This window comes from Diadema antillarum, unplaced genomic scaffold (genome assembly GCF_040938485.1).
Source record: "Diadema antillarum isolate AM-2024a unplaced genomic scaffold, OU_Dant_1.0 scf00000170, whole genome shotgun sequence".
NCBI lineage: Eukaryota > Metazoa > Echinodermata > Echinoidea > Diadematoida > Diadematidae > Diadema > Diadema antillarum.
In genome coordinates this window covers 877,152-949,240 of record NW_027271059.1, presented here as the reverse complement: position 1 = coordinate 949,240, position 72,089 = coordinate 877,152, and the positions used below count along the sequence as shown (strand labels likewise).

Genomic DNA, 72,089 nt, shown 5'->3' with positions numbered 1-72,089 from the left:
TTGCAGGGCCAGATAGTACCGGACTATCGGTGGGGCTAGCCCACTTTGGCAAAAACGAGTGTAAACAGAAAGTGGGCTAAGGATAGTCCCGTACCAACGGTGGGGCTAAGGCCCCCTTAGCCCCACCGTTGGTACGGAACTAAGCAAAAATTTACAAGTGTAAAAAGCCCTTTAGACCCCTTTTACAGTGCGAGGCCGCGAGCCGAGCCCGCCTTCATTTCGGCGTAAACGCGCAAAAGCCATTGCGGTCAAAATTGGCCGCGCATTTGGCCACGCTCTGGAGGTGGTCTCGGCCGCGGCCGAGCCGCGGCCGAGCCCGGCCTTTTCTCAGTGTAAACGCAAACTGGGCCAAATGCGCGGCCTATTTTAGTCTGGCTTCCAGACGCTCTGCCCGTACTATTTCGCTATTCAGGATATTAACCCCCCTCAACGTCGAAAACTAGTATAGTTTAAGGTGGTTTTGTCCTGCAAAGGATTTTTCCTTCGGCAAAGGCCTTTGCCCGAACGGCGACTTTGTTGCCACGGAGTCCAGCTGGCAAAGGGTCTGAAAACCAGACTATACCAAATTGTGTTTGTTTACAAGCAAAGCGCCACTTAAGACAGAATATTAAAAGGTTTGAATGAAAACCCCGGCCGAGCCCCGCACTGTAAACGGACAAAATTGCGGGGGCTCGGCCCCGCAATTGAGGCCGGGGCTGGGCCGAGCCGGGCCGAGCCGCGGTCGAGCCCCGCAATTTTGTCCGTTTACACTGCCGGGCTCGGCCGCGCGCTTTGAATTCAAACCTTTCAATGTTTTGTCGTAGTGGCGCTCTGCTTGTAAACAAACGCAATATGGTATAGTCTGGTTTTCAGAACCTTTGCTAACTGGATTCCGTGGCGACGAAGTCGCCATTCGGGCAAAGACGTTTTGCCGAAGGAAAAATCCTTTGCAGAACAAAAACCACCTTACACTATACTAGTTTTCGACGTTGAGGGGGTTAATATCCTGAATAACGAAATAGTACGAGCAGAGGGTTTGGAAGCCAGACTAAAAGTGGCCGCACATTTGACCCAGTTTGCGTTTACACTGAGAAAAGGCCGGGCTCGGCCGCGGCCGACGAGACCACCTCCAGAGCGTGGCCAAATGCGCGGCTCGGCCGAGCCTCAGACTGTAAACGGGGTCTTGGTGATGATATCCACGGGAAAGACCTTTGCATCAATGCTTCTTGTGGTTAAAGGTTCTGCTTACCTTTGGGAGCAGTGATTTTAAAAATGTTCAAACTATCACATTTAATGCATATGTGGAGGTCAGTTGTACCACAAAACATCCTATCATACAAAAATTTTGCAACGACTCATACAATATAAAGAGATATCACTGTTTTTCTCAATAAACCATAACTGTAGACGGTTTAGTCTGGAAGCATTTTTATTATAACTTTTGTTCACATTTTGCATATTTATCCATTACACTGATTCAAATTTTTACGTTGGTTGTTCCTATCCCTAACTCACATTTTAGAACTATTTTGAAGTGCAAATGCAGGGTTTTTGTTTCATCTGCAAATGGTAAATTATGCCTTTAATGCTTTTGACTCTCATATTATACTGCGTCTCTGCACACAAGCAAAAATGCTCGATTCGTTCGCTTGCTGGGGGTTTCTATGACCGACAAAGCTTGAAACAAAGCACATTCAAGTTGACAACAACTGATTCGTAAAACTGACAGAGCAACACCTGTCAGTTGTTTTTACATTATCAACTGAGAACATAGAGATGCTCAGTACTAAAGCTCGTGATTATACAGACAATATGCTGCATGAAGGAAGCCTCATAATTATTAATCTAACGATGACGCTGTTATAGGCTAAAACCTTCCAATATGAACGACGCGCCACAGATATCTTATTATTTATTACACGATAACTTTAAGTATGACATCAAGGAGGGGGCAAGAAAGAGGAAGAAAGGCAGGAAAATAACCTTCCTCCTCTGATGGTGATTTACGACAAACGTATGGACCAAGATGACAAAGAAGAATTTAAGTAGGCAGCGGTAATGATCGAACAGTACGGCTAGGGGCTCTTTGGGGGAAATGCTGTGCTCTATCAATATTTCCTACATACAGAAGGAAAGTCCATGTGACACAAGTCCATGTCGAGTAAGTGGATTAACCCGGTCTCGAAATATCAGAGGATATCACAACTAGAATTATCACTAAAGGTGATTAATACCCCAGTACCAGCAGCTCAGACTCCTGTGAAAAAGAAATGAACCAAGGTTTGTCGTGTACAAACATAAAGCGCATTTTGCCCATATACACATAATAAAACAGATTTTCATACACACCAAATGTGACCTCAATAGCTTAAATGCTTCAGTTTGATAAAAAAAGTGTGGTTACCATGGCAACGCTTTGTCCGACAAACACAAAAACTTGTCTTCCACATATGTACCTCAATGCTGTAATGTCCACCAAATTTGATTTCAATTCTTCAAAATTGTGGAAGTAATTCACTCCACAAGATTTTCAAGAAAATATGCAGTTACCATGGCAACGCCTTGTCGGGTTCAAACACAAAGAGTGTCTTGCAAAACTACTCCTTAGATCATTATACATACCTATTTTGAAATGAATTGCTTAAATACTGTCGATGTAGTTGGCGCCACAAGGGTTTGGAAAAAAAATTGTTGTTACCACGGCAACGCTTTCTCCGACAAACACACACACACGCACGCACAAAAAAAAAAAAAAAATGACCCGCACATCTACACGCCAATGACTTCAGGTACCCTATTAAAAGTTTCACCTAAATTGCTTTAAAACTGTAAAAGGACATCGCGACGCAAAATTTGCAACGGACCGCCCGACGCCCGACCGACCACACGCTGATTCCTATATACCCCCTTATACTCTTCAAGCGGTGGTATGAAAACTAGTCAGGCGTTCAGATGTGAGAAAGAGTAAAGATGAAAAGAGATGAACAAGTGATTGAAATATGAATTTAAAAAAAAGGTGAGAGGAAGAACGAATTTCCAGAAAATAAGACTTGACGGGCAATTATTTTGAGCATATTCTAGCAATTTGCTCCATGAAAATGTAAAGAATAAACTGATGAAATTGACTTTCTTGACACATCTCATTTTCCCGACTACGTATCTTCTTCGATGATGGAATATGACTCTATTATCCCTACATCCAAACATAAAGAGGAACAAAATGCAAACTGATGACGGAACTTATTTCCACACTCACACTTTCATGGTACAATGACGTGTTTGGCTGTAACATCGTACATATCTCACTTAATCCTATATTCTTTAACCGGGAGATTTTGTGACCATTCTGATGTCTGTCCAAAGTATTGCACATCATTATCTAAACAAGAGCCAAATGACATACAATATTTCTTGGCAATATCGTCCTACTATCATATATCTTGGTGCGTGTGCGTGTGTGTCTGTCTGTCTGTCTGCATGTGTCTGTGTGTGTTTGCATGTGCCCATTTTCTTGTCTGAATGAGTTATGATTTCTTGAAATAGGAAATTCAATATTCTTTTATTTACTTCAGATCGCAGTTCTGGCTGTTCCATTAATGAGAAAGCACAAGAGGTTCATGTGATTATATCATAATTATATTCATCATGAGTCATCTTAAAAATTATCTATCTTCCTTTCTGTTCTATCTCTATTTCTATACCACTTTTATTATCTTACCAATTGGCGTCATTAGATCGGAGAACACCCACTTTGATTCCAATAACGTCTCTATACTGTTTTACGCCTTCAAAGAATAGAGTAACACGATGCACAACTTGAACGTCTAATTCTGTTATGTATACATTCACATTGTAATTACACTCATAAAGGCTCGGTTGAATTCAACGCAGTATCTCACAAGAACTTGTTATTTCATTTTCCGATGTCGCATAAAATATATGCAGTAGAAGCAGTAAAATCTGGGATTTTATAAATAGGAGTAGCACAATGAAAACTCTTGTAGTAGTAGCGATAATCATATACAAGTACATGTTTATAACGAATAGTCTTGGTGGTAGGTCATCGTATTTTAAGATGCAATTAGTAAATGTTGAAAAGGTGATGATAATAATGCTCAGTAAATTCAAAATTATAGTAGTAACTATTCAGTTAAAATGGTTTTGTTGTAGAAATAGTGCAGCATAATGGTAGATGATATATTAATTGTGATAGCAGCAGCATTGGTCACTGAAACATATAGTGGTGGCATTTTCTCTCTGATTTCAACTACCAGTACACAAGTTTACCTCTTTCCTCTCCTTTCCCTGCTCCTCTGATAAGATCTTTCGATTGTTGCTGGGTTTTTTTACTCACTCTGGTGACGCCGATTATGAGTTTGCGAGAGCCCCAGATCACGTTTGTCTCATTTCATCAGTGGGGTGATCCATAATCTTCTCAGTCTGTGCACTTAGCTCGTATAAATGGCTCTTTAAATTCTTCCAAGAGTTTAGCACTTCTTCAAGGAACGATGAGACTGCTACAATGACCTTTCCTAGAACTTGTGGTTTGGCCAAAATCCTCTAATAATTCATATACATGTATGATTATTTTTTTAAATATTTTTGACAGAAATCCAACTCTAAAATCACCACTGTACGATAAACTCATGAACGGTCGATTTCTTTCATAAATACTGCCTTGTGTATATGATGTCGAATCTGATTTTGTAATACATTATCGTATTCTCATTTGTTGCTTGAGAAAATTCGTTTTGTGTTGGAATTTTATCACAATCTGTAGCATTCCATCCCCTACCAACAAATGTTCACTGCATAGGCTTGACCGTCGTAGAGTATAACCTTAGTGATGTCAAATGCAGGTATTTTACATAATTTAATTTAGTATAATTCCAGGGTAATTGTACAACATACGCAATGTCAAAGCAGCACATTGTCATACGACATCATCTTCTAAGATTCATGTCACACGACATCATTTCCTAATGTTCATATAAACTTTCTTAGATATTCAGTTGATAGATGTCGGATCTTTGTCATTTTTGCTCGTGAACTTTGCTCTCATATCATTTTGTGGCAAAGTGCAAAATTGAATTACAATGAAATCAGCTCAAATCAGCGGGAAGATATCAACCTCTCATCACTTCATCCCCAGCCTACTGTAGAGGCCCGAACCTTAGCACATTGTCCCATTTATAACCAAGGGGGCTTATTACAGACCCAGTCAGAATCATCCTCACCCCGTCCTCCTCAGCTCGAGAAAAGATTGCCCATCTTGCACTCTCTGGCGATTTCATTTCATGAGTGCAGTGGAGTGCAGTTCGAGAAGATAAATTCAATTCTCTTTTTGTTTGAGATTTTCGGGATTGAGAGAGACAGGCTTCAGTCTTATTGTATTGAACTCCCAGATTTCCTCTAAAGGCCGTAGAGAAAAGTGCTCAACGAGGTGATGATTGGAGTTTGGAGTCGTTGAAAAACATCATATCTACTCGGTTTGACGCGTGCCATGTTGTACAAAAGGACTGATCTTTGGACGCGTGCGTACGTCAAAGATAATGGAGTGCGCGCTGGAAGTGCGTTACCAATATTCTTTACAGCCATCGTTTATCTCCAGTTTGTTGGTGCGTGCAGGTCTCTCTACTGCGGCAGGAGAAGAATCCATTCGCTATGCCGCTGTGCTAGTAGACGGACGCCGTGACGTATTAACATTCTTTCTACTTGGAGCTCTCTCAAATCATCTTTGGCAAGCAAATATCTTACATCACAGTTTCAACACCTAGCATACAACACTAGTCCAATTGCGTTACTGTCCAGCACATTCTTCCGTTCCAGGTAAGAATCTCTCCCTCTCTCTCTCTTTCTCTCACTCTCTCATTCCTATTTTCTGCGTGAACCAATCTTCTCTGTCTTCTCTCTCCGAATGTTCCAATCTTAACTCTGGATGGATGTGATGTCATCATGAGGAAACTTTTGAGATGGTTTGATATAATCAAGACTACATAAAAAGAAAAGGAGGGAGGGGGTAGAGAACTCATTGTTTTACAGGAAACATATTATCTTGAACGCAATATTTATATACATTTTAGGGGGTACGAAAAACTTTTCGTGTCTCACTAGCTATTCTAGACATTAAAAAGCAACATTTACCCATTGATACCAATGTATAGTGGTAAGTTGACGTTTTTTCCATCACATTCACCCTAGCTAGAATTGTCCAAAGTTTTGATATTCCCCAAACCCCCAAATGGGGGAACGACTGATTATTATTATTATGGCCCTGCAGGTAACAGTGAACACGTCGTGTATTTTTCTTAAATGCACTGTTTTGTGTAATCTGAAGTCCTTGACGCCAACCTGGCTACTGTCGGCTGCACGATTAATTAGACATTATTGATGAGATGTTACTTTATACTACCGCCATAACCCAGAGTCCATGCATGGGTGTCACTTGGGTATGGTTGTGGTATGCTCAGTTTGAAACAATCGATTTATGTGCGTGAATTACCACGAAATGATTTCACAGTAAACAGATGCATTTCAAAAATATCAAAGGATCTCTCTAATTTCCGTTAGGTTGCCATTATTCTGTTGTTATTTAGACATACTGCACTTGTTACCCAAAACTTTACAGGTAGTCTATTTGTGACGCCATTTGTGTTTGTTTATTTGAAACTATCGCCGTTTTATCAGCGTGCTCATTAATTTTTGCCGTGATTCTCCTGGAAACAAAGTGTGTAGTAACAGACTGGCAGGGATGTTTCGTTCCTATCATTTCGCGTCGAATGTTAACGAAACGTGAAACATTAACTTTTACATGTCTGAAACTTGTTTGCGCATTCAACTTGAGTAACTTTCTGTTTGTAGATGTGTTCAAGCATGGTAGAAGTGTATCGCAAGTAGTGACAGACACTTCCTGAACATGTTTTCTATTTCTAGTCTTCACAGAATTTGATCCTTATTTCGAGAGTAATCGCGCACATCTTGGATTGTTAGTTTCACATTGAATGGGTATCCTCCCCAAATTTCTATACAAATATAAATAAATTTTAGGTTCTATGAATCTCTTTGTCTGATGTCGTATGACTGAATTATACGACGTTTTTACTGAAAACTCAGATATACCCATGACAATGTTTATACACATGTGTATACACACATGTATAATAAAAGAAATTAAGGAAAAACAGTAAACTTCCACGAATTAATCCTTAGCACGGTTTTTATTTAAAACATCAAATGCAAAACATAAAATTCCAGAAAACCTTAGTATTTGATTTATGTTTTTTTGTGGTATGCTATCTTTCTTTTTCTTGTCTGCCTCTGTGGTCCTATAATGTCTATCCTGTATGAAATGCTTTATATTCAACTTTTGTAATCAAGAAAGTCATTTTTTTGTTGTTGTTGCGTCGATTGCATGAGTTGTCAACAGTATACAAACACTGCTTTTTAGTGGAACCCCGATTATTTTCTAGGAGCATAGATAATGCCACAAGTTTGGTTTGAAATTATGTACACAATAAACATGCTTTCAATTCCTTGCTTATATTTAATTTTCACTTTGCACTACACCAGTGCGTACTTAATAATCATGTAGAATTCTCTTCTATCATGGTTTGTGGAAAAAAACTCAGAGAGTCTTGTCTCAAAATGCCGTAATAACCGTCTTAACGCATGTATAAAGCAAATCCCTTTGCTGTGTTAGTTAAAAGATATAGTAAATATTGAAAGATAATAATTCTCTATTCAACTAGGCCAACGCAGCTTCGCCTCGTTGAGCAAAGTGTCTCATCTTTCACCGAATGTGAAATCTTGTACCTTTGCACGAGTAAAAATCACACTCCATTGGTTTTACAAAACCTCAAAGATTTAGGTCCACGCCGATTCCTTAATATACATTTTTCTTTCATGAAAGGCGAATAGTTGTAAATTGTACTATGGTATACTATACCGATAGTAGTCTTATGAGAAAGCGATCGTTTAAAGGGGAAGGCTAGTAACTGATCAGTGGGAATCAGTGGAAATGCTGGGAGATGATTGTTCCAATCCTTATGGGATTCATTCAAGAGTACATTGTATATCTATTGTTGTGTGAAAATGATTTGCTTCAGAACGGTCTCATATTCAAGTAATGTGCAGATTAATGCTCCGTCACTGACCAGGGACGCTAACCTGGAAGCATTAAACTGCACATTACTTGAATATGAGACCATTCTGAAGCAAATCATTTTCACACAACAATAGATATACAATGAACTCTTGAATAAATCCCATAAGGATTGGAACAATCATCTCCCAGCATTTCCACTGATTCCCACTGATCAGTTACTAGCCTTCCCCTTTAAATTTGTTGACAGTAAATAAGCGATTGAGCCGCATTTGTAACTGATTGAGTGCCCCCGCTAGAAAAGTATGAGTATTATGACGTCAGAGGAGAGCACGATGGTGAAAACTACTAGTTGGTTTTAAAAAAATCAACTCATACCATGACAATAAACGTAAAGGGACGACGTTGGAGTGCAATATCCTAAACTACTCGACAAAAATTGCACTCTCGACATTTGTAGCGTGCAATGGTATTTCTTCTGCGAATGTCACGTGATGGAAAAATTATCACTAATCAGATGGCAAATAGCTTTGTAGGTGTTGTATAATATCTGCTATTCAGTAGGTCATCAGAAAAATCCTACGGTGGATTTTACAAATGTTATTTACAGACACAATAACTTTGGTGTCATATGTTTCCTGCTTCTACAGATCTCTTTCAGCAAACAGATATATTGATTTCACAATGACTAAATATAAAGTTTATTAATTGAATTTTAATGAATGTTCCGAATTTAACATTGAGATTTTGAGAGAAAGAAGAATCGAAGAAAATTCAAATATCCTAACAAATAAACAACGCATATAAGAATAAACGAGATGTTCATGTGTGTCCCATGCGGGGATACAGTTGCATGAATTGACGTGCATTGTTCCGTCTCTAGGACTTTATTCTGCGTTTACATTTCATTTTAGTGCTGCATGTGTCTGATATCTAAGAATCATCGCCACCAAAAGTTTAATAATTGATAGGAGTCGTGATGCGATCATCTGGATCAGCCACACGGTCTGTGTTATCAATCGCCCGGAGAATACGGGATGTGCAAGAAGAACAATCGACAAGCGAAATGGGAAATGATATTGGAAATTTAAGAGCGGCCAGCAGATGTCATTGTATAGGTCAGAAAAAAACAAACGTATGTAACAATCCTCGTTGGGAAAATGGCTTGATATTATTCTAGCACATAGAAATACCTTGAGCCAGCAATGCCCAGGAGGGGTGGGGGTATTCGTGTTCTATCGACTTTTCTCAAGAGGTTAAACTCTTAGAGACCTGTCAATCAAAATTGTCTGCAAGTATTTGGTTTCTACAATTGCTTCTTGGAATAAACCTACCACAGGTTTGAAAATTGTGAATGTATATAATACAAATACAATATTTATTTGTGTGTGTGTGTGTGTGTGTGTATGTGTGTGTGTTAGTGTTACATCGATTTTTTTTGTCTTCCTCTCTTTCTCTGTTAAAACGTTACGAGTACACATTTGTTTTTCTCTTTGTAATCATGATCAGACCATGTCATACCACAAATTGCTCACTTAGAGTGCTAATACATTTTTGACTGACATCACTAGAAAAGAAGTACATGGAGAAGGAATTTGCTTTTTCCCTTCATATTGCATAAACCAATTACAAGCATATTTTCATTGATGGATGAATAGTGCCATCATTGTTATTGGTAGACGTAATCGTTTTCACACGCAATGTCGACACTGCTATTTCCATCACTTCACGCCGAATAAAAAGCATCAGAAAGGGCGATGACAGACGTATCCTCGTTATTAATGATAAATAGACGTACATGAAAGTGAGCATGCCTTTTTTATCTCTATTTATTTTCCTCTTCTCTTAAGTCCTCCGAATCTCTTCCTTTCCCATCATCCACTTTTTCTTTCCATTTAATCTTAATATAATTTCTTGTTGATTTCGAATGACTTTCCTAGATGCGATGAAAGATCTATAGCGTGTATACATAGGCCTACTTGCGTCTTAGCAATGCACACTGTGTTTTGACTCTTCGGTAGTACTGTATAGCATTAGTTCTTATCGAATTGAAACAGCTTTCTCAACCAAGTGAATCCTATATGCGTTTGAATATTGACGAAGCGAAGCTGTAAAGAAGAGCTGGATTATTAACCGGTAAAATGAAAATATAGTCACATAGTTGTCGCTGTGATGCTACCTACATAGATATGGATTGACGTTACCGCAGGCACGGCAGGGGTCGTTGTATTTGGTTTGCCAAGAACATCATCAAGTGTCAGTGGCGTACCGTGGGTCAAGACATGGGGGGGGGGGGAGGGGCACCTCGTGGAAAAGTTATTTTGAGGGTGTGTATGCTTGTGCGTGCCTTATAAAAAAGATGCGTTATAAAAACATGATATGATTTGGAAAAAAAAACCCCTCAAATATAATGCACTGTATGCTTGAAAAATGATTCAGCAGCATAAGTTTTTGTTGTTGGTAATATTGATTTCATTGTTAATATGGATTTGATATTGAATGGAACTCAAATAAAGAATATTATAAAACAAAAAAGTGTATGTGTGTGTGCGCGTATGTGCGTGCACTGTCAGTCTGCAAACTTAATGGGGACTATTTACATAACGGAATGTGATACATTCCACAGCGCAATCACTGATCAACATTGTAAGTTTTCCTTACATGGATTATGCAATGACGATGTGAAACGACAAATTACTTGCAGCAACATCAAGAGAATTGCATAACAATTAAATGCGAGCGAGCGGAGCGAGCGAGCTTGAAAATTTTGAAATTTCACAGTCCATAAACTGCCGTTTACTGTTATATTCTTTTGCTTTGGAATTTAAGGGGGGCGCATCGGGCGCAACTGCTGGCAATTACCGGCTTGAAAATTTTGACATTTTACAGTCCAAACACTGCCGTTTGTAGCTATATTTTTATGGCTTTGGAAATTAAGGGGTGCAACGGGCGCAACTGCTGGCAATTACTGGCAGCAACATCAGGAGAATGGCATAACGATTAGATGCGAGCAAGCTTGAAAACGTTGACATTTTACAGCCCAAACACTGCCGTTTGTAGCAATATTTTTTAGCTTTGGAAATTAAGGGGGGGGGGGGGGCGCACCAGGTGCAGATGCTGGCAGTTACTGGCAGTAACATCAGGAGAATGGCATAACGATTAAATGCGAACGATCGGCGCGAGCGGGTTTAAAAATTTTGACATTTTACACTTACAGACCAAAAACTGCCGTTTCTATACTTTTTCGCTTTGGAAATTAAGGGGGGGGGGGGGCGCATCGGGCACAACTGCTGGCAACTACTGGCAGCAACATCAGGAGAATGGCATAACGATGAAATGCGAAGAGCGGAGCGAGCGAGCGAGTTTGAAAATTTTGACATTTTACAGTCAGTTTAGTCAGTCAGTGTCGGTTTATGTTCATAATTGGGGGAGGTATGACCAGCGAGGGGGCGTTGAAGTGACCAAGCGGGGGAAGGATGTCCAAAATCTGCACTTTAGAGCATCCCCTAATTGTTTGTGTTTGTGTGTGTGTGTGTGTGTGTGTGTTTTATATACATGGAAAAGTAAGGAAATAGCCCAGGTCAAGTCTTATTATTGGCAATGCAAGGTATTTTAATATAGACTAGTATGTAAAGTAACACTGCAAAATCAATCATCTAGCTTTGATATAACGAAGCGTAAGGTACAAAGGTGTACATTCTACGTCACATTGCGCAACATTGCAGCGACTCTTTTTGCCGTTCGGATGTTCTGAGTACACTGCGCACATCCTGCTTATATTCAGAATGCCAACTAGGAATCACGCTGAATCACAATATTTTGTCGGCTCCAGGCTTTTTGAACAATGTTTCACACTATATTATACCCCTTTTATTATGGTTAAAATAAATTTTAGAAAAAAATATCTGATTTCATGATCACCCTTTCATGTCGATTTCAAAAGCAATGTACTAACCTTTGAATTACCATTTTGGTAATTTTATTTTTTTATTTTTTTTAAATCTTTTTATTTCTTTTACCAGCGGGGATGGGGGGGGGGGGGGGGCACGTGCCCCCCATTGCCCCCCTCTTTCATGAAGTGCCCAGGGAATGTTTCATACAAAAGATGTAAAAAATTTTTTAAGCAACTGTGACATGGCTGTCTTTACATCATCCAAATAAAGAATACTCTTTGAATATTAAAAAAAAAAACACCTATGGATAAAAAAATACTGTCAAATTAGGCTTTCATTTTTTGTTTATTCTCTTTGTCTTTCTCTATTATGTATGCATATATATGTATATATATATATATATACATATATATATATATATATATATATAAAACAAAACTGGAACAAAGTTCATGCTGTATTGATCAACGGTTTATTTCTGCACACAAATTTTCGAGCGTCTCGCCGCCCTTGCTCAAGTGTTGATAGATTTTGTTGCTTATCTCTTTATCTTGCCAACACGTGGACAACCTAATATATATATATATATATATATATATATATATATATACAATGTATATACATATACATTTGGTGCCTGGTACGGAAAATAAATAGAACTTCATAAACAGAAAAAAAATGCACATCCGTCACTGTCTGTGTGCCATTAAAAGGTAAAAGAGGACAAAAACAATTTTGATCAAGCAATAAGTTAGAGCAGTATCTCAAACACGAAAAGATTAAAAAAAAATCACATTCAATGTATACACTTGCTTCATTTACAAAGATTCGCGACAGTATAGAACGTGCTGTAAGTCCTACATCGTGTGTGTTATTCTAACTCACAGCAATCCAATCGAAATTGCTGTGATTATATGCTCAGAGTTAGCATGGTTGAACGTCAAATTAATCAAGTCGAGACAAAACAAAACTACTCTTCGAATGAAAAACTTAAGTGATTTTCAATAAACAATGAAAGTTAAATTAAGCAACCGCAATTTTTGTTTGTTTGTTTGTTTGTTTATTTGTTTGTTTGTTGTTTTTTTTTTTGGGGGGGGGAATGATTTGGTGAACGAAGATAACTTATTATAAAATAGACCGGATCAAGGTTAATCTGGAGAACAGAAGAAGTGAAATTCATATCACAATAACTTTACACGTGAACTTGTCAGATTACATAAGATAAATTGTAGTGGCTCCGCTACCCCCCCCCCCTCTCTCTCTCTCTCTCTCTACCTTATCCTTTATTTATCTTTTCATTCTGGTATTCAAAGTACACTTATACAAAAACAAAATATCCTCCTACTTCCTTGATTCTGTTACAAAAGACATATGCCATTCTCCTCCTCCGTTCCTTCATTATTTCCATCTTTGTCTCTCCCACCTCTTTGTCCTCTTTTTCTACCTCGGTGTCTTCTTCCTCCTCTTCATCCATCGGCTGATTCTTCTTCTTCATCTTTTTGCCGTTATTCCCCGAGTCAATTTCTTTTTTCCCTTATATTGTGCTCGCCAGCCAGTCGTCTCCTCATATGATGACAAAGCCCAGAGCAACATTTACTCCGGTTATGTGGAAATCGCTTTACATTCTTCTGGGAATAGGGTGTTAGCAAAATGAACAAGGCACTAGCTATAACGGCGCCATGCGATGGGCCCACCCCAGTTTGCACACCGTGTTGCTTGTGTCCGCAGCACTCGTGTTTAATGCGCTTTGCGTTTTGGAATGAAAACATGTCGGTAAACATGGTAGGCGTAAACTGACACCACTACCACATCCCCCGTCCCCGCTTCCTTGGTCTGCGACGCGGGGCATGCTTGGTAAGTTAGGGTGCAAATTACGCGCACAATTTAAACTTTCGTTAAGAACATCTCGGAGGATGCGCTTCACTCAACCTTTTGTGTATGCTTGGGTGAGCGTGGGTGACCAGAAAATTCTGACTACATGGGTTTGATGTTTTTTTTCGGGGGGGGGGGGGGGGAGGGACATAAAATATCCCTCAATATTCATCAAACATGACCGCCAAGTGCGTTTGCCTAATTCGCAAGTCATCACAAGTATCAGTATCGGCGTAATGTAATTGTTGGCTGAGGAACGTGTTTCTCGATGGCTGCAACTGGTCCGGCATTTGTTAAACCCTTGGGGCCTGGGTAAGTCACAGGTGATAGTGCACTCTCGTTGAGAGAAAAATGGGGAGGCGGAAGGGGGGGGGGGGGGAAAGCGAACTCAACCCTCTACTGTATATTTCATTTTTTTTCTCTGTTCTTCTCTGTGTAAATCACGTTCTTTTCGAAATCAAATAAATTTTGTCAACGCGTGTTTCCCTTCAACATTTTTTGAATATTGCATCGTGTATAATCATCGCTTGTGATCACATAATGTTTCACTTCAATCCAGGAAAAAAAATTATATGCAGTGTGCCTGTTGCACTGAGCTTATTGGCAAATATATATAAGCATTAACTATCAGGCAATACAAAGAGATGTCCGGCCGCCACTTTCTCAGAAAAGATATGTTTTGAGTAGTGGCCCGATTGGGGCAACACAAATTTGTCAGGGTGTATACATTGCTTTTATTATTTTTTCTTCTCACCCAGAAAAGGGGAGAATAACTCGTGGATTGGTGCTTCATAACTGCAAGCATTTCAGCTGATGCAAGATTGCCAGATAGTCCGAACTATAGTGCGAACGGTCGAACTCATTCTATGTTACCGCCAATTCGTCTAAACTCTCATCTGAATCATATCTATCCAATGATAGAAGAAGGTATACACCTATATGTTGAATATGATAATCTTACGAGTATCTGGAGTCATGGAAATCCATGTTTATGATTCAGTCACGTATTAAATATGTAAGAGTTCTTGAACCCAAGTTTCAGTACGTTAGCATTTGAATCCCTTTACCATACCATATCACTTTTTACAAAATTATCGAGTCTTTTATCATTTTTCAAAGTGTTTCTTTCTTAGGTATTTTTCATTGACGTAGTAAACATGATACTGACGCACCTAGTCATCTATGCCGGTCAGTCTTAATACAATAGATACTATCCTACTTTATTTTGATATTTTGTTGTCTTATTGAAATATTTCTTTTTGTTTATTTTCTTTATTCTTTTTGGCCACAAAATTTAATCGTCGGACCAACAAAAATGTAATTTGATGAATTTGGTGACCCGACCCGGAGACCAAAGGGAAAGGCTACTGTCTTATCACATACAGGCCTACATATATATATATATATATATATATATATATATATATACATATATATATATATATACATGTAAATATAAATTGAGTAAGTAGTCGACGTGTTGGTGCAATAATATCAAAAATAGAATAGAATTCAAGCTTGTGCTGTCAATACCAACAGTTTATTTTGAAAAGAACACTTGATAAAAGGCGAGTCGCCCTAAAATTTGTGTGTGAAAATAAATTGTTGTTTATTTAATCGTCGGACCAACAAAAATGTAATTTGATGAATTTGTTGACCCGACCCGGAGACCAAAGGGAAAGGCTACTGTCTTATCACATACCGGCCTACATATATATATATATATATATACATGTAAATATAAATTGAGTAAGTAGTCGACGTGTTGGTGCAATAATATCAAAAATAGAATAGAATTCAAGCTTGTGCTGTCAATACCAACAGTTTTTTTTTGTAAAGAACACTTGATAAAAGGCGAGTCGCCCTAAAATTTGTGTGTGAAAATAACCTGTTGTATTGACAGCATGAGCTTGAGTTCTGTTCTATATCATTATATGTATGTATGTGTATATATATATATATATATATATACATACATACATAACGTGCTTAGTGCACAATGTAATTGTGTATGATAAATGTACAAATATGCATTGGTATGTTATGTCTGTATAGTATATTCATATATTCATAGCAATAATAATGTCATAATAGAGGAATGCATTAAATGCCAAATGCCTTGATTTCAATTCAAAATCTGAATTTTTTGGGGCCTCCCCCTTCGTCAGGGATGACAGTGCTAATCATATATTCATATAATCACAAAGGGCTAATCATATATTCATATATATGTTTGTATACAAATATTATGCATGCATGTACAAATACATGCGTACGTTTATACCTATTCATTCATTCATTCATTCATGTTTTTATTTTCATTTCCAATCAATATACATATAGGTAATACAAACGTCAGATGATAACATATCTTGTAACATATAATACATCTTGTTTCATAAAGGACTTGGTGGAAAATAAAAATTGAGGGGCTGCTAAAAAGCGAACTTGTATCTATGTTTGTATCTTTAATGTCAGCAATGTACGTTTCATAATTATAGTAACGTAACTACTCGATGTTGACCGGCACACTTACTAAATCTTTAATGCTTCTTCTTGTTGTCGATACTTTACATGTTTTTCGTTATTTGTAATAGAAACTTAGACCCCCCAAAAAAAAATCTAAACGGATTTTATTTTGCCTTGTTCTATTGCATTCCTAGTGTCTTCATCTCCTGAACGATGGTTGAATAAGGAAGTTAATTGCAAACTAATCATGTGTCATGTACACAGATATCCGTCTGCTAAACTGATAAATGTCTGTACACTTGAATCCCACCTCTCCTTCTGCATCTCACTGTGGACCTTGTAAGAAAACAGAAAACAAAAGGCTTGTGCCGAAAGGGTGGGTTGGGTGGTGGCGCGTCGCGTTAATGGGAACACCACCCTTCGTCCAAAGCCCCCCCCCCCCCCCCGGTTTTGCCGAAAGGGTGCGTTGGGAGCGTTGGATCGCGTCGCGTTGACTGGAACCCCACCCTTCGTCCAAAGCCCCCCCCCCCCCCCCCGGTTTTGCCGAAAGGGTGCGTTGGTACTTTTTCTCTTTTTCTCATGTAATCCTATAAAGCCCAAGCTATTTTGATGTTATTGTTTGATGTTTCATCGTCACATTTGGCACGTGGGTAGAGCAACTCATAGTCTACATGAGCGCATACTTGATTTTTTTCAAGGTGACACATAGATGGCGCTATTTACCAAAATATAAAGAAATACATAGGAAATATGCTAAAAACATGATTTTTCTGTATAATTTCTTTATCCCCAGTATGTCTTATCATAGACCAATATTTTTCATATTTGCCACAAATGATCTGCAAGTCAAAGCTCATTATTTTTTATGGTTGAAATTTCTCAAGATCACTACATGTGGGCGCTATTCATAACAAAATAAAGAAATACATTATGAGACCTGTGATGTATTTTTAGGGATAGGTACATGCATAGTTACCATATTTCATATTATAATAATATCGGAATTTTAAGTTTGCAGATTGATAATGTGATAAACAAATGATATTAGAGGTATAACTTGGGTGGAGGAATCAAAATGACACAAAATAGAATGGCAATCTTTGGAAAATACTGTTATTTTCGAGTATCTCTATTATATCTACTGTTTTATGGCATTGTCACAGAAAAACAGAGGAAATAATAGGAAAAACATTTCAGGGCCATAATTACTTCACATTTTGCTCCTCCAGCAAATTTCAGCCAAGAAACGCCCGTTTTATACATTATAATATGGTTAATTGGAATTGGAACAGAAAATATGCAAAATCAGACTGACATGGTTGTCGGTTTATTGTTGCCATGGCAACCAGCAATATCAAATATAGCTAAATTATATATCAAAATGTTCGGAATAAGATTTTTGGAAAAGTCACCAAATTTGGTTAAAACTGGATTAAGGGCGAAGGAGTGGCGAATGAAAATCTGGTATGGGGCACAATGTGCCCCCCCCCCCCCCTTGGGCTTTATAGGGTTAAAAGACGAGTTTTGAATTCATATCAAACCAACTGATATTAAACAACAAATAGCAACTAGACCAAACGGTAATTGGACGGAATGATGACTAGACCAACTGGTATATATTAGACCAACTGATATTAAACAGTCTGTTAGACCAACTGGCTGTAGACCAAGTTGTAATACAGTGTAAACCGATCCGGACGATAGCCTCTTTGAAATGGTTGTTTGAAGGTTAAATATAAATTCAAAACTCGTCTTTTAATATTACATGAGAAAAAGTACCAACGCACCCTTTCGGCAAAACCGGGGGGGGGGGGGGGGGGGCTTTGGACGAAGGGTGGGGTTCCAGTCAACGCGACGCGACCCAACGCTCCCAACGCACCCTTTCGGCAAAACCGGAGGGGGGGGGGGCTTTGGACGAAGGGTGGTGTTCCCATTAACGCGACGCGCCACCACCCAACCCACCCTTTCGGCACAAGCCAAAACAGAATACTGCAAGGGATGGTTTCCAGAAAATGTGCCACTGCAATCGATAGAAATAACAGTGGCGAGAAGCCTTGGATTCATCGAAACAGTGATTGACATGTGGGCCACGTTTCCGGCCGACATCTCTCCCTATGTTATGAGAAACTTTTTGCATGGGTTCTATGAGTGAATTGGGCTCTGCTTCGACATTATTTAAACCCATTATTCGCCGCAAGTGTCATGTGTTACTGTGCGCGCTTATAGTACTTACGCATGTGATAGCAATTTGGAAAATTACCACACATTGCGGCAAAATTAATCTAGTCTTTTGATACAGACTCAGGTGAATTTCCTTTTCATGCTCATAACGACTAAGTCGCCGAGTATTTAGCCAACTGGGTAAAAATCAAAAGCTTTCCTTTCAGGATATTCTTGTGGTCTCTTGAAGCTGTGTTTTCGTCTCGCAAAGTGAAGGCATGTTTGAAATGTTCATATTATATAGAAACTGGTGATGACAAACGTCGGTTATCATCACATCACAGCAAGTAAAGGCAGGTGTAAAGGGATCCACCTGCTGTCTCAATTTAATGTAAAATGTCAGATGATATGAATCTATGGACCAAAACCTCAAGTTGGAAAACATGCACTTGGAGTTGTTAAATCAGAGCATGCGCAGATAACCTGGATGATGTTCGTTATGCCGAAGGATCGTTATTCCAAAGCACACAGATTCCATGTAAATGTAGGTATTGTTTTAACCTAAAATGACAAAGCGCGCGTCATCCGACATTTGTGAGGTTATTCCGAGGGTTAGTTATTCCGAAAGTTCGTTAATCCGAAAAAAGAGGTTAGTTATTCCGAAGGTTCGTTCATCTGAAGAATGAAAAAAGGCTCGTTAATCCACAAATGAAAAGAAAGTAAGTACCAAAGAACTTTGGAAATGTGAACCTTAAATCAATTTCGGATTAGCCAACCCTTGGAATAACAAACTTTTTTTTTTTAATTTTCGGATTAACGAAGTTTTGGAATAACGAAACTTGTTTTATTTTCAGATTAACGAACCTTATGAACAGCGAACATTTGGAATAACGAACCATATGGATAACGAACTTTATTTTATTGTCTGATTAACGAACCTTTTTGAATGACAAAACCTTCTACAAAATAAACTGTAACCAATAACCTAATATCTAAATGAAATCACAAACAAGTGATGACTAACATTAACACTTATAACAAGGGATCTTCCCTGACAGTTAATGTGAACCTTGTTCAATAGGGAACTTACCATTTCGCACTTCACACTATTTTCAAGCGTGGTGATTTGCCTTCTATAGCACCATCTTTGTGGTAAACATGAAACTGATGTTGCAGTATGGCAACTTCTCCGAATCATTCGTTATTCTCGACTGTAATGAGGTACAGCAAATGTTGATGTAAAACAAGAGGGTAGTAGAGAAGAAAGAGAGAGTAAAGGGGCGAGCATCGGAGACCATTAATTAAAATGCACAAAAATGATTGACAACTGTCGATATCGGAGGTCAAATTGCTAGCGGGTATGAAGCGATTAGTATTTTCGATGCGATAAGAGTGAAAAGAAACAGAACACGCTCAATTAGAAATACAGCTACTGAATTTGCTTTGTCCAAACGCACATAGTCCAAATTACAAATTACTCATATTGTTCCATATCATACAATGGGATTGTTAAGCAAACTAATTCTCATGAATACGCTTTCTCTTCTAGTTTCACGTTAACGTTTTATTTCCTGTGTATATTCTAGATTTTATCGTCATGAAGCAGTGTTAGGTGTAACTCTCGAATATTTACCTTCCTCTTTTCCTTCAAAATTTACTCATCTTTTTATCTGTATATTATCAGCATTGATTAGAGATGACTATACGATATGGGTAATAAAATAAATGGGGAAGGGGAGGGGGTTGGAGGGGATTTTGACATAACGATTAGATGAACGGTACATGAGCCGGTGTATGAGTAACAGTATGTAATTATATCTCCAGATAATGTTTGAAAATGAATGTTAAAGAATATTTGTGTATCATATTGTGGTATTTGACTATCAGTATATATATATACATCCAAAGAAAACGTAATAATAATAATAAGAATAAGAATGGTATAATGATTATATGTAAATAAGGAATTGTATATTAATGAACATAAATACGAGTATATCCTATTCCATCTCCATTTGGCACTGTTTGGTTAATCCTTATCATTCAGAAGATTAGTGAAAGAGGAACTGTGGATGGGATGAATGTAAATAAGCAGAATAGAAAAAAAAACCACCGCGGCATCAGTGAAAATTATCTGAAATGCACTTTTCTTTTCATTTAGGTTTAGAGCATGCATGACAGCAAAATGACTAAACAAACCGATGCTCTGACATAACTCTACTTCATTGACTGCTGTTCACCAATTTAGTGTATCACAAATAGAGACGAATTATAATTGTTAAATACTTTGCTATTTTGCAAAAACCTGGAGAAGTGATAGCATTCCCAGAACGCATGATTTCAAGGACGCGCAGTCCTTTTCACTATAGATATGCAAGACTAAAGATAAAAAACTGGCGGAGATGGCTTTCCAGGGATTTACAGCTCGAGATGTCGTCGGCCGAAGTAAGAGAAGCTGAGGTGCAAGGAAGTCTTGAGAAAACCGCAGTGTGGTCTAGCGGGAGATGACACGAATCCGACTTAACGTGATGTATTCACCAGCGCAAAGGCGTTCAGGAGGGTAAGTCGCGAGAAATTCGAGATGGCACGACATGATCTTCGAAAATCCTAATGTTTCTTTCTCTTCCCAAACGGACTAACATGGATTCTGATTGAAATGTCTCCTGAAATCCATGACACAATTCTGATACGGTGGATATCCTGTCTCGGAGAGAAACAAGACTCTCTTCTTTCTCCGTCCTACAAAGAATGACAGGCAAGTCCTTTTCAGATTTCCTGGATAGTCCGCTAGTTACATGTCATTTGGATTTGACATTACTGGTAGAACTGCAGATAGGTCCGTGAAAATCCTGATCATTGATAGCAAAGTTTTACAAGCCAACAAAGAGCAAATATCTCTCACTTCTAGCATCATTAGGGTGATACATTCCAATAATTTCTATCTAGTCGGTAGTTTCACCATCAAAACTATTACGTATATTGGATTTAAATTTCACATGACGCCTTGTACTATCCGTACAATGTGTAAGTATGCTTGCTGGGAATTGCAATACATGCAACAAAACTTAATCGCCCTACAAATTATTTCGATGCTTTTCCTTCTCCATTTCATCTTTGTCCTACCCAATCTGTATGAGAGCAATTCTCCAAATTATAATATGTCAAACATTTATTTAGTGTGTCACTTTGATACCCTTTGTTAAATCTCGTGACCTTTATTTTCCTCTGTCTATACTGTGCCTCTAGATTTCCACCAGTCCATCTCTCCCCCTCTTCTATCTCCGTTTCGTTCTTCAACTCTCTCTCTCTCTCTCTCTAGGCCCACTTTCTTACTTTCCGTGACTCCACTCAACTGTTGCCTGCGAAGAAATTAAATCACACTTGTAAAGGATATGGACACAGTCGGATTACCCTCTTCGCGCTAGCGCACTAAATCCTGGCGGTGAGAACAAACCGAGATACAAGACGAAAACTCGAGCAGAGTTTTCTACAAGAGGGTGGCAAAACCTCGGATGAATTACCCGTAAAGTGCACGGGGTGTTAGGATGAGAGTCCTGGTTACAACGAGAAAACTGAGAAGTCAGTCGTTACGCTTTGACTCGCCGTGCATGGTATGCAGCCGGGGCATCTGGCGTACATTTCTCCCTTTGGGGGACAAGGGGTGGGGAAACGAGTCAAGGGTTAGACTGTTCACCGAAGAAGACGGGTAGACAATCAAATTATTAAGATATTTTACCTCGTCTTCAATGAATGTGTTAAATTTCTCAAAATATCAAATGTAGACAGGTTGGACGTCATATTATCACATGGGGATATCACACAATATGGCACAGCAGGGAGCTGTATAGTTGATATTGGTCATTTCGCCAATACGATATAAGCACACTTAAATAGAGAAGGATAGAGAAAACAAACCGAGTGACACTGAAAGAAAAACATAATGGGCAAAAAGATATAGAAAACACATTAGATTCCTAGACTATCCAACTAATAAGTTTCATGTACTGTTTACGATATTCCATGATGTCAGTTTCTCCTGGAACCTGATCTTCATTGTCTCATTAGGTGCAATTATCGTATAATCAGTGGAGTCATGGACTTTCCGCACCAAAGTACCGTGAGTACTAGCTATCAGCCCGAGTTCATACTCATACTGCGTAGTTACGACATGTCACCTGTCAACACGGCAGTAGCTGGTGACACCCAATGACTCGTTATCTATCTAATTGTCCAGTCTCTAAAATGCCTTGCTATCTGTCTTTACTTTCCATATATTACAAGATGAATGCAAACAAGAGGGAAAATGTAATTTCTTAAATTTAATACGAGCCCGCGCCAAGCTGCAATACTGGCCTGATGATCTCACTATATCGCAGGCGAATGCCAGTGCACTTATCATATATGGATGCCAGTAAATCTACGTCGCCATAATCTGGGTGTAATTAGCAGAGCAGTGTTAATAAAAAAGAACTATATTTTGCATTCGACATACTTTTATACTCATGCCATTAGGTATTATCATTTTTTTTCTGCTTACACATGAGCAATATCAAATAAGGATGTTGGAAATTGTTTATTATTCAAACTTGTATGTAGTTCTAGAGACATAAATAGATGCAATCTCTGGCACCTAAACAAAAGGAAAGGAAATGGAACATGATTACAAGTTAGCTAATTTCCTTTGAAGAAAACTTCTTAGGAGTGTATATTGGACATGAGAGGTGGATGTCCCCGTCTGCATGCACTACCCTCCATATGACTAGATTCGTGGTGTCATACCAGTTGGCTGGTAATCCAAGAAGAAGACCTGATGTAAGCCCGTTTTCACTGAAAAGCTAAACTATGGAAATGGGACCAGGAATATGCGGCATGAAAGAGTTGGTCTTGAAGCGTAAACATCAATATAACATGACATTGCTGGTGGCTGCCTTTAGAGAAAACAGCGGAAGGTATATCCTGAGTTTTGTATCTCTGATAGCTTTTTTTTCTCTCTCTCTCTTCTTATTCCACAGCTGATCTGATTCTGTTGCCGAATTTCTTTTCTGAAGAGGAACAAACATTCCTACCAACTGCCCTCGTCTACTCTCTGTGTATGTACATTCTTTAGGTTTTTGTTCTCTTAAAAAGGACAAGTCCACCTTCATAAACATAAGGATTGAGAAAATGCAACAATATTAGTAGAACACATCAGGGAAAGTTTGAGGAAAATTGCACAATCGATGCAAAAGTTATGAATTTTTTAAATTTTTGTGTTGGAACCGCTGGATGAGGAGACTACTACAGCTTGTGAGTCATATGCGTACAACAGTATAAAGAAAATGTAAAAGAAAATTCAACATATTTTCACTTTTTTGGCATAATAAAAGTGCACTTGACTTGCCTCTTTCTAAAGGCAGGGGGAATAATATCACCCATAACATTTGTCGGTAACGAGTCAAGGGAATGTGTACTTTTTTCAAAAGATGGAATTTTGTGAAATTCTCTTTATATTTTCCTTATATTGTTGTACGCATGTGACATCTAAGTTATTCACTCACTGCAGTAGTCTTCTCATCCAGCGGGCACTGCACAAAAACTTCAAAAATTCATAACTTTTGAACGGATTGTCTGATTTTCCTCAAACTTTCAATGATGTGTTCTACTAATATTGCTACATTCTCTCAATCCTTATGTTTATGAAGGTGAACTTGTCCTTTAAGACTAAAGCAGTAATTGACACATACTTTTACAATATCATTGCATGAGTTTCTCTTGGAATCACAATATTATCGCATAATTTTACACCTGACATTTGTCTAATCTAGCTGCAAGTGACGACAAATTAGTGTGGGAATTACTTGATTACTCACTTAATTACTCAAACACCTAAAGGGATTAATTTGTCCGATTTGGTTTGACGGTGTGACGAATTATGCGATCATAGTGTTAGGCATGGTCGCAATGCCACCAAAAAGGGTTAACATACACGGATTGTCACAAAAATTTAGATTTTGATCATTTCTCTTCTGTCTTTCTTCCCTTTTCACATTTTGTTTTCTCAAACACAAAATAATATGATATTGATTAAAGCATGCTATTTATAACTACAGGAAGGAAAATCTATATTTAAAGACTGCAGTTTAATCGCAAGGGTTATTTTTAATCGCCGGTAGCAATTTGTGGGGATGGCTTTTCGTGCGAGTTGTGTAGAAACTGAATGTAGTGTGTTGATACACTCTCCATATTACAGGATTATGAACCGACGTGAGCAAGCATCCATGCCTTGGAAATAAAGACTATAATGACCGCTTTGCTGTATTGTTTCTTCTGTCTATCCAATTTGTTGTTGGAAATTTATTGTATCGTTTATTGTGTACTGTTTTTCTACAGTGAAGATAATGGCCTTGTAGTTTTCGTAGACCTAGCTGTTCACGTTATCATGATAACGTTTCCAAAGTCACTTGCACATTGTAATCATTGTAATGACTATTATCAATATCATTTACCACTTTAAGTACTGCTTTTTTGTTGTAAACTTCTAACAACCACCTGCTGCCTGTTTGGCTGTACATGGAGTGTATTTTGTTTTCACGGATAATATTTTCATACTGTCTCTGGATGAATTCGTTATTTCATATAAAAGAGAGAAATGTGCAAACGCAGATGATAATGAAAGGTAAGAAAAGAAGAGAAAAATACGGGATCTGAATTTGTTGTAGACGTAAGTGCGGTTTACGCAAATAAGACCAACCACTACCTCTAGCTGTACACCATTTTTGATGATCGTAGTACAATTGTAATTATAATAAACATTGTATATCATTGCATGAAGCACAGTGATAATGAAGACATCATGCATGGCTTGAACTCAAAAGATTATTTCAAGGGTGCAAAACAGTAGGCATCTCATGCTGGATTGCTAGTTGACGTGTGATATGAAGTTGAATCTTCTTGTATAACAAAATGCATAAAATGTTTTGCACAGTCGCGTGGTTACAACAATGACATGATTCAAATAAACACTGGACCTTGTAGGACACATGTAGATGAAACTGACCGTCTTTGAAGGGACCGATTTTTTTTTTTTACTTTTCTGGAGATAGATAATCACATAATGTTGATAGGAGAGCTCAAATACTTCTATTAAGGCTAGTTGATTGTTTTTGTACATTGACAGGTCGGAGTCCTCGTTCCTCTCACTCATACGTAATCAAATGATGATAATACAACTTTCTACATGTTTGACATGCCAATAATGCTCCGTGTTTAGACAGTCAGATTTACATGTTGTTGCAATATCATCTTTGTCAGCTCGATATTATGTTCCACATAGCCGCCATTTTCACATCTTCAGTAGATGAACTCTTTATTAGGTCATGGAATAGATGATAGAGTCTTCCAATGTATGTACATGTAGTATGCATTTTTTTTTTCATTGAAATGACATCTCTACATTCTCTCAAGATGTAATAGTATATCTTTTTATACTAGTAATCTTCATCATTATTGTTGTGAAACTTAAAAAAAAAACACGTAGAGAACATCAGTGGAAGGGGACGAATTTTATGTAAGCTTATACAAAACATTTATGAACCCTTGCGTGCAGCCGGATGTCTACGTACGCTATTCCCTTTGTGTTCGAATTTCCTTTGAAAGTTGATTTATTGTCTTGATTGTAAAGATCTTGGTTAACAATGGACACTCCCTGATTCAGCTTGTAGATTTCTTCCATTACGTATACACATATTTATCGTTGTGATTAAATTGATGATTTGCCTCATGCAGTGAGTACATCGATTATTTGTCTTTTCCCAGAAAAACAACATAACGTTACAGTTTTATGATTTTTGCTGTCAGATAAAAATCCAAGTGCCCTAAGTCTTGACTCCAACTGTCAGTAGGTGACATTCCTGACCCGTGAGAGTCATCTTTTATGAGAAATAACACAACGATATATCACTTTTATTGACCTTCAAAAGCGACTTGAGATGAAACGGGAGGGATCGTCGGGCATCAAACTTTGTTAAGAACAGATACAAAAAAGCAGTCCAATGGAATGTCTGCATTGTTTAATTTTGTTTGTAAGAACTAGGCGTTACTGGCGGGACTAGGTAAACCATTTCTCTACACAACGACTATTGCCGACGGATAGTCTGCCTTCTTGGCATCATATCAGACATTTCATGCGATTTTAATCTCGGTGTGTGTAGAACAAAATATATGTAAGATAAGACAAAAGAAGCAAAACGAAAATAGAAACAAGAGTATAAAAACCCTACCATCTCCATTGATAGCTGTTTTACAAACATTGTCTCCCCTATAGATTGAAAGCGTGGTATCATATTATAGTGATATTGTTACTATGTACCCATTGAAAGGATCGTGCTGAGACCTAACGTTTTGGAAAAAAAAAAGACATGCGCACTTGTTCTTGTCATTGAATTGAACAGCTCGGAATTTCTTTGGAAGATGTCATCAATGGAATAGAGAAGAACGTTGATGACAGCTGCAATCTGATATGGCGTGAACAAGTTCAGGTAGCGGGTTTTTATGTTCGCAGATATTATGAAAAGTATTCCCGTTCTCACAACACGATATCGCAGCTGCCGGTGCGAAAATTCGTGGATGCTGATGTAATCTTCTTCCCCTGCTGGCTTGAAATCCGAGAAGACTGGCCACGGTTCCAGTTGGTAGTGTCAGTCAATTGTCCTGGTATCTCGTCTGGGGTCGAATTCCTCAGTTTTGTGGAGAGAGGTATACAACGACGAAACCGTCTCATCAAATCATGGCGAATATTCATAAGGGGGTCATTGATTGAATTTATCGCGCGCCTGGCCTAAGATGATCTATGAAATCAGGTAATATATACGACTTAAGATGATGGACGGCGAGAATTTTTACGATCGGTGAAGTGTTCAAGACTGAGCCAAGCAAGCAGATGGAAACTGGAAACAGAGCACATCTGAAAATTAAAGTTATTTCATTTCGTGCTACATGAATGTTTTTTTTTCTAACCTTAATATCAGGTTCTGCCAACAGTTTTGACAAGTTGCAAAGCTAAAGGACCTAATCTTGGCTATACCTTTTTATATAGTAATGATCTATTAATCAATCAAGAGTTTCATTTAAACTAAACGGAAGTTTGATTTATTAGAGAGCCAGACAGAAGAGAATATAATCTGCGCAATGAATACATTTATTTCATTTCTATAACGATACTCGAAGATACAAATCATGTTGTTTCGTTTCCGCTATTTGCTTGACACCCTACAATCCCCCTCGAAAAAAAAAGAAAAAAAGAAGAGTGCATAAAAGTGGAAAAATGAAGTTGCCAGTATTTGCTTTCTGTTTGTTTGCAGATATCATCTGTTATTTCACAATAAATTGTTTTACGACAGTAACATAGAATGTAAATGACTAAGTAATGAAATGTTGAATAATTTAGTGTATAATAGACAATTACATTCAATAAACAAACCTTTTTTGGTAAAATAAATGTCATTTTGATTAATGTAGAGGTCGAGAATATCAAAAGTAAATTGTTTTAAGCAGTAGTACCCCCTCCCAAATACTGTATGGATGTGAGCGCTTCAATAAATACATGTCATTGTAATTTGTCAATTATTAAAAAATGGAAATTGATGGAAATTGTACTTTACGTTAATGGTTTATTTGCTATGTGCATATTGCTGGAAATTTGAACTTTGCAGAGTAATGCTGCAAATGTTACAAATCCTGGGTTCAACGTTTTCAAACAGATGTATAATATGTCTGACTTATTGATTGATTCTTAATTTTGTAGGCCGACACTCCAAAATTTAGTTTCTTGGATATCCCATTTCTATGCTGATACACGCTAAATAAAATTACCCTGATTTTTGCTATGCATCATCGTATGTTTCAAAAAATGTGAAAGAACAGTGTTTGTTACCTCGTTATCAGGCTCCCTCTTCTGAGGGAATTAATAATGAAAAGAGACAGTGTCGTTGTCTACGAATCCTACATACTTTATACATTCTCCATTATCACGCGTTTGCAGGAAATCATAAATAAATGCATGGCAATGAGGATGACGGTATTTCCACATAAAGAAAGGCAAATATCAAGTTCTTACTTCAACACTACGCGATGGAAGGAGGTTAATGCAAGATGCCACAAGAAGACTCTATGGCACAAGCACACACATGCATATAGAACGACAACATGGAACCTTTAGATAAGCTTTTACGGAAATAAAGAAGGCTTGCCACGGGAAAAGACGATAACAGCTCTCCTGCAATAGGACATTTTACAGAAAAGGGATTTCATCACCCTGTACCCGATAACGAATAGGTGATCATACTGCTTGTAAGAGCACCCATTATGGTACTTAGTGAAGCACTACATCACATCAGTGAAAGATATGTATCGTACTTAATAGACGTTTCTTAATTCGCACCCTGTGCGATTTGCAGTTCATTTACAAACATAAGCATGACATTTGAGTGTTGAATGATGCGATGTCTACTCTTTTGCGTTTGTTTTTGTCTGAATAAAAATAAACGTAAGATGACAGTCATGTTGGAATGACAAACAAGAGGAGCCTAAATTCACGACTTGTCCTGTTTCGACTGAAATCTATCTGCAAAATGGTTAAATACCTGCTGACGGTATCTGTCTGATATTAGATTACACCATCTCATAGCTTTAGGAAATGTAAGATTCCGGTCAGTGTCCCTTGAGTTGTCCGTGTAGAATCTATGAATTCCTTAAACACTACATTTTCAATGCAGAGTAGCATGAATAAAATAATTATGACCTAGTATATTTACGATATAAGTTTATGTGACAAAATTGTTTTTATCTAATCTCCCAAAGATCGTTTACTTAGCAAAGGGTTGGTAGATTTAAAGCACCTAAGAATAAAAAGACAAGTGAGTTACGTCTGCTGAAAGTACAGAAGATCAATTCCACATGGAGTTCCTGTCGATGTATAGCTCGTGATATATTTCTGTCTGTGCTTGGCTATTCGGGGACAATATGATTGTTCTCTTCTCCAAGTTCATGAAAAGAATACTAGTAACTCATGGAGTCTCCTTCTTTTCCACAATGGATAAAAAATGAGTGACAAGTTCTAGGATGCTCCGGACACAAATTATGAAGGGCCTGATTTAAAAACAAGTATCCATTGTAAATATGCCTCATATCAGTCAAATCAATTAAGTTCAATTTTTCTTTAATGACGACTGTACTTTTCAGAAGTCTCTGTTACTAATCATTACTTTATACGTGATAACTTCTTCAAATATTTGGTTTTTTTTTTTCTCAGACACACAAACGGACTTTAAAACTTACAATGGATTTGACTTCTTATGTATTCCAGTTACTGTTTTCAACATCATGCTACAACGTATATTAAAACGTATGACAAGATGTGCTTCCGATGGTGTTGGAAAGTTAGTTGGAGTTTCCTTATCCGTCTCAGCGTAGAGGTGAGAAGGCGCTGGCTGAGCACAGAATGTCGTGTGTCCTTTAGTACTATTCAGCCCGTGGTTTTCATTGGATCTCCCACCTTCCTTGACACTCGATCTGTGTCATTCTTCTAACGCCTCCTTTTCCATCAACATTGACAAGCGCAGTTTCTGCTTTATTGCGCCAAGGGAAGAGGGATGAAACGAAGCGCTTATACGTAAAAAAAACCCCCAAAAAACAGAGAGATAAGGAGAATGAGAAAAAAAAAAAGATGTAGAGAGAGAGAGAAGGATATTCGCACTTATTTCATTATTGATTGCGAGTGTGCTTGAAATGAAAAAAATCCAAGGAAAAAATGAGTTTGTGTACTAACGTCCCTTTCCTACATCTCCACGCTGTTCTTGATCACATTTGGTTATACTTATTTTGATTCGTATTCGATGAACAGAAAGAAGACAACTGTAGGTGTCAACGTTAAAATACTATCTTGAAGTTACTGTGGACTATCAAAGGGAACTTTCAATTCTCCCAAATAAATTTCATTTAAGCACATTAGATTTGGTTTGGCAGTGATGACAGTACAAAAATAAGCAACAGCAACACTACATTGCACGAGCAAGGTCAAATTTGTGTATGATGGTGGCGTAGGATTGCTACTAACATGGGGGATGACATTCAATCATGGTTGTCTTTGACAACCTTATCGTGCTCAAGCCGTGAAGCTGACCTATAAACTTTTGCATAGTGATTTAACAAAATATTACAATAAATTATGTTGGTATCATAAACTTGTCGGTATCGTGAATAGCCAAATTTCTACCCAATAAACATCTCTTCACAGGGTACTGGCATGGATGAGGGGTTAGTGTGCGGCAAGATTGATATATTGATCTCCCCACCCCCCCCCCCCCCCATTTCGTCCGGTGACGTTATGTATTTCAATTTTTACGTCTAATATTTCGTGGAGAGCAAACAACAAATCACTACCAAAACACAAGTGCTGATGTTATCAGTGATAATCTTCAGATTATTAAGTCAATCAAGGAATTATTAGTTTTGATAGCATATGACAGCATCAATGTCTTGAATGAGCTTGGAATATGAATACCACGGTAATACCTCCACACCCACACTGCCCAATTTTCACACTTTTATCTTTCTCCTTCAAACATATGGTCATATTTTACTTAACTTGGCATCTGTTATCGCTAGATTGATAGACAATCATTTTTTTTTTTTTTATCTTTTTTATCTTTTCAATTCCGTAGTATAACCAGAAGGGATAAGCTAATAGTGCTATGAGGAAAAAGATTGGTCACTGCTGTTTCAAGTTCGTTCATGAAAGATCTGCTGGTGATTTGGAAAAATTGGGGCCCAATTTTTATCTTTCTTGATTTCTTTAATGCATGGTCAGATTTTTACCCAACTTGGCAGGTGCTTTCGCTGGAGCGTAAAATAAATATTTGTTCAAAAGGGCACAATTCCTTACTTGGGGCCCCAGGGGCACAATGACCGGGGGTGGGGGAGAGAAAAAAAAAGTGCTTTGATTAAGTAGATTAATTTTGTGACTGTATTTTCAAATTTGTTCGTGGCAGATCAAAGGATGGGCGGAGTGGGGGTGGGGGTGGGGGATAATTTAGGCCTTATTTTCACATTTTTCATCTTCTACTTGAAAACACCAAATTTGTGTATACTTTTCCGGCATTATCTCTAGGGTGACTGAACATATATTTATAACATTTGTTACCCCAGTGGGACCACAGAACCCCCAAATTATAGAATCTCAATTACAACAAAATAAAAATGAAAATAAAACTTCTCTAAAATCATATATACTCTATGTAAGTATATTAGTGAATGCACTTTCAAGTTTCTTTATGATAGACCAGGGAAGCCCCATTGGGGGTGGGAACTTCTGCTTCCTCGCATCCGAATTTTGAACTAACTAGAGTTAGAGAACTTATAAACAAAATAATGACTCTTTTAATAAACCTCTTTGGTATATTCTGTCTCTGGGATAATGGGAAGAATGTATTATCATATTTAATCTAGTTACTCCCGGAGTTTTTGTATATATGGGTGTGTGTGTGTCTTTGGTGTGGGGTTGAAAAACACTATATATCATTGTTATAAATTCGAGCTACCCAGCCAAATCGTATTGACATTGACTCTACTACAGAATGTTGTGCTTTTGTAAGATAACATTGTTGTTTATGAGTTATGAACCTTCTAGATACTATTTGTAGTATGGGACATAATGCTGCATCGTTATTTAATCAGACGCGTCCTGGGACACTGCAGGATCAGGTTGCATTTGAGAAAGTAAAGACGTGCCTTTATGAAGTGTTAAAGAGAATCTTTCGAGAAGACCCTGATCATCATACATTTAAAGCAAAAGTGGAAAAGGGGTGGCAATCGGGAAACTTGGCTTACTGTTGCTGGGGAAGTCCGCCGCAAATACAGTTTTTCCTTTCGCTACCATTTGTTCTAAGTCATTTGAATAATTTATCTGAAGATGGTTTGTATATAAGTTTTCTTCCTTCATTTTGGATGTGTTAACTGCGGTTTTTTAATAATTATACAGCATTTTACTTTTATTTGCTTTTTCATTAAAAACTCTGAATCATGGTACAATTCAATATGGATCTTGCGCCTCGTTTGAAGGGTTGGCCTTTGATATCAAATTTCAAATCCACAATCATTATTGTACCCCCCCCCCCTTTGAAATCCACGAAATTTGCTTGGAGACTGAACTGCAGGTTATAAGAGTGCAGAGAATGCTAGAATGAGCAAATTACAATGTTTGATGAAACCCTTTGTCAAATAATATGTCGAAAAATGATAAAGTTATCGTCAATATAATAATAATAACAACAATAACAAAATGCAAAACAAATTTATGATGTGCAAGTTTGCCTTTATTATGGTAGAATCACTAAATGGGTGCATTCTATGTGATGTGGTATATACGTTCTTGAATCCACGAAATTGAAATTGAAAAGACACAAGAATTGAGAAATCATGGAGTCAACGATCAATACAAAAAGCGCAACACGTACTCGATTCTGATCAATACAAAAAGCACAACACGTACTCGATTTTAACTCAAACGTTTAGGAAGAAAATATTAAGCTCTCTTTGGGTATAGAGTCGATACGTCGTTCTGGGACATTTATTATTCCCGTTGCATACGCACGCACGTTTATAACGCCACTATTGGGTGTAGGTTTACAGTAAGTAGATATAGACCTACGTACACCACTGAAAGATCACACCGTTATCATTTCAGGCAAACACTGCATTTGGAAAAAAACTGCCAAGATTAAGAAAATTCATGCTTTCTCTTTCATATACACTGTATCTATATGAAATACGAGTGGATGTAAAACCTCTAAACACATTAGATATAGAGCTATCAGTCTGTTTTTCTGGAGTCAGTTTGTTTAAAAAAAAAGCTTCAAAAAGATTTACCTGGGAATCCGCTCTAGACTCACCCCCACCCCACCCCACCCCACTCCCGGCCCTCTAGAGTTCGCGCCCGGGGTTGCCCCAGACCGCACCAGGCGCATTATGTTTGAACCCTCCCCCTTTGCATGATCAGCCCCTCTACAATCTAGAACGTTTCTACGCCCCCAGAAATAGTCACGCATCCTGCAAGAAAATTAGAAGATGTCCTAAACTCTCACCTTGCACCCAAGGCAACAGTGCGCCGTGGCCCACCATGCGCCGCTTGTAAAACAATTACCGTGTCAAGCGATACACTTCGACGGCGCTTGTCCATACATACAACGTAGGAAGATGGTAGATGTTTGGTAAGCAATACACCCATTAATACATATACATTATTTTGCCGAGGGAACTCTTATCAATTGAAGAAGAGTCGATGCCCGTTTATCGCCAAATTGAGTAATAGTAAGCCTACAGGGCACAGATTCCAGATCTGATACACATTACACTGGGCATCAACCTTGCCATAGAATATTTCTTACTAAGGATATTGTTAACATTTGCTATTTGCCATTCTATTCACACATAGACATGTATGACTTCAATTCTGGATCATCGTTTGATTTCACGTAATCTGACATTGGGTCGAAATCTCGAGCAATCATCTACACATTCTGCCTCCAGTTTTAGAATGATAAACCAAATTTCTTTGACACAAGTGTACTCATTTACTTAAATTACATTTTTTTTTTAAACTGCCTTGGGGATAATTCATATAATGAAGACATTTTGGCGTATATAGCCACTCGTAAATTGAAAACACCCTTCAACTCTGTTTTACGTTGCTTTACTGCCAAGGTTTTCTTGTGAAAAAACAAACAAAAATCAATAAACCAAACAGAACAGAAAAGAAAAGAGCCAGACATAATATCAAATGAATATTATTGGTATTCCCGTTATAATTGTCATAACTATTATAAATATGGAAGAGAACTCTCAAATGCGATATTATTTCTAATGATATTAAGTGTGTTGTTCGTTGTCCTGTGTACTTTCTACCCCATGCAACACAGATATAATTGCCACCGACCTTTACCTGTTTCATCAAGACAGACCGATTTTACGCTAGACCTAGATAATACACTATTTCTCTATCACACCAGGGCCCCGTTTTATCAAAAGATAAAATCGATTTTAGATTTCCTTACCACACAGACTGCTATAGACTTACAGTTGAAATCAACTGTATAATCAATTTTAACTCTTCATAAAACAGGGCCCAGATTAGGCGTTTCTTAGGTCGATTTTGCTTGGTGTCTTTCTGGCATTGCCGTAAACACTGGTTACTGGTCGCTTCGCAATTCAACACTGGCATTCTGAAATCAAATTATTCGTTGCATGACGAATGACATATGTACGTGTTTGCTCACAAGACAGGACAAATAATCAATCTATCAACTAGGAAATCGGGCATACTGCTCATTATCTTTTTCGAAGTTATTGCTAACGGATGGCTGACAGATGACTGAAGGAAAACAATCAAGGATGCAATAAATTTGTGTACAGAGTGTGTTCCGAGTTCATGCCAATAAGGAAAAACAAAATGCGAACATTACTGCGCCATAATCAATAACCCCCTTGACATTATGTTAGATTCCTTTTCATGATTTTACAGTTTTTAAGATAGTTCTTCGCTCTCATCAAATTATAGTACTTTTTGTTCAAGGGTTTGGTTTTGGTTTTGGTTTTGGTGGTTAAATTAAAGACTATTAGTATATGGAATTTTGTTGCATTACAGTCAACGGTGTTTTGTGTTAACGCTCTCATACCTGCATTGAACTGAGTACGTGGACTCGCGTTGTTGAAATGAATTCAATTACAAAAACAAGGGATATTAATTTGTAAAATATCTAAGTCACAAAAGCATATCAATTTTTCTATCTAAGCTGTACCAAAATACAGCAAGCAAATAAAACGTTACACACGGCAAATCGTAACAGAGACGCCGATTTTCCACTTAACAGAGGAGAGCGCTAAAAAGGGAATTAGAACAGTAAACATGTTCACACACAAAAACTTTTCATTGAAACATTGTCATGATAGAGAACATTTGCCGTAAACTTATTTTACAACGCACAAAAACTCCGGCAGTGGTTCTATTTTTCTTTTTCAGAATTAATGTGAAATATTTATTCAGCATCTCTATCAGCTCAGTCCATATAACATCGTGTACCTCCATTATGTTCCATTCCATCTTATTATGTATAATATATGTATATATATTGTCACTTTATTCGGCTAGATTGAATCGCGAGAAAGTCACCTACAAGCACTTGACTTGTAATGACCTTATCACAAACATTATGCATGTGTAATAAATTTACATTTGAAGTGAGAAATCATATCGGAATCGAGAAAATATTACAGATATGCATTTAAAAAAATTGGAAAGAAGGCTCTTCTACGTGAATGAGAGATATAGAAGTCACAATTTCCGAGATCAAAATCAAAGCCTGTACTTCCATTGGAGAGATCGTTTTTCTACAATCCTTGCCAATGCGACCCATTTTGTTCATCTGCAGTCTATATTTGAATCTTACTCATACGCTAATAATTTTCCGTCTCGAATGTTGACATTCTCCGGGGGAATCGACTTGGCAAAGGTTGTGATAGTCAGCGACACCAAATATTTGCGGCTCGCAGCCTGACTGTTAATCAAATGAGGAATTGCACTGTCTTTTGATATGTGAAGTTAGTATACAATAAAATAGTGAGATGTTTTATCACACTTTGTCTATCCTTCACCATCCAATATCTGTATTCTTGAATATGGATTTTGCAATCAGGAATTCAACACCTAAGAATATACTTACAAATCATTTGCAGCATCTTTTTACTCACTGTATATAGTAGCTGGACTCCTTCTTTACACCAAGACATTAAAACAATACCAAATAATATTTACCCTGCTCTGCTTGAGGGTAATAATTATTTCTAATGATGATGATGATGATGATGATGATAACAATAATACTAATACTAATAATAATGATAATAATGATAATAAACAACACTTATATATATAGCGCTTAATACAGACGTTTGTAAGCGCATTAATACGGAAAAAAATATTAAATCAAAATACAGCATTATGGGACGCTTGCCAGTGTTCTAATTCACATCGCCATGTGCACTCCTTTCTGTATTCGTTCTAAAAGATCAATATCTTTATCACATTTCTCCCCTTAATAGAGAAGACGGCGTTATTTCGTTACAAGACGCTTGTCATGGAAGTTGATAACCGCAATCAGTGAAATATTTGGCCAAATTAATGCAAAGACAATGACACACTGCAATATGCAATCTTTCAGCATCTTACGGTTTTCGATTACTTTTCTGAAAGACAAAGCAAACACGCTTGTAAATCAAAACTTTTAACACTAGAACTAAATGTCAGGGAAGGTAACGCAACATCATTATGCATGAATTAGGGTACTGTCATCATCGTTTGCACGTGTACTTAACACCAGGACATATTCAGAGATCTACTCTTCTCCTAAGTTTACGCATACTTGAAATTCATTTTGAATGACATCACGTTTGGATGGATCAATGTTTTAAAATGTCAAGTCATCATCTTGAAGCGAGGTTTTCACGTATCAGCAAATTTGGTTGATAGAAAATATAGATACTGATCCCTCGGCTAACTGCTTATGGGGAGCTTCTTCAGTGTTCTTGTTTCAGAGCAGGAAAAAGCTAAGCATGCCGTACGTACGTCAAGTATCTGGTGGAATGTGGTTATTTATTCAGTGAGGAGTCTTCTGGCGCACACGTTACATTAATCGGCTCTTCATCAGTTATCTCTCATCCAGCCTTGCCGATACCTTTCAACTCCATGAAGGAGATTCTCGAGGGAATCCCACCCAATCGTCAGGTCTTCTTTTTTTTCACATGAAATTGGAGTCGGTGTAGAGATTCGCAGGTCGTACACTGCACATCGTCATCAATCTTTGCCATAACTCGTGGTTTAAGCGATGTGAATCGTGGTGCGGCACTTCTCATATAGCTCAGCACTTTGCATTTCTCATCCATTGAATTTGGTAGAATGGGAGAGATAGAAACATCATCGTTGAATGGTTTCTTCACATTCAGCTTGTTACTCCACTGACTACCCTCTGATTGATATTGAATTTCAGATATATTATTCCTTTATTGTGTCTTATTGATTCCATGCTTATTCTCTTTCCTTTCAAATGGTGCAGTTTATTAGTTGGTAATTATGTAAGATAATAACTCACAACGATACTTATATGAAAGTGTGTGTGTGTGTGTGTGTGTGAGAGAGAGAGAGAGAGAGGAGAGAGAGAGAGAAAGAGAGAGAGAGAAAGTTCTTCGGAATAGTTCCCAGAGATATTCAGGGTATTTCTTCCAATGCCCCAGGCAAGGATATGAGAAAATAATTCAATTATTTTTTAATTATTATTTCAGTGATTATATCAAAATGTTTGATATACATAATTGAGAGATGCAACTCTGAATGTTGATAGAACACAAGAATGGGAAAACAGATTTGGCAAATGGAATAATGTCGTCTTCCCGTGCTCTTAGTAAACATTATTTTAATACATCTTATTGAGAGAGTTCTTGTTGCGCTTTTGTTTATGGTAAGTTTGTTATACAAACGGCTACTGACGGTTTGATACAAGCTAATCCAGTAATTCTAATGTAATAGAACATCAAGGTTTATGATGAAATATTTCATTGTAATAGCTATGTTGTTTCAATCTATTTGGGCATATATTTTATCTACATGTCTCGCGTGAATTGAACTAATTGGAATGTATTCATTTCATTCTTCGTTTCATTTCTAAACAATATTATACAATGCACACGTATTTTACAAACGACGAAATAACAGTCCATTTCCAGGCAACATGATAACATTCTAAAATACATCTTGTTTCATAGAAGACTGGAAATGAAAATGGAGGGGCGGCTAAAAGCGAACTTGTATGATACAGTCCCTCAACTACAGTACATCATTAGGATACATATACAAAACTTACAAAGTTAGTAAACATAAAGGAAATTGAACAGTGCAAGAATGCACTCATTATGATATTACTGGTAACATGACGCACGCACACACACTAGCGCAGAACACGCACGCACAAAAACACAAATGTGGGGTCACCAAGAAAGGAACAGTAAAGAGTGTGAGGGAAAGGAATCGAATGTAATTGGCTATAGAGAGAAGAAATAGAACGATTAAAAGGCAGGTCATGCAGTACATCAGCGATGCAGGGCAAAACACAGACAATGCCAAGTCAGATTAACCCGCTGTGTGCCTCGTGTATTTCCTGTCCACTGGTTTGTGTTCGAAATTTGTTCATATTTGACTCATTGGCACGGAAAGCGTTAATAAAGAGATACACAAAAGTTAATGAGAGCACAGTATTAAGAAATTCCTTCGGATCTTATACGATTAATTACATTTGCTTAAATCATTCTTTGCATATAATATTATCATAAATTGCATTCTTCATTAAAAAAAAGGTATGGTATAATTTCTCAATAGGGTATCAAAAAATACCCCTTATTACCATCTGAATGGGGCCTGTATATAAGGCCTTATCATATTTGTCCAATTAGACACTTTGATTTACAAAACAGCTTTGAAAATATGTAATTCATTAGATCATTTTGAATTTTAAAAAAAAAAATCAAAATTGGACTTAATACAAAAAGCAACACCCACACCAATTCTATTATTTCTATCATTGTTATCAAATCATAACCTTACAGCTTATGAAGAGGGGCAGTTTTATCAGAAATTCATATTCATGTTAGCCCAAAACAAGGAAAGAATTTTAAGTTATGAATTATTGCTTTATAGGCTTTATCGACATTAAAATTAGCCTATTTCCGAAAAAAATCTCAAAAAACCCGAATTCTTAATTCAATCATTTTTTTTTTATTAAACTGAGTCGGGCATGCTGTGTATTAAGCCTGTGGAAAGCGTTCTTTTCATGGAAACTTTAGATTAATCTAAAGTGTGAGAAGGTATTATAAGGGAGGCAAAAATTGCATTATGCTATGTATATGTATGTTTAGAAATCAGCTAGGCTGCAGGGCACAATGGCGACTGAAACCTTGCAAAGAAAGATGAGAAAGTAAAACCTTACATTAACATCAAAAGCTGTAAACTGTTAATCTTGTGAGCAATGGTGAGCGCACTTCGGACAGATATGAAAATTGCAATGAAATGGTCATCTAGTGTCTTTCTGATTTGATTTTTCAAATGAATGAAACATTTCTCTCAGTTTGTGAACAACGATAGAATGTCCTCCTCATGTTTTCCAGACGAATTTGGTTGAGTTCCTAGAATGATCTCTTTTTATATTAAGGTATGACTGAGATGAATGTATTTGAATCCCTCAATGTACGAGTACGTAAATGTATATGCAAATATGTATAAGCGTATGTGCATAAGTGTTCGGTTAAATACAAACTATAATTTCCACGTATGTCTCAGCTTAAGCGCTTTTTTTCTTTCTGTAGTTTGCCGATAAAAACAATACATGGAAGGGTGTGTCTAAATATGAACTAAAAATATACTAGTTTGTTTCCTACGGATGATGGACACTCTCCACGCTTTGATCAATTGGTATTATGTCCTGTTCAGGATACTTATCGCTCTGCCATTTTTTTTTTCACTCTGCCTTCTATATTTTCAAGGTTGTCACCAGACCTTAATCTTGTGGTAACCCGTTAAAAGTGTTTCGTCACTGATACAATCACAATTATTACTCTCTTATTCACTCAGCAAGGTGAATATCTTTTCTCGTCTTTAAAAAAATAAATGTCATTTTCCGTCTTCCTCTTCTTCCCTTGTAAATAATGGTAGGATTTACATATTTGAGTTTGTTTGATGTCAATGATTGTTTTCTGTTGGTAATTCGTAACTGAGAAACACTTGCACGATTTTACCCCCGGCAATACTGCCCTATGACATTATTTAATTCCCATGTGTATCTTGCTTAGCAACGTCTAGCATATTTTGACAAGCGGAATCTCAATGTCCAGAAAAAGAAACAACGACTTTGGTATCTCACTTGGTTTCCCTACCACGAAGATGTCGACAGAGAGAAGAAAGTCTCTAGATGTATCATTCATGTATCTGTTGGCCTCGTCTTACACAGGTTTTGTTACCGGAGTAAGAGGGAATGAACTAAAGATAGAAAGAAAAGTATTGATAGAATGATATTTCGCGATGTTTAATCGCCACTTTAACTATATTGCAGGAATGATAATGATGACGATAATAATCTATTGAATTTGTCAGAAGGTCAAATTTACAATGGTAGAACTTTGTATGAAACATTCATTATAATAAGAATCCAAATTTGTTGTTCTCTTTGATTTATGTGTCATATTTTGACACACACCATGTTGCCGTAAGACTCAAATTTTCATTTGAATTCTATATGGTCTCAGGATTTCCTGTTGATACTACCACATGGAATTAGGTTTTGTAACACGCAGCGCATTGCATAATTATGTTTGCCATCCTTGAATGTGAAACTACTGATGATAGGCGTGCCTCGTTAAGGTTCTGCTGCATTTTTAAAGGGATGGTACAGTTTCGGTTGAGATGGGGCTACAGGTTTCTAAGATTTTTTAATGATTTTTTTTTTTTAGATAATGAGAAAACTCCTATGAAATATGAAAGAGCATGATTATTTTATAATCCTAAGAGGAATTCAAAGTTTATTTGATGAAAATTGGTTTTGAAATGATTGAGATATTCAGAACAAAAGCAATTCTAATAAAAGGTATGACCCATCTTTTATTAGGATTGCTTTGTTTAACTTTATTTTTGGATATCTCAGCCATTCCAAAAATGATTTTCATAAAATGAACTTTTTGATTCCTTTTAGAATTGTGTGCTCTTTAACATTTCATGAAGTGGTTTCTAAGTATCTTGCAAAAAGTTAACGGCGGAATCCTTATCTCAACCAACACTAATCCATCCCCTTAAGACACAAGGGTATACTCTGTCAAAACTTTGGCCAAACTTTGGTCAAACTAAATGATTTATGAGTAAAACATTTTTCACGTTAACTTGAACTTTGTTCTCTTCCTTTCTCTTGATATATCAATGTAGTGTTCATTATATTAATACTTCCACCTCACGAGCGTACCAAAATTGCTTACACGTGGGAGAACATTGCCAAAGAGTGCTCTGTCCATGGGAGAACGTTATAAATGGTCGGATTAGACGTGGCCATGTTTATCAAATTGATAACTGGTATTTGACTACTCCCAAAAATAGTTACAAACGCGTTTCTCAATGTAGCTTTCTAATAAATATATTCATGCTTATTTAAGCTTGCTTTAATCTGTATTCTAAATAACATGCCTCGATCATTTCAATATTGTTAGTTATGGCGAGAATCTAATCTTAACCCTACTTTGAATAAAAAAGAAACAATAGAGTATAGTCTCAAAATGGATCATACTGGCTGAACTAAAGGCTTAAGTAGGAGACATATCGCTGAAACCACGAAAATGAGATAAAGTCGAGACCTTGTGTATTAGAGCAACTTGGAAATCTCAGATAGTCCTTGCAGTTTACCACGCATTTCGATTGTCACCTGCTGTGCTGATAGAAATTACAATCTCCGGATTACATTCAATGAACATCCAATGAAACGGTGAAAGAAGGCCACAATCGTTTGAATCCCTCGCTACTTTCTCTCCATTGATTCCTTTCCTTTCACAGCGGGGTACTCATCGTTCTCAACGATTCAGCTAACCTACTTCTGCACCAATGGAGGATGCATTACTGCCCTACGATGACGGTACTTCATTGTCATCTTATATCTTCAATTACTCCAACTTACCACCGCTCAGACCGACGCTTGGCCCGACCTCGATCATCGTCCCCATGATTCTCGCCATCGTCCTCATCGTGGCTGTTGTCGGAAACTCGTTTGTCATCTACATTGTTCTGCGATATCGGAACATGCGCAACAGCGTCACCAATTTTTACATCATGAACGTGGCCGTGGGCGACCTCGTATTCGTTATCGTGTGCGTGCCCCTCACGTGCTTCCTATATGCCCACTATACATGGACTTTAGGTAGCTTTATGTGCAAATTCAACGCTTTTGCTATGACGGTACGTATTTAAACACAGGTGGGAATTTAGCGCAAGTGCATCTACGTATTTTATTTTATTTTATTTTATTTTTGGTAAGGAAATTATATTCAAAGCCAAGTGTGAATCATAAAGCATAAATACATGACCAAACAATCATTTGTCTTCAATGACTAAAATCTGCTTCTTTCCCTGAAAGAGTTTCTATTTGCTACAGAAACATACTCTTAATACGACCGTATATTAGACTTTTTTGGGTTTTTATCTTTTTACTTTTTGTTGCTTTATTAAATGCATTGGCTTTTTTTATGCAAAAGGGGCAAAATATGTATTGTACAGATTAAGCGTATACTAAACATTTGCGTCTTATTAACATACTTTGCAGATTAGGTTGTTAGCACGTAAGTGGATATACTGTGTTCAAATAAGACAGGGGAAAAACTACCTAGATATCTCTTGACAAGAGAGAAGATAGCACAATGTGGAATATCTACTCGCACTGAAAAGCATGCCACTTAATCGTTGAGCCTCCAGGACAGAGATAATCGCCGATGGACAAAATATCCCTTTACTAGTTAATAGGGTGAACATCAGCCTAGAGTGTACTTTGGCTGATTCATCGTGTAAAAAGGGAATACGTCCAGGAAAGATTAAATTCTTCCCGGCGAAATGACCCCGTGTGATAGGATAAGACACTGTCGCAATCAGATTGATTAAAGCAAAATGTTAAAGTACCTAAGAAGGGGAACATAAGGGAAAAAGATCTGAGCTAAACAATAATAATAAAAAAAAGATGTATATGCATATTTGTACACAGTGTGTGTGTGTGTGTGTGGTGTGCGTGTGGGTGTGTGTGTATGTGTAAGTTAAAATAGCTGGGGGACCGTTATAAAAAAGGAGAAAGACAGTGTCGGAGAATTAATTGAATGTCGTATGAATTAGAGGGACGTAAAGGCACATACCAAGAAAACTATACAACAAACAGCCTAACTCCCATCAAACAAGGAAAATAAAATCATTACATTGTAGTGTTAGATGGAGTATTTAGAATGACGAATAGTAAACTGCAAGCGTGGTAGCTTTACATTTGTGCGAGAACTTGACCGTTGCTAAAAGCAACAGATAGATAAATGAATAAATAAATAAACTGGCAAGGAAATTTCCAACCGATTGGTCTCGACAAGTATGAACAGTTTTAAAAAACGTGAACTAAAGATTATAGTCATATAAAATTGCATCTAGAATCACCACATTCTTTATATCATGTAAAATGATTTTCTGTTGTTACCTTATTATTTTAAAATGGAAAATAGATAGATAGATAAATGATAATGATAACAGTAACAATAATAATAAAAACAAAATTAAGAGCACAGTGCACATGATTTGCACAATCGTGAGTGTGATAGATGGCGCTCGGTACTGCTTTCTTAATTGTAGCAGAGTATCGACAATATTTTGCATTACAACTGGTTTTCTATATTCACAATCAATTCATGAAACAAGACAAAGCGAAAGCAGTACACTAAGTGAAGATATTGAGTCGCGACAACACATGAAAATTTAATGATTGTACCAGTTCTTGTCTGTTGTGTTGCCCTTTATCTCTTTTGTAATGATGCTTCAAAACTCTTTTCACCTTTATGAATTATATGGAAAGAAGAAAGAAAAGTGTTTGGCAGACAGTCCACAGCCCAAAGCGATTTACAAAATGTAATCCATCACAGTAACACTCAGCTTCCTACCGGGGATCTATTCATGCATTTAAATAATGAAGAACGATGCTACTAAAAGCATCTGGATGAAGGAAACAAGCGCTCTGCCATTGATTGAAACCTAGAACTTTTGAAAATCGCATTGAGCAATCCACCAGACCACGGCAACTCCCATGTCATCCGGAATCAAATCCAGTTCACTTTATTCTTTCACAGCTGCCGTTCAAGCAAGATGATAAGTGCTCGTATTGGTTTGGGGGTTTTCTGTCAGGACATCCCCTCTTTCCTATGGTCGCCAAGGTTAATTCATTGTGATTTCAATTAATATGGTGTTTGAACACGTGATTCCTGAAATTATTTCGCTACTGATTTTCCCTCAGAACTCTCCTCGTCTCTCTCTCTCATTCTTTCCCTTTCTATCTATCTATCTATCTATCTATCTATCTATCTATCTACCTATCTATCTATCTAGCTATATCTATCTATCTATTCATCCACCTCTATTCTCTCCTTCTAATCCATTCTTTTCCTCTTCCCGAATTAGGTCTCTGTGCAAGCAACATGCGCAACCCTAACAGTAATGACAGTGGACCGTTATTACGTCATAACCCACCCCTTCACTTCGCGTCAGACCAGGACGACGTTTCGCGCTGGTGTCATCTGTTCTATCATCTGGATTGGTAAGATCATCATTATTGTGTAGTGGTATCGTATGGACTGTCTGTTTAATTTGAATTCTTACATCAAAGACAAAGACTTTAGAGAAGCACGATTTACACCGAGTTGATGGAATCGAGAGGCAGAGAGATTGGGTCTCCCATTGGATCAGGGTATGTTGTTTTCAGTGCTTCAAGCAGAATTTTAAAGTGGACAATCATGAGCCTCTTACTTAATTAAAACTAGTGCAAAGTAGCGATGACTTCAATAGTTAACGAGACATGATGTCATGAGTGGTTAATTTGAGGCAAACCTCTTCCTGACATTTATTTCACATGTCGGCATTCCTGCATGGCTTCCAAAGGAATAGGAAAGTACTTGATACGCAGCATCAAAGGTTCATTTATAGTGCTTCAGGCACACACACAGATGTGGTAAAAGATACTGAACTCATTCGCGAGACTCTGATGGTTAATAACAATTGCTACATAGGTGACTCCGTTAGATCAGGTATAAGAGATATATATATCTGTGTGAAATAGGCACGAAGAAACGCAGGTACTGAAAAGGGCTTTTACTATACAGTCGGCCACGCCCACGACTAGACTGTTAAGCAAAAGCCCTGAAAAAAGGGCATTCCTACAAACAGACCACAATAGGACAGGGAGAGGGAGAGGGTTTTGTAAATATCCGTCGCCTAATTGCCTAGGTGGACTTATGAGAAGTCGAGTTAAAAGTTCTCAATTGTTCTCACAACAATTAAATGAAGTGTCCCTTACGTTTGGAGTTTAGAGCAAGTAGGCGTATAATAGAACTCTCCATTTCGTGCCTTAACGCTATTTTGAATTATCAGAGCTATTTCAGCACTGAATATGCTATAGGCCTATGTAGTATTTCTGCTTGGATATGGACTCTACCATCACTACATAATATGCTGTATAAAACCACCACAAGTATACGCGCAGGTCTACCGCAAGAGTTAAGGAATAAAGGTTAACAGACCAAGAAATACATTTCTAGTTACTCTCCATGAATATCTTTTTAGGATTGAATGTTTCAGCGGTAGCGTTTAACTCTCCATACTTCGCACTATTTGTGCAAATGGTATAGTTGTATAGTTGAAGGAAGAGACAGGAAGAGAAATGCCCAGGCGCTGCATATCACTTTGTCCAAACATGGCGCCACGGCAGCCTCCCTACACCAAATTATGGTTGCGGTGTCCGTCCCGACAGACATTAAAAATAACTTTCTTCGATATTCTCGTAATAAGCCATCTTTTACCCCTGTAACTGTCACAGTGTGGCCTCAATGACATTTCTATGTGTACCATAACTAAACAGTTCTCTGACATATTCAATTGCAAATGTATATATAATATATATACATACATACAAACACACATATACACACACATTCAGAATATGTAATAAAGGACCCCAAACACCTTGCTAAACTCACACGAAGCCTGACAATCACATTTTTTTCAAAAGTGTATACATAGTATGGGTGGCTGCAATCATTGCGGATTTGAATTTTGTCCCCCAAAAAAAATGAACAATGTGTTTGATGCAGTGCTTACTGCGTAGGGATTATTGGGAAAGACGTATGGTCTACTTGCAGTGAAAGCCAACGGCTAAAGCCAACGGCTGGAAGGATGTATGGACAACAAACTAGTAACTGACGATTACTGGTATCATCACTTCGAACTGGGCTTTTGTGCTTCTTTTAAACAGGGACAATCCAGAAGACTGAGAAAATCTGAAATGAAAAAAGTGTATGAAATGTGTCCTGTAGCGCGCAATCCGATAAAATGATAAATTCAATCGATATACTACTATACGAAAAAAAAAAACAGCAAGACAAAGGTGCTGATAGGTTACGTATATAGGGTAGGAAACTGCCAGGGATAGGCAGTAAGACCACATGCGAGTTCCTCATACCAGCTTTCATTCTGACCGACCAGCTGCTTCTGTCAACGTTTGTTGGAGCTTTAGATTGATTGAATGGATAGCTTGATGCTATAGATTATAAGTATAAGAAATATTTAACTGAATTCAAAAGATGAAAAGGCAATGTGACTGTGCATCTCAGTATTGGTCAATACGTGTATCAGCCCCTTATGTTTATATGTATATATATATATATATATATATATATATATATGTATATATATATATGTATATATATATATATATATATACATATATATATATATATATGTATATATAATATATATATATATATGTATATATATATATATATATATACATATATATATCTGTGTGTGTGTGTGTGTGTGTTTCAAAAACAAGATTATGTATCAGGATTATGCTGATGGGGAACTACGAATGATGATTGTTTGTTATAACGCAATGTATGATGTGATTGAAACGTTTAGTGTACTGTGAGGAGAAATCTGGATGGAAAATGCATTTTGATTACTGTTTTTGGTCAGTATGATGGAGACATATTTTGTATGTGATTATGAGTGGTCTTGATTGACGCTGACAAATCCAATACCACCTTTCTTCATAGAAATGGTGAATGAATAGCAGAAAATGGATACATGTAATAATTTGAGGATGGAGTGATGAACCCAGTGATATTTAACCATAGATATGTTTGTATAGAGGGGAAGAGCATTTCTATTGTGATTAATGAAAAGGGTATTTACCATACGCTACATTTTACAAAGAGGTTTTATCAAGCCCCATATGCATTTCAAAATGTAGTTATTAACGGAAATGATGTAAGATTAATGATATTCATAATGCTAATCATGCGTATAATGGAAAGTGCCCAAGATGTCTGGAGATTGATATGGATATACAGTTGAATATTTCTGGTAAGATATTGAATTTTTGAAATATTAAATCAGAAATAATGTTTGGGTACTTTGTTATAGCTCTCCAAGAATTGTAAAGTTTGGAAATAAAACATGATGAAAGGAATTTTGTTTTTACTGATGAAGAAATCAGAATAATATTTGCCAGACCAAGAACCACGTCATTACTTAGTAAGCACAGGGGATTTCAGTTCAAGCTGTTAGACGGGGTGATATACATTGAGTAACATCTGTTAAAGTTTGGTTTGGTGAATGATAACCTTTGTTCCTATTTTAAATTAGAAAGGGAGAATCATTCACATTTATTTTTGAATTGTGTCTGTGTTGAGCCGATGTGGCAGCTTCTTATTGAACATGATGGTTTAGTTGACTTAGAGGATATGGGCCAGATGCATGGATATCTTCTTTGGATTACAAAGGAGTTCAGATTGAATTAAATGTGTGAATGCTTTGATTACTTTGATGAAATGTTTAATATTTCAGTCAAGAATAGAAAATTGTTTTGGATTTTATAGAGGAGGAAAAGGAAACTCCCAGAAAAGCGGGAAATTAAGCTTGGGTCCCACTTGCAAAAATGGGAACATTTGAAGATTTTGTAGAGATTGATTCATTTTAGAATTTATCTTCGTTGTTGGTAGGGAGAGACGAACAGATCGATTGTCTGAATCATATATTTTGTTTGTCATTTTTCTCTTTTTTTTCCACGTTGGAAGTCTAGGAAACGGATAGCCATAACGTGAGAGAGTGCTTAGGTGCGCGTTTGTGTGAATGTATGTATGCACTTTTTGTTGTTGAGTGTTTGTGTATAATTGTGCATGTGCCTGTTTCTTTCGTTGCGTTTTGTTCTTTTTTGTGTGTTTTTATTCTGGGGCAATTTATTTAGTGAGCGGTTGGGTATAGTTGTAGATAGAGCGGTGAATTACGGTAATGGCTTGTTTAGGATGGTTAAATATTGATACCGTTTCTTTTGGTAAATGCGGCGACGCACATGTGATTATTCTGTTTGTTTAACAAAATCATTTATGGGGTGGGGGTAGGGTGATAGGTTAATAATGAATAATGAATTTCGTTCGCTTAATTAGATTGTGACATTTTAGTTCTCTGCAGGCTTTCTTGAAATGCTGTATTTTCAAGTGTGCATTTTGTGTAATGAAACTGATATTGATCAGTTTGATCAAGTTGACCAAAACAGTTTTTTTTTTGTATTGTGAGATTTATGTAGAAGTTTATATCACTTTCCTATACACGGTATGATTTTTCATTAAAAAAAGAATGTGATATAGCTCACAAGTGAGAAGAATACAACTGCTTAGATTTGCGTATATTCGTTTCATTTTGAACATAATGTTGATATAAAACTCAAATAAAGAACATCATAAAAAATAGTGTGTGTGTGTGAGTGTGTGTGTGTAAGTGGTGAGTGGATTCAGAGGTATATCTCTCTCCATGCCCAGACTGTAAATGCGAATTTGAGGGTGAACAGGCAAAAAATCGTAGGATCTACTTGCCATGTATGTTTTTGTTTTGTTTTTGTGCTGTTTCCATAATTTGAATGCTTTTTCATACCATGAATACATGTCAAGTTTTTAATACATCATAGAATCTAGGAAGGACTGATGTCTTCACTACGTCCCTATTCAAAACTATGGAAATATCATCCAAAGCACTGGTATAGTGCCTTCGCCGATGCCATCGATCAGTTCTTTCCAATTTTCAAGCAAACACGTTCGTTCATAACATGTTGCGTTCGATATGTCCTTCGGCAATGATTTTTGGGGTCATCACTTAGCGATCCATCGTAGGCATACTATTCTTCAGGCCTCTACCTAGAGACTGAACTGGAAATGCACGCGTTGTTTGGTTAATATTCAATCTGATATGTAGCTCGTTGCTCCCCATAAGCCAATATGATCCGTTAAAGTTACTTGAAACAATATGAGATTAATCATTCAAATCACATAAGTAGTATGTGTTTACCCTTCATTGTTATCAGGACCTTTGTTATTGTATGGAGGTATGTGTATCATCTCATACTATGCGTTACCGTTAATATTTCTGATATGTCTTCTCAGGGAATATAACCAATTAAGGATGGATCAAAACGACGACTAGCAAAACAATAACTTATGAGTACACCAGCAATTCACGGATTTGGTGAAACTATTAGAGAACCAAGAGATTGTCCCCAAGAGAAAATATTCATATAACCTTCAGTTTTTCAATCAATAAAAGAACGAGTTCACATTACATTTAATAAACATGAAAGAGGAATGAGTATCGTTTACTATAAGAAAAAGCTCTGATAGGTCTACATCTTGAAAGTGAAGCAAATTTTGTAGAGCATAATTATCTAATATCATGTGCTCACGTATGCATTATGATATGTAGCCTATACACACACACGCACACGCACATAAATAGATAAATAAATAAATATATATATATATATATATATATATATATATATAAATGATTGTGAGTGTGTGTATATGTGTGTGCATTGTTGATTTTTGATATTTGCAGAAATCATTTCCTCACATTTCATAGGAAAAGAGCAATGAGCCACATACCCATATCTTGCGAATGAATGCATAAGATATCAACATTTCGTTAACTGTATAAAAACGTAGAACGAATTGTTTATCATAATTACGAGGACGAGGAAGATTGCCGCGGATCAATATAAAGTATAAATATTGAGCTTTGTGCATGCTAGCTTGGAGTGTTTGAACTGATTGTACTGAAAACTCTTGAAATCGACAAACGTTGATACACACGCACATACACATACACACGCATGTATATATATATATATATATATGTATATGTATATATATATATGTGTGTGTGTGTGTGTGTGTGTGTGTGTGTGTGTGTGTGACAATCTAAACCTGTTGCAATACCTATGCCAATACGAAATTTTTTTTTCACGGAAATCAAGCAGGAATTCTGGGACGGAGAAAAACAAATTAATCATGTATATATATGTATATTATATTACTATCATCCACATCTCTGACACTATTTTGTCTGACATGAATGAAAATCGTAACAATTTAGCACCTGTCGCTCTTTTAGTTTTCAGTTGTTGCTTTTTACCTAGAAAATGGACATTCTCGTTTTTTAGTTTTTAGGGCATTTCCACTTCAGTGTTTTAACGCAGGAAGATCTAGAAGGGACTTCAACATATCCTCCCATGTTTTTATTTCTTTCTTTTTTAATGGCAATAAGGTCAACCAGAAGAGCCAGTTGGGAGTAGATATATAGTTCAAGTAATGGTGTAGATCTCGAATCTAGACCATTACACGAATCACCGAAGAAAGATTTTATAAATCCCCCTTGATCTTGCGATATCATCAATCATTTTCTGCTTTTGTGGGTGGTGTAACTAATTTTGCATACAGTAAAACCTCGTTATAACGAGTTCGCTTATTACGAGGTGATCACGTCGGTCCCATTTTTCTTTGAGTGTAAACCTATGGTAAAACGGATCGGTTACAACGAGTTCGGTTATGATGAGATTCCGGTTATAACGAGGACATCTTCGGTGCGTCATGATAAAGAAACACATAAACAATTTTATCGGATACAACGAGGTTCAATTTCTTGACCTGCCGCTTTCAAACACGAGACAGACGAAACATTGAAAACCAAATTCACGCTATCCTTCTGTTCTCTTTCCCTTTTTGCAGAGTCATTCTGAACACATAGCGCGCGTGAATGTATGTGCATAAACACGTGAGCTTTATTGTAGCGATCCCCATGCCGTCTCTCTACATGAATGATCTTAGGCGGGAAGAGGAAACAAACGTGCTAGGCTCAGCCGTCCCGCCGTTATCAGTGACAAATGCCGAGTACCGTTCTTTGCATGTTTTCTTATAAACAATGAGATAAGACACACGGATACGGTCCGATGTTCTTCAGTCTTTGAACATAATCATTTGATTTTTTTTTATTCTTTTTTTTTTCAGAGATACGCGTAGGCGGCCTACTTGATATTAGCTCAAACCAGTCCGTAATGTGAAAAAAAAATCTCATTCAAAAATGTTTCGTCCAGTGAAACAAACTGATGACGGAACACGGAGAAATATATTTTTGGAATGCATGTGCAGCTTATCATAATCCTTTCCATATTAATTCTGACTTCCAGTTGTTTTGCTGGTTGGGAAACATTGATGTATACACTACGTAAAAGATTACAGCAGAAATAAATGAAATCATCGTGATGTTCATTATTATTTCACACTGTATTTTACAAATGAATAATTTCATTCTTTCAGAATGGTCCGTTATAATGAGGAAGAGATAGGCGTAAAAAGGATCATGAATTCAACCATGTCGTGTACCTTTCAAGAACGCATGTACAAAATGCGAAGAGAGTTTGGGGAGGAAAATACAAAACGCATTTTCAACCCCTGCTGGTGCAAACATCATGGAATACAGCCTAAACAAGATCCCGCTGGGCGCATACAACGTAAAATAAGTTGAATAACGCATGTTACTCTGCTTGCACCCAAGTTCAGAAAAAAGTAACAAACGTTTTTAATACAATGTGATTTTGTTTATTAAAATTTTATACGGTGTTTCACAAACGATATTTTCATTCTTTCAGAATGGTTCAATACATGAGGAAGAGATTGGTGTAGAAAGGATTACGAATTCAACCCTGCCGTGCACTCTTCAAGAACGCATGCACAACACAACGAAGAGATTTTTCGGAAGAAAAACAAAGAACGCGTTTTCAACCCCTTTTTTTATTCTTTTGGTATAAACTCACAAATGATTTCTTTTCATTCTTTCTCAATAATCCATTTACTTGTGTAATGTAACACTTAACGCAAAGACTGCTCATAAGTTTGATTGCTTGGTATGTGACTCTATGAACCGGTTATAACGAGGGAATATCGGCGGTCCCACAAAACTCTTAAAATAGTTGGGCAAAAAAATTCCCAACTTTTAACCAACAGTGGGCAACATACTGTCCACACAATTATTGGTTAAAATCTGCCCAACTGATGTTGGGTAGTAATGAGTTTGCTATGTGGTTGGGCAAATTAAATTGCCCATCAGCTGTTGGCCAATCAGACTTTACCCAATTTTGCAATTTCCCAACCGTTGGTTATATTTTGAGTTGGGTAATCATTTGCCCAACCAATTTTACCCAATGAGATATTGCCCAACTTCCATTTGTCCAACTGTTTAGTAAGTTGAATTTTGGTTAATCAAAAATTTTGTGTTGAATTATTTGATGTATGGGTGTATACCAGAACATGTGCATGTCAAGACATTGTTCATATCTAACCTATAATCCTACAGCTAGTCGTAAAGCCTATACCTACAAGTACATCTAGGCTTAGCCTACATCCTAGACCTAGTTGGTACCAGTTGTTGTTGTTGTTCGTGTTTATTGGCGCTTTTCAATCAGTCTGATTATCTGCGCCACGTCTTCTCCATACTAATATTTGGAGTCCATGAAAGAGTCTATAAGCTCATTTCGGTTGATCACGTCACGCTCACTCTGTTCTAGGTTTCGACTTACCTGTCAAGTGGCATCAGTGTGTGAGATCAATTTCCCTCCACCGTTATAGTGCAGCACGTGCAGTACATCTATATACAAATACATATATATATATATATATATATTTCATTCTACTTAACTTAGCTTTATGATACCATAAACTGTGTATATTTTAACGAAACGTATAAGCACAAAAAGTGTGCGTAATACTAATAAATATTTTTCAATTTCAATTTCAATTTCAATAGTTTATTTATTTCCATCATCACAAAGAAAAGAAAAGAAAAAGTTGACATAATCCAAAGTGATACAATTTTATTTTTTCATTTCTCTTACACTCGTCCGATAAAGGATTTTTTTTTCAATACAATATAAATTATACACGAATGATGTCGTAAAAAAGAAACAATGCACTTTGTCATGGCAACAAAAATAGTAAATAATCACAATGATGGAAAACAGTGTTCCACTAAAAAAGCCACGCTTGTAAAACGTGGAACACTGGAACAAAACAACAACAGCACCAATTTGTTATACCAATAAGACATATTCATTTTAAATTCTTCTATATACTATTGTACATTTTACTCATTGATATAATGATGTTGATACTATGAACAATACTTACTAGGATTTTAGGATGCAAACGTATAAACTATATAACATATCACATTTGTGGCACAGACACTATGGGGCCAGGTGTGCCAGGAAAATTGAACTGAAAGGAAGATATGCAATCGGCCACAAAAAAAAACATAACGACGACAACAACAACAACAATAACACAATACACAGAAACAACAGCATTTGAGGAAATGCACTCAGACAGATACTGGACAACGAAGAACGAGGAAAAAGGAGCAGGGAAGAATAGAGAAGGAAAAGGAGAGGGATGGAAAAGGTCTGTGGACACACTACACAATCTCAAGGAAAAGTGAAACATGACGGGTTTTTTCATTGAACAGAATTAACTGGTATATTTAGAAAACAAATATTTTTTGAGTTTATACCTAAATGTAATTAACTTCACAGATTCTTTTAGATCATTATCTAAGCTATTCCAAAATCTGGGTCCGGTATAAACAAATGTATTTTGAGTGTGTACAGTTCTAACTAAGGGAAGATGAAATTCTTTAGATTGTCTAGTGGGATAGTTATGTACGTGGCTGTTACGGTGAAATAAAGAATAAAATATTTTGGGTAGATGATTGCAGTTGTAATTAAACATAAATTGACCAAGTTGAAACAAATACAACTCTTTTATTTTCAGAATTTTGTGCTCAAGGAAAAGCTTGTCAGTATGTGCTCGGATATGAAGGTTAAAAACGATTCTGAGCGCCATCTTTTGCAGAAGAAAAAGTTTATCTAACAATGTCGAATATGTATTCCCCCAAGCAAGAATTCCGTAATTCAAGTACGGCAATACCAAACTTGAATAAAGCGTAATCAAAGCCGAAGAAGGAAGATAATATTTCAATCTATTCATTATGCCTATGTTACGTGCAATTACTTTACAAATATTGTTTATGTGACACTTCCATGATAACTTATTATCAACACAAACACCTAAGAATTTAATAGACGAAACCTCTTCTAGGGGATTAGTGTCAAATATAACATTACCTGGTAATCTATCTAAAGAATTACTGAAAAACATATACTTTGTCTTCTCAATATTCAGTGACAATTTATTTGCATATATCCATTGTGAGACATTCTTCAATTCATCATTCACTGTACTAATCAAAGTATTAGGGTCAGGGTGGGAATAAAAAAGATTGGAATCATCCGCGAATAATATGAAAGAGAGTTTATCTGAAGATCTATAAAAATCATTAATGTAAACTATAAATAACAGTGGGCCTAACAAACTTCGATGCGGAACACCACATTCTATTTTCTTCATAGAAGAATCAAAACTGTTCACATGTACATATTGAAATCTGTCAGATAAATAACTCGTAAACCATTGCAAGGCTTTTCCGCGAATACCATAATGGGATAACTTAGAAAGAAGTATACCGTGATTAATCGTATCAAAAGCCTTTGAGAAGTCCAGGAAGATGCCTATTGTATGCGAGAATGTATCAAGTGCATGTGTAATCTTTTCCACAAAGGTAAGTAAAGCGTGGGTGGTGTTGTGATTTTCTCTGAATCCAAATTGAAAATTCGTAAATATATTACTCATATTGAAAAATTTTACAGTTCGGATATATACTATTCTTTCCAAAATTTTAGAAATTGAAGTTAATAACGATATTGGTCTGTAATTATTGACATCATTTTTCTCCCCTTTCTTATATATAGGTATAACTTTGGCAGTCTTCATTTGACTTGGTACAAGCCCAGTACTAAGTGATAGATTAATAATATATACTAAAGGATCTATTATTTGAAGAATTATATTTTTCAACAAATAATTATCGATTCCATCACAACCTGGGCTTTTCCCTTCTTTCAAATTATTAATAATATCAATAACTTCTTCGTTATACGTAGGGTCCAAGAATATAGTTTTAGGATTAGGTATATCTAAAAAATCAAAAAACACTTTATTAGATGAAGGGATACTTTGTGATAAATTTTTCCCAATCGATGCAAAAAAATCATTAAAAATTTCGGCCATACCAGCAGGTACATTGCTTGAGGTATTACCCCATCGTACTTCTGAAATACTAGATGCATCATTAGATGTATTCATAACATCTTTTATTGTATTCCAAGTATTCTTTATATCATTTTTATATTTCATTATCTGGTTGACATAAAATTTTCTCTTTTGTAAACGCAATAAATTAGTAAGCGTGTTTTTGTAAGTCACATATTTTTGTCTATTTTTATCCGTAAGGTTACTCCTGTATTTATAAAACAAATTATTTTTTCTATTAATCGATCTTAAAAGTGATTGGGTTATCCACGGGAGTCTTGGAGTTCTTTTATAAGAACTTTTCCTTGTGCAAAACGTAATATGTTCATCAATTTTAGAAGTGATAGTTTTCATAAAATAATCATAACACAAATCAAGATCGGTATTGTTGTATACAAAAAACCAATCAATATCTTTTAAACTATTTTGCAAATTAATAAGATTATTGGCCGTAATCTTACGACGTCTCTGATAATTATTTTGCCTAGGAGATAACTTAATTGGCACTTGTGTAAAGATTGGATAATGATCAGAGATGTCAGATAAAACAATACCAGACTCGGGAATTGGGAGAATATTACAAAAAATATTATCAATCAAAGTGGCACATCGGTCAGTAACACGGGTCGGCTTAGAAATAAACGGTAATAAAGAAACAGACATTAAGGTTTCTACAAATTCTTGCGAAATATGTTGGGAGTTACATTTCATAAGATCAATATTGAAATCACCCATTAAATATACATGTTTATTTGTAAAAATAGAGTTCTGCATTAAATTTTGTACATACAACAAAAAATCATTCGGATTCGATCCAGGGGGTCTGTAAACAACTCCAATCAGTATGTTTTTCCCATTCGGGTTTACCATTTCAACAAAAAGAGATTCAACTACATCAGTCATGACATTCAATTCTTCGTGGATAGAATATTCAAATTTGTTGGGGATGTATAAACCCACGCCACCACCCATTCTTTCTTTTCTATTTCTGTAAACGAAATCAAAGCCGGATATAGAAAATAAAATACTAACAATATCGATAATCAATCTTGGTTGCATCAATAATATAAACGCTTTGTATTTTTTTAAATACACACACAAAGCCCTAAAATTATCTTCTATACTAACCTTCATTATAATATTTCTAATATTCAACACATCTATTTTCATCATTTTTTGCATCAATTTTCTTTCCTTTTCATATCGTTTACATTCCAAAAATAATGTTCTATTGTTTCTTACACTTGGCATAAATCACATAAACCATTTTCGTGACAATGAATATCACAAAGATAATAATTCAGCCTACATTTCCCCAAACGAATTTGATGTACTAACACTTCTTCCTTTCTACTCATTCCTTGTAACTGTATTCCCTTAAATACCTGCGATTGTATTCTGTAGAAATCTCTTCCTTTCTCAGATGTTTCCCATTCTGTTTGCCAAATATCTCTATAATACGACACCATATATTTGATAAGTTCTTGTCTCGTTTAAGCAATATCAACATTTATATTTTCATTTAAGGACCTCCTTTTGGCTAAATCATCAGCTATTTCATTACCTTTTACTCCTCGATGAGAAGGTATCCATTCAAGATACACATCTATCTCCTGCAATTATAGACATTTGAATTTCTCTAAAATTTCAACAACTAAAACATGTGTAATAGAAGACAAATTTTCTATTTTTCAGGGATATTTTTATTCACATATATGGGGTCATTTAGTTGTAATGCTTTAAGACATGGTTACCATGTAAATTACACTTTTATTATAAAAATATGAAAGTACCTCATCAAAGGTACAAGTTGAAATTGTGAATATCACGGCAATCATATATTCAATAAATTTCTAATACATTTCAGACATTTCAGGGTTTATTGAAATCATAAAAAACATCAAATTTAACAATATTTCATCTTTTTCAAGAAGGGAATTTGAATAGCTTATGAATATTCATGATCAAAAAGAAAAAACAGTAGAAACCAATAGAAACCAACTGGTATCAACTGGTATCAAAATTTCAATGTTTTAGTTACTGGTTTTAATCTGGAATGAAGTGATAAGCAAGTCCAGTCAGGTATATGGGTTTCAAATTGTGTCATCTAACTATTTGCACACAAACCGACACACACACACACACACACACACACACACACACAAACACACACAAAACACAAACTAGCAATATTGTAGGAGTACGGTTTAGTTTGCTCCCACAGACAGATACTAATTTTTTAACCCTAAAGGGACACGTATTAAGAAAATTATGTCAAAATACGTCCACAATGTAGCTCTTGCTTATATATAATGTAGAAAATATATATACTGTATATATAGACAATACCGTGTCTGCTTGTGTGTGTGTGTGTGCGTGTGTGTGTGTGTGTGTGTATGTGTGTGTGTTGTCTCCCCCCTCCCCTTCCTAAAACGGAGAACACCCTATATTAATTCTTGGTACCCCCTACAAAATCGAAAGGTTCGGCCATTCTTCCATACGTAAGCCTATACCACACACACACACACACACACACACACACACCGTCACATACATACACACATACACGCGTACACGCACAGACTTTTTTTACTCATCCATGAAAATTTACCAACGTAACAAAATTACCCAAGTACTGGTAAGAAATACCCAGGCTTAATGTGCAAAATAATGTTGGTAAATTATATAAGGCGAATTTCTACCCAAGTATCAATGGCCCAACAAAATTTACCCAACACGCAAAGGGAATGCGTCACTTAAAGAACAGCGGGGCAAAAAGTACCCAACTCTCCATTACCAATTCTGTTGGTAAATATTCGCCCAATATTCAAGTAAAAATAACTGCCCAATGTTGGTTTAATCACCTAAAAGCTCAATTGGGCGATAATTGCCCAGAATGATGATTTTTTTTTTTCTAACCAACCAACAATTGCCCAACTAAATTTACCCAATATTTTAAGAGTGCACGGACTTCGTTATAAAGGGGTTTCACTGTACCAGATACTTGTGTCACTACACGTAATCAACATTCAACTAAAGTTTTTTTGTTTGTCAAAATTTTCACGGAATTACTGAGATCGTATGCACCGATGCTTTTTGAAAGAAGGCCTCATTATTGAGACATCATTTATGCATCTTTGGATTGTCAACACATGGCAGAACGGAACGAACAAATTGAGAGATGGACAAAAAGAATTGGATAAGTTATTAGTTCTGTTGCTCTTTTTATTCACTTTCTTCTAGTATAACCGGCAAACATCTTGACATCGTGCAACGGAAGAATGGGATTGCATCAGTAACTTATTTTCACCTTTTTTTTTTTCGAATTTCTTCTTTTCCCATTGAAGTTGATAACTTTAAATGTTTAAATGTGTAAATTAATGCACGTACTTTCAATTATTTTTTTCGATTGTTTTAAATCTTGAATGTCATATTCGCTTACTTCCCTCCAGTGTCTGGTCTCATGCACATTCCGTCCACCCTGGTTTTCGGTACGACTTCCCCGGGTGTGTACCGGTTCCAGGACGCAGAGATCATCCTCTGTACTACCACACACAAGTCTGACAACTTCATCAAGTACAATTCATTGTACGTCCTTGCCGTCACATACGTCAGCCCGCTCGCCATCATCAGTGTCTGTTACGGCCTCATCCTTGCCCACCTCTGGAAGGTTAGCCGAAGTGGCATGATCGTCTCATCGACCGGTGGAAAATCCACACATCGCAGGGGGCGGGGAGTGGACGGGTGTAACAATAACTCCACGCACCGGAACCACTCAGAGGGATCGTCTGTGCAGACAGCCACCAAGAAGTGGAAGACAACGCGTATCGTCCTCATCGTGGTCATGCTCTTCGCCATTTGCTGGGCGCCTATTCACGCTATCAACCTGTGGAACGACGTAGACCCCAACTTTCCGCAAGACAGTGATCATGTTTATGCGTTCAGAATCTTCGGCTTGATTTTCTCCTATGCGAACTCTTGCGTCAACCCGGTCGTTTACGCGCTGGCCGGGAATAGTTTTCGAGTCCACTTGCGTGAGATGTTCCATATCAAACCGAAACACAAGCCCGATGTCTGCATCAAGTCAGCATCGAACTCCGCCGCTTTCTCGATGCAGCGTCACAGCAGAAAGAACTCTCACACAGAACAAATGTCTATGACGGCTAACACGTCAGTGTAAATCATGTATTCCTTACCAAAAAGGAAATGTGGCACATCACCAGATATCCGGTGTGTAATCTTCAAATTCATAGCAATGAGAATGTTTGTACAATTACACTTGTCAGGCAGACGAAATGGTCGTATTGTAAGAATGCTATTACCTTATGAATTTTAGATTTTTAAATCTGTTTAAGATTTTGTGAATGGTAGTCCAATTTGCGCTATTTTGACAGTAAGTTTGACAGAGCATATCCAATATTTCTTTAGGAAATGATTTGGAGAATTTGCACCATCTTGCATTTATCAAAGTTATGATGCAACTCCGCCATGCCACTAGTGAGTCTATGTTTCAGTGAAGAAAAAAGATACGATAAAGCAAGAGTAACAGTTCTTCAAACTGTTGTTAGTCTTGATGCTGGGTCATTTTATTTTTCACCTGCACCAGTTAATGATTTTGTTATACGAAAGAGCTTAAGATTATTCGTAATCTAGTCAATAATTGCGCGCTCGTCCTAACCAATTGGAAATGCCAATATTAGTCACGCAAGATGAGCAAAAAAAAAAATCACAAGATATTGACTAGTCTGTGATAAAGTATTCAGACGTTCGGCTTATTACCCTACTTTTGAATATGAAAATGTTTAAGTAGGAGGAGTGAAAATAATACTAAAGATCTATATTCAACTGAGTATACTTGTAGTGTAAGAAAAGATATATCACATATCATATTACGATGTACTTTGTCAATTTATGATGTATATTTGTATAAAAGAAAAATATAATACCACTGTGGTTATTGTCTACTGAGTATGTTTATTTAAGAAATGGTACCAGCAGTAACAAGTCCAATTTGTCGTCTTTTTATTGTGCAATCGTCAACTGTAATCGTCATCTATTTGCGCGTAATTAACCACCAATTCATGACGAATGCAAATATAAGTGTTTCTTAGATACCGGAGAAATGAAGATCCGGAGATCAGAATAGTATTAGGTTAAGTAAAGATAGATATATAAATATCAGAAACTGCATCTAAACTTGAAATGATTTCAGTATACTGATCAAACATCCAACTATAACCTACATTCGTATAATCATGTCGAGTTCGTTGTGAGATATCATTATATCTTCGTATGTTTCTGCTTAAAGTATATCCTCGCGAAGAACTAACTATGTGTGAATTAGTTCTTGCAGAGTTTATATTTATTCGTAACGCTTGTAAATTTTTGTAAATGTTAATTTGCAGTTCTTTTAACACACACAAATTTGACGATTTATTGCGCTCGCCCCGCAGCATTCTTGAATGATATCTCATATGAAACAGAAGTGTCCACATCTTTAAGAAAAAAATATAGGAAATTACAGCATAAACAATCACAAAATTTCACCCCAAGTTGAATGAAAGCCATTCGGTTACAAGTAAGCTGTTGCTGCAGTGTCTTTAAGCACTTTTGCCAATGCTCATCTCATCAGCTAAACCGTTGACCTTGTGAAAGACCGATCAACAATTGATCAATACGGACATCATTACTGAAACTTTAAGAGTAATTGTCTTTTCTTCTCCTTATCCTATCACCAAGCGAAATTTTTTCTTAAAAATTCATTAAATGTTATAGCTTGCTGAGCCCACACAAACGGACCTCCTAATGCCTAATGCAATAGGTCATAGGTGGCTAGATTATTCCCATGATGTATCTCTATTGTAATTCTACGATAAGATCACATGGAAATGTTTCTGGTAGACAAGAAGTGTTATGTGACGGCCGAGGAAGTTGTGTAATACAGCTTAGTCATCAAATCATCCGAAGACTTCGATCGTCTTCCAAGGTATTTCATATTCAATTACAGTGCTAGGTGAAACTGTCAGAGGTTAAAAAAAATGTCTGCAGTTGCCAATGGCGACGTGTCAGAATTGTATTTGAAAGCATTAAGATGTCATAGTCGAGTCATGCAAAAATGAGTAAACTACTTCAGTATTAATGCAGCTAATGACAGTGAGAATGAAACTCTGCAGTTGTTGATAATGGTTTCTCAATACTACTCATCCGGCTTACTGTTTAAGCCAATGCAGCATTGAATAAGTTAGTTTGCAGTTTAAACACAATGAAAATAATCTAACGGATACACGAAACAGGTACGGTATTCTGTTGTTAGACACAATGCTTCCTCCAATGCAATGGGTAACGATATTATGTGCAATTCGGATGTGCTTAATGGGCCTAACATCGTAACTTGTCCCCATCGTGATGTCGTCTTTCGAGATTTCACACCTTATAGCTTTCGGTGAGACTTTGGGAAGTCGGTGAGGGGTGGATAAAATTGCTTTAGAAAAATTGTTGATAGTCTAATGACTTCATATTGCTAAATGTGTATTCTCATGATCACAAGCTTTACAAGAATGAATGTGATATATGTATGCTCGTATGATTTTCTTCTGGAGAGTACGTTTAGTCAAGCCGACTCGATTGTGTTATATCTGTTTTTTTCATGAACATCTGTAACGTGTATGTCTTCAAATAAATACTACGGTTAATATTTAACGTTTCTCTTCTCCCCTTTTGATGTATCTAAAGGAGTGAAATTTCATTTTACTGTTGACCGCCATTCCATCATGGATCGCTGACGGAGAAATCGTAATTTTTTATTTTTTTATTTTTTTTTTTCATACCAGGGATTTTTTTAAGCATGTCGGCCATGGCCGGCCAACAGACAGCGAGAAAGGATGTATGTACCATTTCGTTCATTATTTATTACAGCATTAAGTTTGTAGAATGGTCTACCGCATTCGAGGGGAAAGGGAGGTAACCGCACAAGTTGTAATGATATTCTGACCGCACCAAGCATCCGTTCACGTATGGATTTTGAAGAATGATTGTTTCTAACATGAAAAACAAAAACAAAAACAAAAGAAAAGATACAGGAAAGAAATGTGCACAATCTTCAGTTCTTTCATAACATAGAGAACAGCAGGTGAGTTTAGATTTTACCTCAATTCCTAAGTATTGACAGATTGTGGCTCTAAAAAAACAGACAGTGCCGATGTAAAATAATGTAGAATATGTATCTTTGTGTATGTGTGTGTATGTATGTGTGTTGTATGTATGTGTGTGTGAGAGAGAGAGGGAGAAAATGCAAGAGCAACAATCGCAAAATATGTGTTTTAATGTATCAAGCTGCCTGGTATCACCGTTTAAGTTGACTGTAATAAATGAGGAAGAACTGACATACGGAAGAGATTAAGATTGGACTTGAAATAAAAAAAGTTGAGGATTTCAGATCTTCCTATGTTTTGAAATAACGACGGAATTCATCGCACGACGTAGGCCCTACATGTATGCAAAATTATATAAGCAACGATGGCGTCATCACTTCCTAATTCTCTAACTGCCTTCGTCACATATATGTCGATAATGAAGACATTTTGTTTTTCTGTAATATAGCAAGTAGAATCTCCTTCATATAAAAGTCACCATTGCTAACACTGGACTCATTTTATGCGAAAGCTAAAACTAACTTCGTCATATGTCGACATTCAAAATTTAATGGAGATTGATGTACACGTCAACGACACTTTTTTTTTGGGAAAAGTGTGAAATATTAAAATCAAGTATCGGATCGGTGCATAAAATAGTCATGGTTGCGAATGGAAGGGCGCCAGCTGCAGTCACTAGTGAAGAGTCACTGCAGTTCTGTTGACTGTGCCGTTCGTTTTTATGATATCGATGACACGATGAAGCGCTAATTGAACCATACACCCATGTTATTTGATTTTGGTAAAATTTCAAGTCATTTCACTTAACGTTTTCACAAGCAAAAATAATAATTAAAAAAAAATCATTATTTGTTCGGCGAAATTTCGTCACAGCAGACCCGATTTCCCGGTCATTTGAGGAATGGAAATGCATTTTTGATTTTGCAGCTCGCTTCACAAACTGGATGATTTTCGGATAAAGGAGTTAAGATTTGACGAAAGAGGTTTCAATATTTGTTAATCTCTGCAAGATGAAAAAGTTTTTCCAGTAACTTTGAGCATTTCTTGTATTCAAACGCAAATCCGCTACCTTGAATATAGTTCTTTCATTTATCTACCCGTCTAATCACATGTTACACTTTTCAAGCAGGAAATTCATGATCTCAAAAGGACGCCACTACAATACGTCACGGAACATTAGGAACATTGTAATTTGCCTTAAAATATAATCATATTGACGAGATCATTTCCTTTTCGCCAAGACCATGAAATGGATACTTTTGGTGACAAAGATAAGAGAGTGCCTTGCTACATTTTTTTTTTCACAACACCGCGTGGTTACTATATGACGCTGACATGGAGTCGGGACTGGTGAAATGTGAGGGCGTGACTTAAGCCATTGATTGTAAAGATACGATAAATTCATAATTTATACGGATTTCATTGTGTAAGCATTCAATTTGTACAATTTACCTGTTCTATGCCGGTGTTTTTCAGAACATTTATCATCATGTAAGCTTTGAATGGTGTGCAAATTCTTATTTCACCACAGGAAGTTTGTAATTGGCTGCATTGGTCAGAAAGAGTCAGTTAAGGCTGATCCTACGAAGTTGGGACAGAAACACTAGACCAATGTTGACATGAATATTTCTTACACAGAAATACATAAACATTTTTGGTATACCCTATATTTCCTCTTTCTCCCTCCCTCCCTCTCCAATGTTCCAGAATTCTCCCTCTATCCTGTTAACTTCCCCCTGTCTTTTTTAAAACCCATCCCATTACAATATTGCTCCAGAACCCGCAATGAGTTTGCATAATTGATGCTCTAAATCAGGCCTGGAGCACTTCATTATCTTGCCTCCTGGCAAAATTTGTCATCAACGGAAGTAGTCCAAGAAGGCAAGCTTATTAAACAGACGTTGACTGATGACCGACTTCTAGTCGGAGTTACTCTTTCCCGCCCTCCCCCACCCCACTCCCCCCCCCCCCCCTCTCTCTCTCTCTCTCTCTCTCTCTCTCTAACTTTCTCCTTTTTTTGTCACCTTGGCCTATCGTTGACTCAATCGTCATTTTCCATAATCTTCACTTTCGGAGGAAAAATGTACAATGTTTCCTTTGTCCAACTATTCGACCTCTGTAGGCTAGGAGATTAATCTTATCTTCCAAGTTAATCATCTCATAAGGATTAGGGTTAAAGAGAAACGATGAGACACAATATTCATAACGCGTTCGAGCGCTACCCGCTTCCGATCATGCGTTCATCTTCACAGCTACGCACAACGCGCCTTTAGGAACGGTTGACCGAGACGCGTATTTCTGAGGAGACTGATTTATTCATACTCTATGTAAAGCTCTTTTCAGGTGTAAGCTTGTTTCGTGTTTCGTTTGTTTTGCTTTGTTGTGTTTTGTTTTAGTTTTGCTTTTACTGAGGGATGGGGCTAAAACATCCTGCAACTTGACGAAATTGGTGAAAAGTGCGAAAATTGGCAACGCTATAAACAAGAGAGTTGTTATTTCTGATTCGTAAGCCGTTGAAAGATATTCCACAAACATCTACAAAACGCACAAAAGAAGTAAAGGCCGTGTCACACCTTTCCGGGCAAGCCTTGCGTGCGACTTGCGAAGAACAACTTTTACTACCCGGAGGTGACCGCAGGTGACTCGCACATGACAGTACCTAGCACGTATCTCACCCGTAGTCGCCCGGAGGTGCGCACGCAAATCCTTTTACCCGCAACCATGTTTAGGCCCTGTCACACCTTTCCGGGCAAGCTACACGGGCTTGTTGCGTATAGGGATTTTTCCAGCATACCGGACAATTTCTGAGGGCGGACAAGAATTTGGGCGAGTCAGTGCATGTGTCTTACTTGCTGGACGCGTTCTACTTAAATTCTACTTGCGGGTATACTGTGTGACCTGTGTGCCAGGCGCATGGGGGAAAACAACTCAGTGAAGGAATTCCTCTGAAGGAATGGCAGAAGTCCCACAGAATATCATTGTCTTGGCTGCATACGGGGACTGCGAAGTACATGCGTGGGAGTTGCCTGCGAGGTGCTGCCGCTAAGGGCCTCCTACTGGCGTTCTGCGTGGACCTCTCCGGGCATCCCCGCGACTCACTCGGAAAAAGTTTTGGTCATGCTCAAACCTTGGCTGCGGTTTAATCGGACTTGCGTGCGCACCTCCGGGCAACTACAGGCGAGATACGCGCTAGGTACTGTCAGGTGCGGACCAACTGCGGAGAGCTCCGGGTAGCAAATCTGTTTCCCCGCAAGTCAAGCCGCAAAACTTCCCCAGATACGATATGACAAGTCCTTGAGCATGCTCAAAACTTGTTCCGAGTGAGTCGTGGGGGTTCGCTCGCAGAAAACACCAGTAGGAGAACATTATACCGGCAGCACCTCGCAGGCACCTCCAATGCAGGTACTTCTCAGTACCCGTAAGTCGCTCGTAACAGAAAACGGATCAGTTTCAAAGCTCTCACGCAGGTCACACGGAATACACGCAAGTAGAAGATAAGTAGCACGCGTCTAGCAGGTAAGAAACAAGTGCGAAACACGCATACATTCGTGTCAGCCCGCGGAAAATTCTCCTGCGTGCTGGAAAGTCCCTCCCTCAACAAGCCCGCGTAGCTGGCCCGGAAAGGTGTGACACGGCCTTTAGTTTGTGATTTAAGTTGTCGCTCATGCTTGGACGGAGAGCGAAAGGACGGCGAAAGTTTTCAAACTTTCCAGATGTTTACTTACGTCAAAAATACTTGTCAGCTCTGAAATAAGAGGAAATGAAACATAAAAAGTATTTTATCGGCAGTTACAAATGTTGATATTGTCATAATTTTCATGTATTTATGTGTCATCCTTTTATTATAGTAATTGGTTTGATAAGAAAAGAAAATAAAGAGAAAAAAAGGGCCCTTTGGGGCTCAAGTGTTGATCCTAGATTTTCGCCTGTCTTGAATTCGAATGTACTTGGAATTTTATTTATGTCAGAGAGCAACAAGCCGGGCAAACAGGGTACGGAGGAGTTTTCTGAGTCTATGGGGGAAATAAGCGCGGTTTCAACTTCCGTTGCAATTGATGACGTCTTAGCAAGTTTGTCATTTGAACCTTTTTTCCCGTGTACCACTAGTCTTATTTGACGTGATTCAGATCAGTGTTTGTGGTAATCTCCCTCTTTTTATTTTGTTATCTAAAGTCCCATGAGTCACAATAAATTCCACACAAATTAGCATTCTCAAATGCATAACTCAACTTGATGGATTAATTGTGAGGCATTTATTATTGTGGTGATCATTTGCGTCGTCCACCTTCATTATTGCTACACGTTATCGCTTACCACGTGAAGTACCGAGGTTTGCGTGTGTGGCAAGGCTTGTTTTTATTTTTTCTCCCAGTTCAAGTGTTGCCTTCGTTGCAAATCTTTCCAAATTCATCTTAGTCTCTTTTTCCGTGATTTTTTTTTCAGGTAATTCATAAGAATTGTTCCCATGTCACAATGTATTGAAGAGCAAAAGATGATATTAATAAATAGACAGGAAATGTTTGCCATGTAATGATCTTTTTTATATTGTGTTCAAGATGCCCAATAGTCCGGGAGCCAGCGGGGGTCAGCCTAGCTGAAAAGGTTACCAATTTTTATGTGTATAGCAATTTAGTACATATGCCCCTGAGTATGGAAATGCACGTCTGGCTGGTCATCGGTGGTGGGTGTGGCCAGGAGGGCCCCAAAATTAGGCTAGCCTAGCTGGAAAAGTAACCCCATGAAAACCACTGGAACTTGTTCGTTACACTTACAGGATAAATGAATGACCATTGCCAGACGTTTTAAGTGGTGGGGGGTAGCCGCCAGACGCTCTTAAAGACCCAACTCCAGCTAGGCTAGCCTAGCTGAAAAAGTAACCCCATGAAAACCACTGGAACTTGTTCGTTACACTTACAGGATAAATGAATGACCATTGCCAGACGTTTTAAGTGGTGGGGGGTTGCCGCCAGACGCCCTTAAAGACCAAACTTTTTCCAGCTAGGCTTGCCTAGCTGAACAAGTAACCTAGTGAAACCCACTGGAACTTGTTCGTTACACTTACAGGATAAATGAATGACCATTGCCAGACGTTTTAAGTGGTGGTGTGGGGGGGGGGGGGGGGGGTAGCTGCCAGACGCCCTCAAAGACCCAATTTTACCAGCTAGACCAGCCTATAGCTGGAAAAATAACCTCCTGAAACCCACTGGAACTTGTTCTTTTGATACACTCAAAGGGTAATTGAATGATTGTTGCCAGACAATAGCCTCCAGACGCCCCAAAGACCAAACTCTTACCAGTATAGGCTAGCCTAGCTGAAAATTAAAGTAACCCCATGAAACCCACTGGAACTTGTTCTTACACTTACAGAATAAATGCATGACCGTTGCCAGACGCTTTAAGTGGTGGGGCGTAGCCCCCAGACGCTCTCAAAGACCCAATTCTACCAGCTATAAGGTTCACATATTTCAGAAATGATAGCAGTGTAAATCCATAACAATACCGCTTGCTTGCGAGTTCACCTGTCTATAATCTATGCATGCCTTATTCCTTTTTTCTGCTTCCTTGAGCCCCAACTCATGCATTCTTATGGTGACTCTCCCATGTCATCATCCTTGTTCATTGCAATTTGTTCTATTTTTTGAAAATATTCTTATTCTTCATCCCATTATCCCATTATCACAAATTCTGAAACTCTGTCCTCAGTATAACTATAATTCATAGTTGTACACATGTAAAATTCTGAGAATCACCCGGAGGTCTCCTTTAATGGGGGAGTTTCTTGAGCGCACAGGGAAACATGCTTTGAAATATCTATAGGGCAAGTGTTGAGACGAAATACTGTAGAAATATGAGAATATACAGTGCTGTGGTTTTGGTAGAAGAAATAAGGTATCTGTATTTGTCCTCAGTGATAACCAAAAACTTATTTGGAAAGAATAGTAGACAGCAAAAAAGAATTGCCCAATCAAACATGTCGGGATTTTTCTCAAACATCAGTGCTCTCATTTTCTTTGCAGTGTAAAACAAAAATAAAAAACAAAAAACAAAAAACAGGGCCGGGTACAGCATCCGGATGGAAATTGGTGGGGTGGGCGTAAACCCGCGGGTATTATAACATACTGACGTGAAAAAAATATTAAACAAGACAAAAACTACTTTCTTTCTGTACCCTGGGGAGAAATATTCATCAATTGCATTTTGGAAATGTTGAAAATCACAACTTTTGATGAAATTGTGTCCTACAGTATCTCTTCTTATATGAAGGTTTTTTTTTATGATTAAGTTTCTTTCCTCTATGACCATAATAAAACAAAGCCCTGATGATTAAAACAAAAGACAATAAAAACTTGGCAAATGAACTCTTTGGACATTAGCAAAAGGGAATACATTAACAGTTTTTGCAAACACTTGATACAATTGTCTAATACTCCATCAAGCTCATAAAAAATACAATTCTACTGCAACAAGAAATCAATTCAGTAAGATCGTACTCGGTGTACATAGCTTAAAATGCCAACTTTTTAAAAAGAGGAATAAAGCTCAACACCTTTGGCCTATGACTTTTTAGGTGCCGTATCACCTTACGGTTGAGGAGATGGGTAAAGAAAAATTATTAACGAAATAAAACTTCTAGGAACATGCTTCACATGACCTCACCGTTTTCTTCTCTTAAAAAAGAAACGAAATCTGAAAATTGTTCAAGAGTGTTTTTGAACATAGTACATTGCAAAAGCAGAAAACTTCAGTGTTTTTAAGAAACATAACTCACAAACACAAGGAATTCCTGTCGTGTCTAGTATTGCACGTTTTTGGTTTGGAGGGTTTTGGATGCTAATATTTCAAGACAAGTTTATGCTCTGGCACTTCAATGAACTTAAATGTAAAGTAATGATCAACCTCTCTTGCCAATAAACTCAACATTTGCTGTTCTCAGTAAAGCATATGACAGCAACATATGAGAAACATGTCTAAAATTCATATGAATAAGCTCACAGCAACAACATTATATTATGTTATCTATAAACTAATACTGCATGTTCTGAGTTTCGAGGGATTAAGATGCAAAATGTTATGACAAAAGCCCCTACGTGGCTACCAGCAATTAAACATCCTTCAACTTCTTTAGCAAATGAGCTCATGTGTATCATCTTCTTGTTGAGAAGACGAAGATGAGTAATGATAAAATAACCAAACTTTCAACTTTCCTTATATTATTACCTTCTCGTAACGAAATTGAAAAAAAAAAGAACATCTGAAATTGTTCAAAAATCGCTTCTTGATAACGATGAAAGCAAGGGAAACTTAGTGTTTGTAACCACTATGACACGTGTCTACAGATCTGTCATGCTCATAACAAACGTAACTCACAGGAATATAATTTTATACAGTAAGTACTTGGTTTGGAGGACATTTAGATGCCAACTTTTCAAGAATAATACTCCAGCACTAACATTAACTGATGAAAAAAAAAAGGAATGCTCATCTTCTTTATCCAATTAGCTCATAGGTAATTCCTTGTAGTTGAAAAAACAAAAACGAGTACACATAAAAATATAGACTTCCCGTAACATGTATCACAGGTCATGATCTCCACATTTGCTCCTCTTAACTTAAAAGAAATAAATATATATTTAAATTTGTTTTAAATGACCTTTAAACAATATGAAGAAAAAAATTATGTGTCTGCAAAGGCTTGACACGTGTCTAATACTGGGTGACGCTCATGTTAAACGTAGCTCACAAGGAACAAGGAGTTCACGTTTGTATAAAATAATACTGCAGAGAGGGTGCAAAGTTGAACCCTTTATTGAGGGTGCGAAAATGTTCCCTTGGGTACATCTTTCCACCCACACTAAGTGGTGCTAGATTGCACCTCTTCTTGAGGGTGCATCTTTCCACCCACACTAAGTGGTGCAAAGTTGCACCTTTATGAGGGTGCGATCTTGCACCCTTTACCTTTCGGCGCACCTTTGCACCCCGTGTAGCCTTTACATCTTGGTGCAACTTTACATCCTTTCGTGAGGGCGCAAAGAAACATGCAAAGTTCCAAGATTGTGCCTTGTTTTGAGGGTGCAATCTTGGAACTTTAGGTGCTGCTTTGTACCCGCAAGAAAGGGTGAAAGTTACACCCTCGGGATCAACTTTGCCCCCTTGAAAAAGGCGCAACCTCGTACCTTTAGGTGCAACTTTGTACCCGAAGGATGCAAGAATGTACCCTCTCTTGAGGGTGCAATCTTGTGCCTTATTGGTATGACGTTGCACCTATGTGGTGCTTATTTGCTCCATGACTGCTGCGAAATTGCTCCTTTCAAGGAGCAAGTCAGTGTCACTGCCTGCTCCTTTATAGGGGCAATATTGCCCATCATCTCAAGGTGCAACTTAGCATCACATAATCGGGTACGATTTAGTTCCTTAACTACTCTAAACCTTGAACAGTGCGAACTGATGTATAGCCTATTTGCTCAGTATATAACTTTTGTTGTTGTTGCACTCTGCAAAGTAAATAGGATTAGTGTAACTAACTTGGATCTTGTGAATCATGAAATGTGTGTGCGTGTGGAATTTGTGAGTTGTGAAAATGTTAATGTAAAAGTTAACTTGGTTGTGTTTGAATAATATACTGAAACCAAAAATTTACCCAATTACCTTTTCAATAAGGTGAGCACTATATCTATCAAACAAACCTTCTCGGCAAGAGTATACATCTGCATGAAGGAAGAGGTGAAAATATGATATGCAGTTGTCTGGATACATTTTATTCAAAACGTTCTTGAATGCGTACTTATTAACATAATCTATAAGAATAACATATGCTTCTTACCAGTACTCAAAGCCTCTAAAACAAGAGCATGCTTCTTACACTTCTAAAGTATACACCATATCTTAAAAACAAAATGTAAGAGGATTTAAGAAGCTGTTTGTATGCATTCAAACGAATTCATATTTCTATCTAAGATCTAAAACGTGTATTGTAAAAGGGGAATTCGTTTTACAATGACGATGCCAATTGTCTTAAAGTCCTTATGACGACATGTCTTGTAG

The 72,089-nt window shown here is 37.2% G+C and overlaps 1 protein-coding gene across 1 annotated transcript; it reads left to right on the top strand.

Moving 5' to 3' along the window:
• The first annotated feature begins 42,184 nt into the window (after positions 1–42,184).
• LOC139722681 (G-protein coupled receptor 54-like) lies at positions 42,185–60,076 on the top strand. Its single transcript, XM_071633975.1, has 3 exons — positions 42,185–42,535; positions 44,774–44,909; positions 59,349–60,076. Exons 1-3 carry the CDS (start codon positions 42,185–42,187, stop codon positions 60,074–60,076), a joined length of 1,215 nt encoding a protein of 404 aa, XP_071490076.1.
• The last annotated feature ends 12,013 nt before the right edge of the window (positions 60,077–72,089 follow it).

Excerpts from the sequence above, each read along its gene's own strand:
- LOC139722681 (XM_071633975.1), top strand. The coding sequence starts at position 42,185 with ATGGAGGATGCATTACTGCCCTACGATGACGGTACTTCATTGTCATCT. Across the intron at positions 42,536-44,773 it reads TCAACGCTTTTGCTATGACG|GTCTCTGTGCAAGCAACATG; the intron begins GTACGTATTTAA and ends TTCCCGAATTAG. Across the intron at positions 44,910-59,348 it reads CTGTTCTATCATCTGGATTG|TGTCTGGTCTCATGCACATT; the intron begins GTAAGATCATCA and ends ACTTCCCTCCAG.